The sequence below is a fragment of the Lathyrus oleraceus genome, chromosome 4 (assembly GCF_024323335.1).
Source record: "Lathyrus oleraceus cultivar Zhongwan6 chromosome 4, CAAS_Psat_ZW6_1.0, whole genome shotgun sequence".
In the NCBI taxonomy this organism is placed as follows: domain Eukaryota; kingdom Viridiplantae; phylum Streptophyta; class Magnoliopsida; order Fabales; family Fabaceae; genus Lathyrus; species Lathyrus oleraceus.
In genome coordinates, this window is record NC_066582.1 from 163,356,685 (window position 1) to 163,428,773 (window position 72,089).

The window sequence follows — 72,089 nt, forward strand, 5'->3', positions numbered from 1 at the left end:
ACAAAACAGTAAAAACAAAAACAGAAAAGCTATTTATCTGAGTAACGATTTTTATTGATCGAAAATGTGCCTGAAGAGGCAAATACATTAGGAAGCAATTCCTAGAAAGAGGTAATTGCGTACAAAAGGAAAATTCTAGCCTAATGGCAATGTGAACACAGCATCCACTATTTCCCAATTCTGTTATAACTCACAGATCGTCCGTTTTCCTCCCAACTCCTTGCTTTCTGAGAAGAATGACTGGACAGATCACATCTTTCGAGATGGCAGACGACAAAGCTTGATGAAGTACAGACAACTCAGACTGTAGTCTTCGCTTTAATCCCTAACTTTTGCCTGGATCGCCCTTTCGGGTTTTCAATCCACCGGGATACCCATTTTTGCCTAAGCCGCCCTTGCGGGTTTTTGACTTACCGGGTGTATACATTTTTTCGTTTTTATCCCTAATTTTTGCCCGAACCTTTATTTCTGTTTTTTTTGTTCGTCGGGATGCCCCTTTTTTTTTTTGCCTGGACTATTTTTTTGTCCAGCGGGTCAATTTATGCGAAGTATTTTTTGACTACATCTGAGTTGACAGGAGACGGAAAATCTTCACCATCCATAGTTGTAAGCATCAAGGCTCCACCGGAGAAGACCTTCTTCACAACATACGGACCTTCATAATTAGGAGTCCACTTGCCCCTGTTATCTGTACCGGGAGGGAGGATCCTCTTCAACACTAGATCACCGACCTGATGGTTTCGAGGACGCACTTTCTGATCAAAGGCTCGCTTCATCCTTCTCTGATACAACTGTCCATGGCATACAGCTGCTAACCGTCTCTCTTCGATAAGGCTCAACTCGTTAAACCTTGTTCGAATCCACTCAGCTTCGTCCAGCTTGACATCCAACAAAACTCTCAGAGAAGGAATCTCCACTTCAACAGGTAGAACAGCTTCCATACCATACACAAGGGAGTAAGGGGTTGCCCCGGTCGACGTACGTACTGAGGTACGGTACCCATGCAAAGCGAAAGGCAGCATCTCATGCCAATCCTTGTACGTAACGACCATCTTCTGTACAATCTTCTTGATATTCTTGTTTGCCGCTTCTACAGCACCATTCATCTTCGGTCTGTAAGGAGAAGAATTGTGATGTTCAATCTTGAAATCTTTACAAAGCTCTTTCATCATCTTGTTGTTGAGATTAGAACCATTGTCAGTGATGATTCTCTCAGGAACTCCATAACGACATATGATTTCTTTCTTGATGAACCGGGTAACCACTTGTTTGGTAACGTTAGCATAGGAAGCTGCTTCCACCCATTTGGTGAAATAGTCAATCGCTACCAAAATGAAGCGATGTCCATTCGAAGCAGTAGGCTCGATCTTCCCAATCATATCAATGCCCCACATGGCAAACGGCCAAGGCGAATTCATGACATTCAGAGGGCTTGGTGGTACATGTACCTTATCAGCATAGATTTGACACTTATGGCACTTCCGAGCATACTTGAAACAATCGGATTCCATAGTCATCCAGTAGTAACCCGCTCTCAACAATTTCTTAGCCATTGCATGTCCGCCGGCATGAGTATCGAAGGAACCTTCATGAACTTCCTGCATTAACATGTCTGCTTCGGGTCTATCCACGCATCTGAGCAAGACCATGTCAAAGTTTCTTTTATATAGCACATCATCCTGATTCAAATAGAAGCTTCCAGCTAGCCTCCTCAGGGTTTTCTTGTCATTCTTCGACGCACCTTCGGGATACTCCTGAGTCTTGAGGAAATTCTTGATGTCATAATACCACGGCTTCTCACCAATCACAACAGACTCGGCTGCAAACACATACGCAGGCCTCTCAAGTCGATTCACCGCAACATGTGGCACATGATTCCACCAATGAACTTTGATCATAGATGACAAAGTAGCCAAGGCATCAGCCATCTGATTCTCATCCCGGGGGACATGATACAACTTTACCTTCTTGAAGAACGTCAGTATTCTTCTGGTATAATCTCTATACGGAATCAAATGCGGCTGGTTCGTATTCCAATCTCCATTGACTTGATTGATCACTAGAGCTGAATCTCCAAATATGTCAAGTGTTTTGATTCTCAGATCAATGGCTTCTTCTATCCCCATGATACAAGCCTCATACTCAGCTTCGTTGTTGGTGACGTCAAACGTCAATCTGGCAGAAAAAGGTATATGAGCACCTTTAGGATTGATTAATACTGCCCCAACACCGTTACCATTCATATTCACAGCCCCATCAAACATCAGTGTCCATTTGTCATCCGGGTCCGGTCCTTCCTCGACGAGAGGCTCTTCGCAATCTTTCATCTTGAGATACATGATGTCTTCATCAGGGAATTCAAACATCATAGGCTGATAATCTTCAATCGGTTGTTCGGCGAGATAGTCTGACAGAATACTACCCTTGATGGCTTTCTGCGACGTGTACTGAATGTCATACTCTGTTAGAATCATCTGCCAACGGGCAACACGTCCGGTGAGAGCTGGTTTCTCAAAGATGTACTTCACTGGATCCATCTTAGAAATCAACAAAGTGGTATGGTTCAACATATACTGTCTTAGTCGGCGAGCAGCCCAGGCCAAAGCACAGCAAGTTTTCTCGAGCAGTGAATATCTTGTTTCACAGTCGGTAAACTTTTTGCTAAGGTAGTATATGGCATGCTCTTTTCGACCAGACTCGTCATGCTGTCCCAATACACACCCCATCGAGTTCTCAGTCACTGACAGGTACATTATCAGAGGTCTCCCTGGAACTGGAGGTATAAGGATTGGAGGTTTCTGTAAATACTCTTTTATCTTGTCAAAAGCTTTCTGACAGTCATCATTCCACTTGATCGCTTGATTCTTTCTGAGCAGTTTGAAAATTGTTCACATGTAGCAGTTAGATGAGATATGAACCTTGCAATGTAGTTCAACCTCCCTAAAAACCCACGGACTTGCTTCTCCGTCTTCGGTTCAGGCATCTCTTGAATAGCTTTGACTTTTGCTGGATCAACCTCAATCCCTTTCTCACTGACAATGAAACCCAAGAGCTTCCCTGATCTCACCCCAAACGTACACTTGTTCGGATTCAACCTCAGCTTGAACTTTCTTAACCGGTCAAACAACTTCTGCAAGTTAACCAGGTGCTCCTCTTCTGTCTGCGACTTTGCAATCATATCATCCACGTACACTTCGATTTCTTTATGCATCATGTCATGGAAGAGAGTCGTCATTGCCCTCTGATAGGTAGCACCGGCATTCTTCAGCCCAAACGGCATCACCTTATAACAGAACGTGCCCCAAGGTGTAATGAATGTCGTCTTTTCCCTGTCCTCTGGCGCCATCTTGATCTGATTGTATCCGGAGAAACCATCCATGAAAGAGAATACCGAGGATTGAGCCGTATTATCAACCAATACATCAATGTGAGGTAATGGGAAATCATCTTTCGGACTCGCTCTGTTCAAATCCCGGTAATCGACACACATTCTGACTTTACCATCCTTCTTCGGCACAGGAACGATGTTGGCCACCCATGGGGGATAACTTGTAACAGCCAGAAAACCTGCATCCCACTGCTTCTGAACCTCTTCCTTGATCTTAGTTGCCATGTCAGGACTCGTTCTACGAAGCTTCTGCTTGACCGAAGGACATCCTTCCCTAAGAGGTAATCGATGCATCACAATGTCTGTATCTAAACCAGGCATATCTTGATACGACCAGGCGAACACTTCCACATATTCTCTCAGCATCTCAATCAGCTTCCTCTTGACAGAGTCCTCTAAAGCAGCCCCAATCTTGATTTCCTTTTTATCGTCCTCAGTACCCAAATTAATAGTTTCCAACTCCTCCTGATGAGGTTGGATGACCCTTTCCTCCTGCTTCAGTAATCTGGCCAATTCTGCAGGGAGTTCACAGTCTTCCTCACTCTCCTCTTCAGCTTGGTAGATGGGTTTATCGAAATCATACTGGGCCATAACAGAACTGTTCATAGTGAATGCCATAAGATCGCTTCTGCATGTTTGATGCTTTGTTTTAGAAAAAGAGTTGAATAAAGTCACAAAAAACAAAAACATTGCCATTTTTATTGTTTTGAAAAAGATGAAAACAAAAAATAGAAAGACAGGGATCACAAAGTTTGATTGCAAAAAATGTCCTTCATTAATGATAATCATTAAAACATGATGAGGCCCTACAATGAATCACTACGCCTTGGGCAGATCGTAGGATTTTCATGCAAAATGACAAAACAACAGAAAATTACTCTGTCAGAAGAGTAACTTGAACCACTTCTTCAGCCGTCCAGTTGTTGATAGACCCCCCTGGTGCACACGGGCGAACCCAGTTGTCCAAATCACAATCGCTGTCACAGTCTTCACTACCGGTTGCGGAGACGTCACCATGATTCATCAGCCCAGCGCTGGTAAAGGTACTCGGACCCGCTTGACCATTCTGCTCTGCTCGGAGAGGCTCATAACCAACACCAAATTTGTCTTCTTTAACCGGAAAATCCACCATCTTGCCCCAGCCTTCAGCTTTGCCAGAATCAACAACCTCCTTAGCCTGTTTGTAAGAAGTAATCGAAACACCTGGCTTTCTCTGCTCAGCGTACGCCACTTTCTCAAGAGCCACAGTCTCAAACGCCTGGCATAAAGTTTCGTGGATCTCGCCATCCACCTCAACATACTTGAACGAGGATAGATGACTCACCAGAATCTCTTCTTCACCGCACACAGTCACAATCTGACCGTTCCAGACATACTTGAGCTTTTGATGGAGAGTCGACGAGACTGCCCCTGCTGCATGAATCCATGGACGCCCCAATAAACAGCTATAGGCGGGCTGGATGTCCATGACATAGAAGATGATATCGAATACCTCAGGACCTATCTTCACAGGCAAGGTAACTTCCCCACACACAGAACGTTTGGATCCGTCGAAAGCACGAACGATCAGGTCACTGGGATTAAGCACAAACCCTTCCGCATCAATCTTCCTCAGAATCTGCTTAGGCAACACATTTAGCGACGACCCGGTGTCTACCAACACATGAGACAACACTGCCCCCTTGCACTCCATGGTAATGTGCAAGGCTTTGTTATGGTTTCGCCCTTCAGGTGGTAAGTCCAGGTTGGTGAAACCTACACCATGTCTGGTGCTCACATTGGCCATCACACCTTCCAATTGATTGACAGAAATCTCCTGAGGCACGTAAGCCAGATTCAACATCTTCAGCAAGGCATTACGGTGTGCCTCAGAGCACCTCAATAGTGAAAGTATAGAAATCTTGGACGGAGTTTGATTCAACTGGTCTACAATCTTGTAGTCACTCTTCTTGATTATCTTCATAAACTCCTCCACGTCCTTCTCAAATGACCCCTCGGGCGCTTCTTTCTGAACAGGTTCTTCCTCAACCACAGCTTGCTTACCCTTTGCTCTGGCGAGAGCTTCAGCATTATTGTCCCTCAAAGGCTGCGGTGCAAACAGACGACCGCTTCTGGTAAAACCTCCTGGACCCCCTACATTATCCACAGCCGGACCAACATTTGTAGGAACTCTATTCGGTAAACCAATTGTCACTGGAGTTTGATTTACTGGTCTTGTCTGACTTTCAGCCCTTCTGTAATTGCGGTGAGCATTATCATACTTCCACGGCACGGCTCTACTATTCTCAACAGCCCTTCTTCCAGATGCAGCGGTAGTAGTTGGAACACTGATAGTTACAGGCACGGGAATGGTAACTGGGGTACCATTTGCTGCAGGTGCACTGACAATCCTTTGTCCACGTTCTTCAGACGGTTTAAAGTAAATGGTGGTAGTTGACGCTGTTCCACGATCCTTTACAGCCCTACTGAATTGCAAACAACCCTCATCCATCATACCCTGGATACCGGTCCTTAATGGTCGCAGCCATTCTCAGATTCTGCACAGCCCAAACAATCCTCATCACAGCCCGGGTAGACACCCCCATTCAGCAAACGGCCCTTCACAACTAGCAGAGAAGTCTGAACATCATCAACATTAACAATCAGATCTTCAGCTTCTTTCCCTTCAATATTGTTCACTCTATGCCCACCGTGCTGAGGCATAGGGTTGTTTACGACATTAGGCACAGGAGCGAAGTTGATCGCCTTGGCATCAATCAAATCTTGAACCTTGTGCTGGAGAGCTCGACACTTCTCAGTGTGGTGGCCTGGTGCCCCAGAGTGAAAGTCACAACGGACGTTGGCGTCGTATCCAGGAGGCAATACTGTAGGCGGAGCCATTGTACGCAACTCAACCATCCCCAACCGGAGTAGTTCGGGTAGTAGCTCTGCGTAAGACATAGGCAGAGGATCAAATCTTCTATCAGCCTGCAATTTCTGTCTGGGCTGATAAGGACGCTGCTGTTGTTGTTGCTGCTGCGGTTGTTGAACTCTTGGTTGTTGTTGTTGACGAGGTTGAGGTGCCGGAATAGTCACTGCAGCTACTGGATGATATTGATCTCTGTTAGCATTTGTTCTGTACACACCCCCTCTGTGCTGTACAGCATTGGTCTCTCCTTCTCTACGACGAGGTGCCCCAGAGAAGGGTTTCTTTAATGAAGACGAGGAACCAGCATCATGGATCCTACCAGCTTTGATTAGACTCTCAGTCCTCTCTCCACAAATGACAACATCAGAAAAACTACCGAACGGGCAACTCCCCATTCGGTCCATAAACACACCTTGAAGAGTACCAATAAACATGTCTGTCAACTCCCTCTCCAGCATAGGGGGTTGAACTCTAGCAGCCAGTTCACGCCATCTCTGGGCATACTCCTTGAAACTTTCATTGGATTTCTGACAAAGACTCTGCAGCTGAGTCCGGCTCGGTGCCATGTCCATGTTGTGTTTGTATTGCCTCAAAAAGGCCTCACCCAGATCCCTCCAACAGCGGATAGAATCTCTCTTCAATTCCATGTACCAGTCCAAAGAAGCCCCAGACAGACTATCTTGGAAAAAATACATCCACATCTTTTCATCATCGGTATACGCAGAGATTTTTCGATAATAAGCCTGCACATGGGTGCGAGGGCAAGAGGTACCGTTGTATTTGTCGAAGGACGGTGCTTTGAACTTGTGAGGGATTCTCAAACCTTCTACCAACCCCATATTAGTAACATCAAAACCGAGAGAATTCTGACTTTCCATAGCACGGATCTTCTCAGCAAGAGCTTCAACTTTGCGATCTCTCTCATTAACCCTTCCCAGAACATCTTCGTCTTCACTGAGCAGAGAGAACATGTCTTCTTGTCTGTCAACAATCGTAGCAGGATTACGGGCCGGAGCACGGACTACTCTGGCATTAGCGGTATCTGGAACAATAGGTTGACCGTTGATTCGAATACCCCCCAACTCATCACCTACAGCATAGTTGTTGACGGGTACAGCAGCAGCGACATTGTTATCATTGACCGGGCCTCCCTCTGGCGGAGCATGGTTGATCGGTGGATTTGCAGCCTCTTGTCTCTGAACCATAGCTCGAAGTTCTTCTTGACCTTGCGCAACCCCTTGCATCATATTCATAAACTGGGCCATGCTAGCCTTCATCTCAGCCAACTCCGCTTGAAATTGATCCATACTTCTCTGTTGATTCAGTCTTGTTGAGTAGCGGTGCGGACGTTGATCAGCTATCCTGCCTGAACAGGAACCAAGAGTGAGAAGTCACGACCCAGAACACCTGTTATGCAAAATGATATGAGTATGATGCAAATGATGCGTATGATGCACATGATATGCTCATTTCTCAGGCATTCAAAGAGCCTGACCCATCCTGAAAAGATGGCAACCTGCAGCAACAAGAGAACAAACAGATACAAGGAAATGCTGACATCCTTATACATACATAAGGGTAAAAAGGCATACAACCAATGTCAACAGAATATCTGAATAAACAACGTACAAAGAAAAAGAATCCCATCCAACAAGCCTGGAGGTGATTCTTAACAAAAAGATCCAAGAGATGGCCTACACGCAAATGAATCCCATCCAACAAGCCTGGAGGTGATTCTCAACAAAATACAATCAGAGATACAAACTAAGACAGACGGTCTTCCGGAATGAGGGTCTTCAGGTAATGGCACTGGTCGATCAACAGTGAGCATTCTGAACAATCTGGTAAAGGAGTGATCTTCTCTTTCAACTGTCTTCTCAGCTCCAAGACTTCTCCTTCAAGATAATCCTCTGACTTCTGTCTCAACTCCATCTCTTTCTTCTTCAACTGGATGTCTTTATCTCTGAGTTGCCTCTCCAAGTCTCTGATCTTCTTCTGATAACTGGCCTCAGCCCTCTGCAGCCTCAAGCGCTCCCGGTGTTCTGCATCTAACATACTCTCCATCTCCTCGTAGGATCTCTTCTTGCTTCTCAGTCTACTAGCATCTTCCCCTTGCACTTCCCTGAGTTGATGGGCCAAGTGCAGCTTGTCAGCTTTGGCTTTGTACAGCTCCATATGGGTGTCTTGCTCCTTCTCCCTCAACCGACGACTCTCCATCAGAGCTTGCTTATAGTGCTCAGCAGGCACACTATCAGCAAGAATCAAGGGTGGTTGCTCTTGCAACGGTTCCATCCTATCATAGGGTAACAACAAAGTTTCCACTCTCTTCTTGACCCACTCAATGTAATCGGGCATAGCAACGGCAAACTTCTTCCCTAAGACAGATCCATCCTTCACACCAATAGACTTCCAAGCTCTCCCTATCTGCTCCAATCTAACAGGGTCACTCTGCTTCTCAAAATACACACTTTCAGCTACCTCAGCCTCAAGTGGTCTTCCCTTCATCACAAACCCCAACTGGCGAAGAGAAAGAACCGGGTTGTAATTGATGCAACCTCTGGTCCCTACGAGTGGCACATTACGGAATCCTCCACAGCTCATAATGACGTTACGCACATCCATCCGGTAGGATTGCCACCTGATATCATAGGAAGTAAGAGACATAACCCTCTGAGTCCACTTAAGAGTGCTCTGGGTATCCACAAATGGTCCACTGGCTGGCAGAAGAGACATGAACCATTTGAACAGAAGAGGTAGGCAACACCTGATGGCTTCACCCTTACCATGCCTACTGTGGATGGCATAGTAAGTATCTGCTAAGAGAGTAGGAACTGGATTTCCTCCAATGAAAATACTGACTGCAGCATAGTCAACAAAATTCGGCATACTCGGAAACAAGACGATCCCATAGATCATGACGGCCAACTGAGCATGAAAGGCTTCCCAACTTCCCTTCTCTGCTTCTTCTCTAGCTACCCTCAACAGAAATTTCAAAGGCAATCCTACAACATCCCCACTGGACTTCCAACTATCACTGACTTCCTTGATACCCAAGTGGAGAGCTCTGGCAATCAATCTAAAGTCAACCTCCTTTGGGACGTCTAAGAAGGGAGTCTGGTGCTGAACTGGGATACTCAACATGATAGAATACTCTTCGAGAGTCGGTGCTAACTGATAATCCTGGAAAGTGAAGCATCTGAGCTCTGGATCATAAAACTGTAGCAGCGTCTGCAGAGGCACTGGATCTACTACCGTCTTCAATACTGTCAAGATATCTCCATACCGCCCGACAAAACTCTTCAGTCGATCGTCTGTCACGAGGCTACCCAACTCAACTAGCGGAGTCAACGGCTCACGGTGGAAACTGTAGGAACAGGTTTTCCGCTTCAACTCTGGGACTGTTGCCATCTCTATCAATAGACAAGCTCGGGAATGTACCTGAGAAATGATATGCATGCAGAGATTAATTTTTTTCTCTTCTTTTTTTCCTTTTTTTTTTGTATCTTTTTTTTTTATTGCGTTTCTTTTGAAAAATAAATATGCTAAGATGCACATGATGCAGACCGGACTGGCTGGTTGTGCAATCTCTGATCACTAGGTCGAAGCTTCAGTCAAAATCAGAACATAAATCCAACTTAAGGTTAACTGAACACTGTCTGAACACAAGGTCACCATCAGTACCAAGTCACCAACAGAACTGAGTCACCAACGGTACCTGTAATAACGAATAACCCTTCCCCACTCACGGGTGTAGTCTAGGCCAGGGTAAAGCTTGAGAGAAACGCAGCATAAATAACCTTTCGCAGAATACTGTCATATACACACCCGAAGTATGTAACGACAGCATCCCACCAGGGTCTGAACTGCTCGTGATATCAATGTTCCGCTAAGTGGCGCCATACCACCCGCTTCCCATGAATCACTCTATTCCTAAGTATCCTAGATTGCACTCATGGTCTGGGTATTGGACCTTTTACCTCAACTGACTCTTCCCCCCCACACAGAGAGAAACAAACAACCAGCCAGGTGAACAGATGAATAAATGCAAACATTAATGCAAACATAAATGCAAACAATAGACAATGAATGCAAACAGTAAATAATGAATGCAATAAATAAACACAGCACAAAGCAACCAAAACCCTAACCTAGAGAGCGCTAGGAGAGACTCGCTCAGGGAAGATGGACCAGCACAGGTCAACTTCTCTATATTCCCCAGCAGAGTCGCCAGCTGTCGCATCGCGCGAAAAACCGGCGGGAAAAGAAAGAAACAACAGAGCCGCCACCGTGCGTTATTTATCCCAAAAGAGGGAAAGGAAACGCTCAGAGTAAACCTAGGAAAGAACATGGTCTCGCGACCAAAGAGAATGGGTTCGGGAGTCGGTTATGCGAAGGGAAGGTATTAGCACCCCTACGCATCCGTAGTACTCTACGGGATCCACGCACAAAAGGAAGGATAAATTGGTTGCTAAACACTGCTCACACTCACACACACTGGCTGAAAAGAGACAAAAGAAACTGACTGAGACTGACTCGGCAGGATGTCACATCCTGGGCCTACTTAGTCTATCAGGCATAGACATCAGAGTCGAAGTAGTTCGGACTGGGGAAACAACACATGCTCGCTAGGATGTCGCATCCTATGCATACGTATCTTCTCGGACGAGAGAAGAATCAGAGCATTCGTAGCTCGGCTGACACGCACACAAACAAACAAGACACACACAGGCAAACGTGGAGCCCGACTGCCAATCACTGGACTTACATCAGCATCCGAACCAAACACACGCACACTGGAACCCAAATGCCACTCGATGGACTTACATCGGCTTCCAAGCACACAACAACACAACAGGTTGATAGGGAGTCGGGGACTCAGCCTACAACTGTTAAGCACACACACACAAACAGACAGACAGCACATGCTAAGGAGTCAGGGACTCGAGCCTAACATAGGTCAGACAACACACACAAAAGAAAAGAAAGGGCGCCCGGAGAGATCAGCTCAATCTCCTGCCTACATACTTCATCTGGTATGAAGATCAGGGCGATGTAGTTCCCCTACGCAGGGATAAGGATCTAGCCTAACCAGATAACAGAGGGAGACACAACTAGGGAGACTACGACTCGAGCCTAGATGTTATCATGCAAGATCATCCCTAAGTTAAGGTTTCTAGCTAAATGGCACAAGGGCCAACCTATCCTGAACAGACACAGGAAAGAGCAAGGTCTCGATTGCAACTAGGGCAAGAGAAAGGGGATATCTCAATCACAACAGGGGTGAGAGAAAATTGTTAGTGTTAGTGGTTAGTCAAACTCGACAAGACATCGCGTCTAGTGCCTACGTATCTCACCTGAACATGAGAATCAGAGTTGCCGTAGTTCGGCCAAACAACTCTAAACATGGCTCACACAGGGAGCAAGCCACACAGACTTGACTTTGCATAAGGGCAAGTCAAGCACAACCTATCTTGCACAAGGGCAAGTCTAAGCTAAACCTAAAGAGGCAAAGCAAGCAGGCAATCACATGAAGCACCTACAGCATGAAATAAACACACCAACAAGGGGGCTCAAACATCAAGGGTTAGGCACTAGGGCCAACTGGAATGGGGTAAGGGTGCTCTTAACCTTGCCATTGAGGGGCTAAGGTGAAGCAGATGAAAGGATGAAGTGAGGATGAGACCTCACAGCTCTTATCCCTGGCCAGGGAGAGCTCAAGACAGGAATGTGTGGGTTCAGAAAGTGGGAACCCTTCTACACATTTGAAACTGACTCAACTGTGCAATTGTACAAGATCTTGGGTTTGTATCTGCAATGCATCAACACAGTGGTGTGAGCAAAGCGGATGACACACTGAATAGTGGGGGATAGATTGCATATCCCTACCTTCCACCAATTGCCTCTTCACTTAGGAGGACTTTGACTCTATGCAAGGACAAAATTAAACATCCACAAACATTGCCTCTTAAGGAGGACTTCAGACAGTTGCCTGGCCAAGTAACAGGCCAGGTCTTCCAGACTACATGAAGTAGAAGAGACATACCTCAATGCAAATTGCTTATACAAGCAAAGCAAAGCAAAAAGTTCACAAGGAACTAAGCAACTAAAGCACCTGAAACAGTCAAGCAGATGTTAGTATGCAACTTCAAACAAAACAAACAGAAACAGATACCAACAGTCAATTAGGGGGCACAAGGATGTGCAAGGCACAAGGCTTATGGCATGTGAGCCAAGCCACCTACAAAACAAAGAGGTTAGGCAATGATACTTGAGTAAGCTCAATCAAAAGAATTGGTCTTAATGGCCATTTGATGGTCAACCTGAAAACACAAGCTCAAAGGTGAGTAACAGGACCACTAGGACAAGCCTAGGGTCAAAAGTAAATGAGAAAGTTAAAACAGAAAGGGGCAAGTATCCAAAATCATGTTCAAACAATTAGGAAACAAAACCAATTGGGTTCACATTCATATCAATCATCATCATCATTTCATGAACCATTTAGGTCAAAACATGGCAAACAGAAGCTCATAGAAGTCAACAGCAAGACTTAACTCAAAAGCAATCTAAACATTTTCCAAAAATCACCAAATAAATCATGATCAAAACTAACACATAGCATGATAAGCATGTCAAATTTCATCCCATTTGGACAAGTGGAAGGCAGTCAATGAAAATCAGAAAGTCAAAGCAATTTTGAACATGCTCAAAGAAGTCAACCAAACATGCATCAACTTAGAAAAATCATAAGTCAAGAATGGTGTATGATAAATGAATGGGACTAAAACCATGGCAAAGATAAGTATGTCTAATTATCTCATGTAAAATTTCATGACCATCTAATAAAGTATGAGAATTTCACAAATGAAATGGGAACATGTGTCACACAAAGTCAACATTTGACTAGGCAGGGAAGAAAAATCTCAAACAAATGGAAAATTGTTCAAATAAATCCAAGAAAATTCACAAGTCAACTAGACATACAAGAGTAAGTTCATGCAAAATTTGGGGTCATTTGGATGTAAGGAAGCATGTGAACAAAATTAGGGAAAATGCATGATCATGGTATGGCAACAAATGTAACACATGACTTCAAAAAATCATAACCAGCAAACCACAAATGGGAAATCCACAAACTTTATACCAAAATGAAGGTGAACATGTCTAGTTTAAGCACAAAAAATTTGAGAGCCATTGGATGCATTCTCATCATTTCACAATTGATTTGGCAAAGTGTACAAAATTTGGTCACATGTCAAAAACCCTAAGGCCATTTAAAAACCACTCATCCAAAAATTCTGGAAAAAATATGATAAAAAAGTAGAGATCATGATGAACACAACACAAAAAATCCCATTCAATTTGGATCAAAAATGAGCAAGTTGTGAATTTTGGAAGATTGGTAATTAAAATGAAGAAATAAATAGAAATAATATTGAAAGAATGGCATTTTTGTAATTCCCTGATTCACTTAACTAAACACAGTCGTTTTGGGCAGGGTTTAAAATGTTTTGATTGGCTGGAAGGGAAAGAAGCCATGTACACGAAAATGGACAGAACCTGGGCAAATTAGGATTTAGGGTTTATGCTCAAAGATCAAGTTTTCTCAATTCTTCCCAAAAATCAAAATTGCACATATCATTGTAATCATCAAACACCATACAACAACAATCCAAACCCTATTTTTGTTAATTTGAACTGTACAGCAAGAAATCAAAAGAAACATTTCCAAGCACCAAACTTTATCTCAACCTATCTTCATGGATAGGCAATCATTTTCAAAAAGAAGAGCATCATGGTACTCAGCATTGAAAGACCTATTCAAAACATGTCTCAATTTGGGAAAATGGGAGGGTCGAATCCATACCTTTTTTGAAGGGCAGTTTGTATCCTTGATGCTTTTTGATGGAATTGAGGTGAAATAATTGTCCTAGAGCCTTGCCTTGATGTATGATGAATGTTGCTCTTTGCCAAATGCTTGTGTAGTGTGCTTACATAATTTTTGCCATGGATGTTGCAAGGTGGAGGACAGTGCCTGAACAGTGCTTGCAGGTGGAGAAATGATGGTGAGAACCACTTCCAAATGTGTGAATATTGTGTTAGGCAAGTCAAAGTTTGGTCTCGTGTGTTCTTTTGCAAAATGCCAAGATTGAGAATGGAGAGGAATGAAGTTGGTTGTTTCTTGTGTGTTTTGGACCTTGGAAGTTTATGGCAAGAGAAAGAAAAGTGCAAGGCAAGGTTGGGTTTGGTAGGTTTTGAGCTACAAAACAAGTGTGTATGCTGCTCTTACAGTTTTTTATGACAGGGAAAAAATGCAAAAATGGCCAAGGCAAGGTAAATGGTTCTGCTATGTGATGTTTACAAACATTGTGTTTTGGTCATGGGAGATCCAATGCAAAATGACCAGCAGTGTGTGTTCTTTAGAATGACAGTCCCCAATCAATTTGCCTTGGCCCAAAGTAGTTTTTGTGTCATGCTTGTTGATTAAGTTATGCTGGATTGGTGGTTATGTTTTGAAGTTTTTGACTGGATCCTTGGAATGCAAACAGCAGGTTGTTTTGAGGAATGGCCAAGTTTTTTTTAGTGTAGTGTTGTGATAGGTTTATGGAAAAGAAATGCCAAGGGTTTTTTGGTGAATGGTTTTGAGATGCAAAACAAAAGCTCAGGCAGCTTTTTGTTTTGGACAGGTTTTTCTGGACAGAAAAACGCCAAGCCAGGTCAGGGTATGGTTGGCCAAAGAGTGAAGATGATTGTCTATGGTCTTGTGGTTGCTGTGGGAATTGGACAGAAAAACGCAAGAATGCCAAGAGCAAGGCAAGGTTGAGAATGAGGGAGTGAGTGTGAAAAGGTTTTTGAGGAAAGTGAGGGCAAGGTCTATTATGTGCTGGCTGTTAGCAGGTGATTTGTTGCATTTTTGACAGAAAAGTGAGGGCAAGGTCCATGTCATTGTGGTTTTGGGCTGCTGTACGGTGGTATGGAATGCAGATTAGCAGGGTCAGGTTTTGGCTTAGGTGCTTTTGTTTATGGCAGAAGAAACAAGGTGAGGGCAGGGTTCTCTTGAGAAGCAAATGCCAAAGTTTTTTTTCTCCTTCTGCTGCAGTGCTGTGTCAGACCCTCTTTTAGAGGAATGGCCAAGTTAAGTGGTTGCCAATGCTGTGTTGCTATATGTCCTCTGTTACTTTTGATTTTGGCCCAAGAAATGGTTTTTGTGTGATGCCCCTTGCTGCTACCCGTTTCATGACAGGAAGTACCCATACCATAGGCTGTTGAGTGCTGCTGTTGCTGTCCTTTCGTTGACAGAAAATCCTCTTGCCAAAACCTGCTGTTGGCTGTTGTTTTAATGCTAAGTCAAAATGAATGAAGTCTCTTTGGCTTTTTGCTGTAACATGTTACTCATGACAGGAAAAAAGAGGGAAAGCCATGCTGTTACTGTCTGGTTTTGACAGAAAAACCTGGGCAACAATCTGCAATGTGATGGTACAAGTATGGTTGCAAGAGGTATGGTTCATGAATTGGACATGTCTTTTTGGCCAAAATTTAAGTGAGCAAGCATGGCTATGTGTACTTGTTGGTTGTTTGGCTGCATAATGAGGTTTCAACATGACAGAAAAATGGCTTGCTAACTTCTGTTTGAAGGTACCAAGGCATGGTTGTGGAAAGCAAGGACAAGCATGGTTAAATGGTACTTTTCTTACAATTCAAGCAACCAAGCAATATTCACATGTGCTGCATATTTTGACTTTGCAAACACCTTCTAAATGACATTTATGAGCAGTTCCAATTGGCCAAATGTTGAAAAAATGTTTGAGTCAAAAAGTCAACTCTTGGTCAAACTTACATTTAAATGAAAAAGGTCAAAATTTGCCATTTTGATTGGTGAAGTTTTGGCTCATGAAACTTATATTTTTGGAAAGAGGGGATCAAATGTGACTTGTAGGAAAAAACCCCACCAAAATTGGCCAAACGGTTTGGGAGATATGGCCCTTTGAAGTTCAAGATTTTCTGAAATCGATTCGATCATAACTTGCCAACCACACATGGGAATTGAGAGTTCTAGGACTTTTTGGAAATGGGAGAACAAGATCTTCAACTTTCATGTTGGGCAAAAATTCATTTGAGGCTTGTATCAAAATGTAAGTTTGAGGATCAAGACTTTCCATTTATGGCAGGTTTCAACTACAGGCCCAATTTCTACTTTGGGAAATTTATGATCTGGCTTCAAATTCTTCCATGATGGTGTTTGGCATGATATATGATGACTATTTGGACATGAATGAACTCTCACAACCCAAATCCAATCATCCAATCACTGATTAAATGGACAGTTGACCAACAGTTGACTTTTAGGGTTTCTGCCTGATTATGCATTGACTGATGGCTTCCAAGCCCTAATTCCTTGAGGACTTGACTTCAAGTGATGTCTCAAGTTGTATGAACTCTTGATTATTGACCATGGTGCCCAAATTCCACAAGAATGACCACCATCCACTGCTTTGACTGACAGTTGACTTTTTTAGGGTTTTTGACTGTCTGGGCATGAACTGCTGACCTCTGAGCCTTCAACCCTTGACCAAAATTCTTCAAATAGACCTCCAAGCCATGTGAACTTGTTGGACAAACCCCAAGGCCTTGATTCAATGAGAAATTCCCTTGCTTGCTTGATTGACTGATCAGGAGATTGGTTTGACCTAATTCTTGATTGCTTGCTCTTGAGGCAACTGGGAACAATGCAAATGCTATGCAATGGATCATGATGTGCTATGACCTAATATGAAAATGTACGTATAATGGTAGGTGCAAATTTGAGGTGCTACACCTTAGAATCAATAAGATCTTGAACCTTGTACTTTAATGCTTTATAATTCTCGATCGAATGTCCAGGAGCGCCATAATGAAATTCACAGGGGGAATTTGCATCATAACCGGGAGGAAGGACCACTGGTGGGGGTCCTAACTCCCTTAGTTGTACAAGTGATCCCCTCAATAAATATGGTAGAATGTGCCTATAAGGCATGGGAACTGGGTCAAATGTTCTCTCGGGCCTTCGCATCCTTTGTTGTTGTTGTTGTTGATATTATGGTTGCTGACGTTGCGGTTGTTGTTGATACCGTTGTTGTTGTTGAGTTTGAACAGGAATTGCAAATGGTTGTTGTTGACTCGGTTGGACGGGAGCTATGGCAACTACTTGTGGATAAGTGGGATATCTGGTTCGAATGATGAAGGCAGCATTGGTCTCGCCTTCTCCTTTTTTACCGTAGGGAACAAAAGGTTTCTTTGATGCACTAGAAGCACTGCCAGAGTTCTGAATCTTTCCCATCTTGATCATATTTTCTATCCTTTCACCGGCTAAGACCAGGTCGGAAAAGCCCGAAGAGGTGCTCCCTACCATTCTATCAAGGTATGGACCTTGCAAGTTTCCCATAAACATGTCTACCGGTTCTCTTTCTAGCAATGGGGGTTGTACCCTAGCAGCTAATTCCCTCCACCGTTGGGCATACTCTTTGAAGGACTCCTCAGACCTCTGAGTCAGATTTTGCAACTGTGTGCGATTAGGTGCCATATCAGTGTTGTACTGATAGTGCTTGAGGAATGCCTCGGCCATTTCTCTCCAGTTGTTTATATGGTTGCCCTCGAGTTGCATGTACCAATCCAAAGATGCCCCATTGAGGGAATCCTGGAAAAAATGAATTAAAAGTTGATCATCGCTGGAATAGGCAGCCATCTTTCGGCAGTATGCCCTAAAGTGCATTCTAGGGTCGCTATTTCCCTTATATTTTTCAAAGTCCGGAACTTTGAACTTGGCCGGAATGATGACCCCAGGTACTAAGCACATTTCTACCGCATCAAGGCCCAAAATGTCAGTGCTCCCCATTGCTTTGAGCTTTTCCTCGATAGCCTTTACCTTCCTCTCGACCTTGTTGGTTACCGAACTGAACGCGTCATCCTGAGAAGCATCCCTTGGGTTGAAGAATCCATCGAGTTGATCGTCTGTCTCAAAAATATGAGGACGAGGATTGTCGTTTGGAACACCGTCGGGTGCATTAATGTTAATTGGAGGATCCACTTGAGGAATTAGAGTCAGAATCTCGAATGCTGGAGGGGTAGGAGGATTGGTAGTACTGGCACGTTGGTTCATTTCTTCTTGCATTTTTGCCATAACCTCTTGGCCTCTTGCGACTGCTTGAATAGTCTCCATCAACTGCCGCATTTGGGACCGTATTTGGGATACTTCTTCCTGAAGGACAACTTGATTCTCTTGAAGTTTCTCCATGACGGCTTGTTGACGTCCTCATGTATCGTACCGAAAAGTCAGCTTTGGAGAGTGGTTCTGGAGGAAAAAAAGGGTGGATGGATGAGTTTTTTATGTTTTTGTGTTTCAAAAGATGCATATGATGCATGAATTTTTTTTGTGTGTTAAAGCAAAGCTCTTTTTAGTTATTCATGTTTATTCATTGCAAAAACTACTTGACAATTCACGTTCACAATCATGAATAAAGGAAAACACATTAGAGAAAAATCACAACTTTCATTCATCCTTTGAAGGGAAAATAGACAGCAATACATAGAAGTTGCAAAATACAAGTAATAGAAGTAAATAAACCAACTAGATATCCACCCTAAAAGTGACCCCTTGAGACTTGCGGAGAGCCTCAATGTCAGTGATGAGTTCAACCATTGTTCTTTTGCATAACTTGACGAAGTGGTAGACCTCCTTGGGGGTATTATCTGGGCACATGATCAGATCTGCCTCCTTCAACTTGTCGGGAAAGTCTTGAAGGGCATAGTTGGTTAATATCGTCATGTTGGTGTACTTGTCCCTCCATTCTTCATAAAGGGCTTGGAGATTATGGATGATTTCGTCTCTTTGAACAATGGCAGCTTCGAATCCATGGCAATGCTCCTCCCAATGTTTGCAGTTGTTTTGCAATTCTACATAGGCTTGGTCATAAATTCCCCTCTTCAAGTTCTTGATTTGCTCGCAAGCTCGTCCAAGGTTGAACTGCTCACGCATGAAGCTTCGCTGAATCTTTTCTTTCTCTAGTTGCTACTTGGCTAGAAAATCCTTATACTCTTTTAGAGTGGTCCTTAGTTCGAGAATATGGGCCTCGTAATCTTCCCTCGCTTCTTTCTTCATAGAATTAGACCTCTCGACAGTATTTTCAAGGTCCTTGATGATTCAGGATGCTCGATCCAACTCCTCGTTGCGGAAGTCTAGCTCAGAATTAGCTCCTTATAAAGCTCCACCAACCCAAACTCTTTGTCCCTCGGCTTATCGGAGCCTTTTCTTGCTATCTTCAAATTTTTTACAGACTTGCTTACCCTTATCCTCCAAGACGTGGTTACGTTCCTTGGCACGATCGAGTTCGACTCGTAGTTGAGTGTTTTCCAACTCGAGCTCTTTGATTTGGCTGGTAAGTTTGTAAATGTCCTCTTGTAGGATAGGTTCGGGCTCGGGCATCAACGGGAATGAAGAAGGATCAAACAGAAACGGCATCTTAACCACCCTAGACTTCTCTTTTACCCACAAATAGTAGGGTTCCTTGGTTAGGATATTTTTCTTGCCCCATTCATGGTCAATACGGGCTATGCTTGTCCAAGCTTTTCTCACTCTTTTCACATTTGAATCAAGAGGATCCATGGTATTGATGACAAATGGAATGAAATCTCTTTCCTCGGGGGGACTTGTCATGGCGTACCCTAGTTGTCGCTTGAGTAAAGCAGGGTTGTAGTTGCACTACGCCAAAAATGACTTTTAACAGCGCATCTTAGACAGCGCTTTTAAAAGAAAGCGCTGTCTAAGGTTAAAATTAAAATAAAATACGGAAAATGTTCCAAAAAAATAATAAAAGCGCTGTCTAAGGGGGGGTCTTAGACAGCGCTTTATAAAAGCGCTGTCTAAGACCCCCCCTTAGACAGCGCTTTTAGAAAGCGCTTTTAAATATAGACCTTAGTCAGTGCTTTTGATAAAGCGCTGTCTAAAGTCTTTAAATTAAAAAAAAAATTAAAACCAAAAGGCCCACAGGTGAACACGAAATCTCCCAATTGCCCAAACCCCCAAATAAAAACCAAAGACCTCTTTGCTTCTCCCTTCTCTAAAAACCACCTTCTGGTGATCTCATTCTTCAACACCTCACCACTCTCTCTCTCTCTCTCTACAACTCCCTCTCCTTTCTCTCTCATAATTCCTCTCTCTCCTCCGACAATTACCCGCCACCATGACCGTCATGATGTCCGCTCCCATTGACGTACGTCTTTCCCCAATCTCTCTCCTACTTACTATCTCTGCTCCTACTTATTCATAACTCGCGATTAACTGCTTTACGGTTTTAGGTCAATTTGATTTCTACTTCGTCGCAATTTTCCTTTTTCTGTGCACTTCGGGTTTTGATTTTAGGGCTTTGTTATCGTGGTGGATCCGAACTAGGGTGTGATGTATTTTCTTTTGTGTAGCAGCAAGAGGATGAGGAGGTGCTCGTGCCACATGCTGATTTGCCTGAGAACAACCACCAGCCCATGGAAGGTACTTATTGTTTTATGGTTCTTTTGATCCGTTTGGAAATTCTCTTATTTTTAGGAACTGTGTTTTACTGTTTTCTCAGCTTTTGTTTCATGTAATTGAATTGCTTGTAAAGTGGATTATGCGTTATTGTTTGATTTAAAAAAGTAATATAGAGGGGAGGCTGTGGGAATTTGACTTAAAAGTTGTAATTTGTGGGTTTCATGCTATCACATTTTGAATGAAGAAAAAATTCTGCAGTGAATGTGCTGTTTGGATCAGTTTTTACCCACAATCAAATTGTCAGCTAAAGATTATACAGAATAATCTAAAGCCTAAATTAATGTCCAGTTACTGATTACTTTAGATTTTGGATTTATGGAATTTTAATGTCGTTATTGATTGTGCAATTAGTTATCTTTTTAGTCATACTTCATGGTAAGCTATTGGAGGGTGTAGTTTAAGTAATGCCATACACCCCCTTTATATTTTAGTTTTTATGATAATTGCAGACATGATGGGTTATTGTTCTTTTTGTTTCTTGTGATGATCATTAGTTGTAGCTCAACCTGAAACTGCCAATGATGTTGAGAGCCAGCCTGTCGTCGATCCCCCGCAAACCAGATTCACATGGAGAATTGACAATTTTACTAGGCTGAATACAAAAAAGCTCTATTCAGAAGTATTTGTTGTTGGTACTTATAAATGGTATTTTTTCTTAGAGATTTAGTAAATTGGTTTATGAATTTCTTTTTTCAATATGCTCTGTTATGCTTACTCAATTTCAGTGACTTTCTCCCCCTAACTTTGTTGTATCCTTGATAGGCGTGTGCTTATTTTCCCAAAAGGAAACAATGTGGACTATTTGTCCATGTATTTGGATGTCGCAGATTCAACTAGTTTGCCCTATGGTTGGAGTAGATATGCACAGTTTAGCTTGGCAATTGTTAATCAAATCCATAATAAGTTTTCTGTGAGAAAAGGTATCCCTTTCATTTTGAGCATTGCTGGAATTACACTTGTCACATGATGGCACTGGCTAGTCATAACTGTAAGTAGGATAGAGCATTGCTGGAATAAAAAGTGTTTTTTTTGCAAGATCCTTTACATACACACACACTGATTATTCTGCATTTGGCTCTTATGTTCTCAGCATTTTTGTTAACCTTTGGTTCCAACCTCTTGCACCATGTTTGGTAATTAGGTGGAAGATGAAATATTGAGTTCTATAATTTATTTCTATCAATTTGTTTTTTTGATATGCATTTTGCGCCTAGCAGGATTCGAACTTGAGACCTTGAGAGGAGCACACTCTCAAGACCCAAGCCTTCACCACTAGGCCACACACACACACACACAAGTGTCAATTTGTTTATTAAGACTTGTATCTTGTTACTTCATTTTACTTATGTTATGCAGACACACAACATTAATTTAATGCACGAGAAAGTGATTGGGGTTTCACATCTTTCATGCCTCTTGGTGAATTGTATGACCCTAGTAGAGGTTATCTTGTGAATGATACTCTTATAATCGAAGCCGAGGTTCTTGTTCGTAAGATTGTTGACTACTGGAATTATGATTCAAAGAAGGAGACCGGCTATGTTGGGCTTAAGAACCAAGGAGCTACCTGTTATATGAATTCTCTACTTCAAACTTTGTACCATATCCCTTATTTTAAAAAGGTTAGAACTGCTAGTCTTACTTTGTTTTGCCTGAATTTCACTTGTCTAATTGAAAAGTGTGGAAGTTGACTCCTAAATATCACACTTCAGGCTGTATACCATATGCCAACAACTGAAAATGACATGCCATCTGGAAGCATCCCTTTGGCTCTACAAAGTCTATTCTACAAACTTCAATATAGTGACACCAGCGTTGCAACAAAGGAACTGACAAAATCTTTTGGATGGGATACGTACGATTCTTTCATGCAGCACGATGTTCAAGAGCTAAATCGGGTCCTTTGTGAAAAACTTGAAGATAAAATGAAGGTATCAGAATGGCTTTTGGTATAGTTGGTCATGGTTTTATGATGAATGACAGTATAAAATATTTGTGATTAATTTTTTTCGTTGTTAGGGAACTGTTGTCGAGGGGACTATACAAAAGTTATTCGAAGGACACCATATGAACTACATAGAGTGCATCAATGTGGACTACAAATCAACTAGAAAGGAGTCATTTTATGGTACTTTCTTATGCATTGTTAATTCAAATACTTGTTTAGTTGTGTCTTACTCATAGGATATACTAATTTAATTTTATATATGCATGTTAGACCTTCAGCTTGATGTCAAAGGTTGTCGCGACGTTTATGCTTCCTTTGATAAGTATGTTGAAGTTGAACGTCTTGAAGGGGATAACAAATATCATGCTGAGCAGTATGGTTTGCAGGTTAGTGGTAATTGATAAAAGCTGAAGTGGCTTATAATAAATTTCTGGTGTCATTTGGAGAAATTAATATTCTTGTGACACAAGATTACTGTTTTCTTGTGCACGCATGTTTTTGGTATTTTTATTCTAATATCTTTTATGAACTACGAACTATCACCATTTCAAAAGTAAAAAAAAGAACTGTGTTGCATCTAGTACAGTAACCTTCAATGGTATTTTTGTTCCGGAAACAGCCATGGGATGACTGTCAATGCTATGACTGACTGTTTTTTGCCTTTTTGGAATTGTAATGAGTTGTATGAAATCGAATCAAATAGGAGAAGATATTTTCTAAATCATTATGAATACTGATAATTGGACAAATAATATTATAAAGCTATTTTGATTGATTACTTCAACAAGAACAAAAACATTTTACCATTATGTGAGGTCAACTACATCGATCAAGTGATGCATCGTGTTGTTAAACCATAGTTTCAGTAAGGCCATGTCACTGTAAACAATAGCGGCCATAGGAGTCACTGTAGTGCCCCTAGACAGTATAAGCAAAAACCCCATTAGGTTGCTGTTTTGAGTAGCGGTTGTGGCGGTCATTTGACCCTAAATTTATGAACGACAACGAAATAGAGCTCCTACGAAACAACTTTGTCTCCCCGGTGAACCCTTAACAGCTTCATCTTCTCTCCTCACCTTGTGCAATTTTCTAGCAGCAGCCTTTTCTGCGATTTTGCAGAGGCTCTCCTTTAACAACATCCAGTAGGCAGTAAAATACAACTAAGGAACCAAGCTGTCTCTGCAGCGATTCAATTTAAGAATCACTTGTAGTATTTATTTTAAATGCATAGATGCTTAAATTCACGCATTGGATGCTAATACTTATTTGCTCAGCATATGGTTTGAGTATCAATGACATTGAGCTTTTATTATCAGTAAAGGTTATGTCTTTAAATATGCGTATTTTTAGCTTTTATATGTAGTTGGTATAAAAAAATCCTGTATCGTTTCCCTAAACATCCAAGTGGCGGCCATATACCACTAACATCTATACTGTTATATAAAATGTGATGATTGTCTGTCAAAATCTGGTTGAAAACAGGTAGAAATTCTGGTTTATAAACCTGGAAAAAATGTGGTTTAAAACAAAAGCTTCAAAAATTTTCGTATACCTTAGACAGCGCTTTTGTAAAAAGCGCTGTCTAAGGGGGGGAATAGAAAGCGCTTTAGGCAAAAGCGCTGTCTAAGGGGGGGGGGCTTAGACAGCGCTTTTTGAAAAGCGTTGTCTAAGGTATACCTAAAAAAATTAAAATAGGAGGGTCTTAGAAAGCGCTTTTGGCCAAAGCGCTGTCTAAGGGGGTGGGGCTTAGACAGCGCTTTTCAAAAGCGTTGTCTAAGGTATACCTAAAAAATTTAAAATAAGAGGGTCTTATAAAGCGCTTTTGGCCAAAGCGCTGTCTAAGGGGGGGGGGGGCTTAGACAGCGCTTTTAAGATTTAAAAAAGCGCTGTCTAAACCTTTAGCAGCGGAGGTTTAGACAGCACTTTAAAGCGCTGTCTAAGGCTAAAAAAAGCGCTGTCTAAGGTCTTGTCTGTTGTAGTGTTGATGCAACCTTGTGTTCCTATTAAAGGTGCGTTAGAGAACTCTCCACATCTTGCGATGACATCTTTTATATCCCATTCCCTCTTGTACCATAGAATTGAGTTGGAAGAGAGAGATGCGAACCTTTGCGGCCATGTCAGTTTGTTTTCGGCGAAAGGTCCACTTTGAGACATGCGGGCTGATAACACTAAAATTTACCGTATTTTCGACTCCGATTTCACATGCATTCTAGTTGTTTTATTATCATTTTGTTGTGTTATTGGTATGTTTTCCTTTGTTTTCAGGTTTTCACTTTAATCGGAGCCCCGATCGAGAAAAGGAGCGAAAAAGAGCCAAAAACCCTAAAATTCAGCATTTTGCTCTTATGGCCTACCCAATGGCGGGCGCTACAGACCAAGGCATGACGTGTCCAAGCCCAACTTCCCTCAACTCCCACGTTCTCCACTACATCCACTAAGGCGCCTCACTTTGGCCTTGTGGCGGGCGCCACAAAAGGAAAACATGTTTCCCTCCATTTTCAAGTTGAAGGGCATCCAAGTCATTTCCCTCTTTTTACTTGCTTATAAATAGAAACTCGAATTCACTTTTACAATCATCCAAACTTAGAGCAGAGGCAAACTCAGAGCAACTTTGTTTCACTTAGGCATATATTCAGTTTTATAACGTGGTAATCACTTCGCATTGGAGTGTTACCACAATTGTGTAATCGAGTCTGTGATAGAGTCTGTAATCGAGTTTGGAGCACTTTGGAAGGAAGTTAATCCTGCCGCCATTTTCATTTCCGCATTGCAATTTATTCAACCCTACGATTGGAGCAGATTTTTATTACTTGTCTTTATCTTATTTATTTTCTCGCACTCACTTTACTTTTATTTATTTTCTGTCACTCGCTTTACTTTTATTTATTTCCCGCACTCGCTTTACTTTTATTTATTTCCCGCACTCGCTTTACTTTATTTATTTCTCGCACTCGCTTTATCTTATTTATTTCCTCGCACTCGCTTTTACTTTATTTATTTCTCGCACTCGCACTACTTTTATTTACTTTCCGCACTCGCACTACTTTTATTTACTTTAATGCACTTTTACTTTACCATGTCTAACTAAATTTATAAGGTTAGAATGTAAGGATCATAATTGAACCGATAATCCGTACAATTGTTCGTAGAAACACTTAAGGGCTATTTTAACTTTCAACTTAAGTTTTCCCGCACTTCAATTTCGTTGGGTAAGATCGAAAGTCGTCCAACTTCTTTTTAAACTTAATTGTTTTTAACTATTTCAAAAACAGCGAAAGCGCTTTGCCTAGTTCAGCAGGAGTTTTTAACATAAAGAAGAAAAGAGATTTTAAAACTATTTTCGGACGCGTTTATAAGTTTAGAGTCTGGTTCGTGAGAACCTCTTTTGGTTAAGAAATCCAGGTTATAATACTTTTCAACTTAGTCAAGATACTATATTTCTTAAAAATAGGTTTAGTACTCTAACGCAATGCGCGCCTTTTTATAAGTGGCAATAAGAGGGTTTGATTAGGGAGTACAACTCCGTTCTGAATACGCGAAAGCGACAGTTCCTTTTAAATTAGTTCTTTTCAAAGTAGGAAACACTGCCCATAAGTAGCTCTACTAGCAAGTACTTGGATTATCCATTGATTACGTGAATTACATTCGACCCTGTCTTTATTATTTAAATTTATTTCAATACTTTACTTTTCATCGCACACTCCAAAAACACCTATTTTGATTGCCTTTGATAAACACCATGACAATAGATAACGATAGATTGACACTTGGTCTCTGTGGATTCGACAATCTTTTATATTACTCTGACGCGTTCGTATACTTGCGAAAAGCACCGCATCAAGTTTTTGGCGCCGTTGCCGGGGACCAATTTCGTCAAATTTCATTTTCCTATTGTTATATCGTTTAGACTTAGGTTATTTCCCGCCGGTCAATGCGAAGAACTCGCAGTACCGGAAGTTTAAGCTTAGTATACCCTCTGGCGGAACCTGAATGTTACGCTCGCGCACGTTTATTCTTTCATAGAATTAAGAGAGCTATGGCCGAAGATCAAAACCAAAGACCTCTTAAGGACTTCGCTCAACCTTCTAATGAAGAACCTAGTTCTAGTATAGTAAACCCAACCATCCCAGCTAATAATTTTGAACTTAAACCATCCCTGTTGCAACTAGTGCAGCAGAGACAATTCGTGGGTCTCGCTACTGAGAACCCAAACCAACATTTAAAAATATTTCTTCAATTAGCAGAAACTTTTAAAACCAATGGAGCTTCTTCTGAGGTAATACGTTTAAGATTATTCCCTTTTTCCCTTAGAGATAAAGCCCTATCATGGTTAGATTCCCTTCCACCCAATTCCATTACAACTTGGGATAACCTTAGAAGAGTTTTTCTTGCTAGATATTTTCCCCCGAGTAAAACCGCCGTTCTTCGAAACCATATAACTAGATTTACCCAAAACCAAGGAGAATCGCTGTTTGAAGCTTGGGAAAGATATAAAGAGTTGTTACGAGCATGCCCACATCATGGCTTAGAAAATTGGTTAATCATTCAAACCTTTAATAATGGACTTCATTACAACACAAAGATGACCATCGACGTTGCCGCAGGCGATGCTCTGATGAACAAACCTTATCCTGAAGCTAGTGCCCTCATCGAAGATATGGCTCAAAACCATCAATCATGGGGAGTCGAACGAGCGATAGTTGAGAAGAAGGAAGCCCAAGGAGGAGTGCATGAACTAAGCTCTATAAACATGATGCAAGCTAAGATGGACGCATTAGCCCTCAAAGTAGAGCATATATGCATAAACCCGAATACTGTAGCCGCAGTTTCATCGGATTGTGAGATATGTGGAACCAAAGGACACCAATCTGCAGAATGCAGTCTATTAAACGAAATCCACTCTGAGCAAGTGAACTACACCCAAAGGAACCCATATTCGAATACCTATAACCCTGGATGGAGGAATCACCCGAACTTCTCCTATAAAAACAATAACCCTATTCAAAATAATGCACCCTCGAGACCTAGTTATCAAGCCCCAAGATCAAATCAACCTATGCAACCTATACCACCAAAGCCGAGCCTTGAGAAAATTATGGAAAATTTTATCACCGCTCAAACCCAACAAAACAAGGAGTTCATGAACCAAAACATTCATGTTAACGAATTGATTACTCAGTTAGGAACCAAGGTTGACCAAATAGTTACTCATACCAAGATGCTTGAAACCCAGATCTCTCAGGTAGCTTTAAACCAAGCCCCTCAGACTACACCTGGAGGACAATTCCCTGGACAACCTCAACAAAATCCGAGAGGACAAGCCAATGCCATTACCCTACGAAGTGGGAATGCTTATGATGAGCCACCAAACCCTAGACTGAGTGAATCCGAAACTTCTAAGGAATGTACCAAACCCCCGGACGAAGTAAAGGAACCAGAGGAATCTGAAAACCAGGAAGGTCGAGAAAAAGGAGAAGAACCTAAAGATAAAACTTACGTACCACCCCCCGCCATATAAACCATCTATACCATATCCGCAAAGACTCAAACAAACCTAGATCAATAAACAGTATCAAAAATTTATTAAAGTAATAGAAAAACTTCATGTAGAAATCCCTTTCACAGAAGCCACCACCCAAATACCTTCTTATGCAAAGTTTCTCAAAGACATCCTTACCAACAAACATACACTTGACGATCCGAAGCCTTTGGAATGTAATGCTATTTCCGAGGACAAATTAGCAAAGAAGGATAAAGATCCTGGAAATTTCTCCATTCCTTGCCTTTTGGGTAATCATGTCACCGAAAAAGATTTTCTAGACTTAGGAGCTAGTGTAAGCCTAATGCCTTTAGCGGTGTGTGAAAGGTTAAACTTAGGAGAATTACAACCCACTAAGATGTCACTTCAGTTAGCCGATAGATCTGTTAAATATCCGATAGGCATTTTAGAAGATGTTCCTGTTAGGATAGGTCAGTTATTTATCCCTACTGATTTTGTTGTCATGGACATCAAAGAGGACAATGATATACACATCCTTCTAGGTAGACCATTCTTATCGACTACAGGAGCCATAATAGATGTCAAGAAAGGAAAGTTGACATTTGAGGTAGGTGACGAGAAAATAGAATTTATACTTTCGAAATTTCTTATGGTACCTGTGATGGGAGACTCGTGTTATGCCTTAGATATCATTGATGAATGTGTTAGAGAATTAGAACAAAAAGAAATTATAAAAACAATTAAGTTACCATCAACTCTCATAAGAGAAGATGATGACTTTAAGAAACCCTACATCGATGATAACCTTTACGAATGTTTATCCCTTACCCCAGATCCTATGTCATGCCCTAAGAAACCAACCTTAGAACTTAAGGAACTACCTAAGAACCTGAGATACGAGTTTCTCGATGAAAAGATGAACCGTCCAGTTATAGTTAGTGCTACCTTGAGCCAAAAGGAAACAAACCAACTTTTAGACGTTTTACGAAGATATCCCTCAGCCTTAGGATATAATATCTCTGACCTGAAAGGTATAAGTCCATCTGTATGCATGCATCGGATTTCACTCGAAGAAGATTCAAAACCCTCTAGGGAACAACAGAGAAGAATAAACCCTATAATGAGTGATGTTGTTAAAAAGGAAGTTCTTAAGTTACTTGAGGCATGTATCATCTACCAGATCTCGGATAGTAAGTGGGTGAGCCCTGTGCATGTAGTACCTAAAAAGGGAGGCATCACAGTCGTGTAAAACGATAAAGGCGAACATGTAGCAAAACATTTAGAAGGAGGATGACGGATATGTATAGATTATATAAAATTAAATAAAGCAACTAGGAAGGACCATTTCCCTTTACCATTTATAGACCAGATGTTGGAGCGTCTAGCCAGACACTCTTACTTCTGCTATATAGATGGATACTCTGGATTCTTCCAAATACCTATCCACCCCGAAGATCAAGAAAAAACTACCTTTACATGCCCTTATGGAACTTTTGCCTACAGACGAATGCCATTCAGCCTCTGTAATGCCCCAGCTACTTTCCAACGTTGCATGATGTTAATCTTTGCTGATTACCTAGATGGTATCATGGAAGTGTTTATGGATGATTTCTCGGTTTGCGGATTTGATTTCCACAATTGTCTTGCTAACCTTGAGAAAATCTTGGAGAGATGCGTGGAGGTGAACCTCGTGCTAAACTGGGAAAAGTGTCATTTCATGGTGACCGAAGGAATAGTTTTAGGACATATAGTTTCTGAAAAAGGTATAGAGGTAGATAGAGCTAAAATAGAAGTTATAGAAAACCTAAAACCCCTAAAAACCATCAGAGAAGTCCGAAGCTTTCTTGGACACGCTGGATTCTACCGGCGTTTTATTAAGGACTTCTCCAAAATAACCAAACCTTTAACCGGACTTTTAATGAAAGATGCTGAATTCATTTTCGACGAAAAATGTAATGACGCATTTAATCTTTTAAAGCAAGCATTAGTATCTGCACCCATTATGAAACCATCTGATTGGTCAGAACCTTTTGAAATAATGTGCGATGCTAGTGATTATGCAGTTGGAGCCGTTCTAGGACAAAGGAAAGATAAAAAATTACATGCTATTTATTATGCCAGTAGAACCCTAGATGCTGCCCAACTTAACTACGTAACAACTGAAAAAGAATTACTCGATGTACTCTTCGCTATAGACAAATTTAGATCTTATCTAGTAGGAGAAAAAATTATAGTTTACACCGATCATGCTGCCATTCGTTACCTATTAAGTAAAAAAGATGCCAAGCCCAGGTTACTCCGATGGATTCTATTACTACAAGAGTTTGATTTAGACATAAGAGATAAAAAAGGCACTGAAAATGTAGTAGCTGACCACCTTTCTAGGCTAGAACATCTAAAACCAGAACTAATACCCATAAATGATGATTTCGCCTATGATAGACTGATCGCTAGAGTAGAAACCATTGAAGATGATAACCTAGATCCTTATGAGCATTCCCAAAATTCCTTAGTAATAAGTAACGTACCCTGGTATGCAGATTTCGTTAATTACCTAGTTGCTGATATAGTACCCCCTGATCTTGACTACCACCGCAAGAAGAAATTCTTCCACGATGTAAGAGACTTCTATTGGGACGAACCGCTCCTTTTCAAAAGGGGTAAAGATGGCATTTTTCGTCGTTGCGTTCCAGAAGAAGAGGTAAATAGTATTATCGAGCATTATCATTCTGCACCTTATGGTGGACATGCGAGCACCTCTAAGACATACGCCAAGATTCTTCAAGCTGGCCTATTCTGGCCTACCATGTGGCGTGATGTCTATGCTTGCATTGTCAAATGCGATAGATGCCAACGCACTGGAAACATTTCAAGACGAGATGAAATGCCCTTAAGAAACATTCAGGAAGTAGAACTCTTTGACGTATGGGGTATAGATTTCATGGGACCTTTCCCACCATCCTTAGGAAATAGGTACATCTTAGTAGCCGTAGACTATGTGTCTAAGTGGATTGAAGCTATAGCTGCACCCACAAACGACACTAGGGTAGTAATCAAACTATTTAAAAACTATATATTCCCTAGATTTGGAACACCACGTTTAGTCATAAGCGATGGAGGATCACACTTTATATCGAGAATATTTGACAAACTTTTAAGAAAATATGGAGTTAGGCATAGAGTAGCAACACCATACCACCCACAAACTAGTGGCCAAGTAGAAGTATCTAATAGGGAGATAAAACAAATCCTAGAGAAAACTGTTTCTATTTCTAGGAGAGACTGGTCTCAGAAGCTTCAAGAAGCATTATGGGCCTATAGAACCGCTTTCAAAACCCCTATAGGAACTACTCCTTATCAACTAGTTTATGGAAAATCCTGTCACTTACCTTTCGAATTAGAGCATAAGGCCTATTAGGCCATTAAAACTCTGAATTTAAACTACTTAGCTGCTGGATAAAAGCGTACCCTAGACATTCATAAACTAGAAGAACTTAGGCAATCTGCCTACGAGAATGCAAAAATATATAAAGAGAGGACAAAAGCCTATCACGACAAAAGAATAGTAAATAAAAACTTCAATATAGGCGATTATGTTCTCCTTTTCAACACTAGGTTACGACTCTTCCCTGGAAAGCTACGTTCAAGATGGACTGGTCCTTTCGAAGTATCCAAGATTCTGAGATCCGGAGTCGTAGAAATCAAGAACGATACCTGTAGTCCATTCATTGTAAATGGACAAAGACTGAAGCTCTACGAAGGAGGAGACATTCCAGCATACTACTCGAGCCACACCCTGATTGATCCACCGATTCCTACTACTACAGGTGTATAAATTCTAATCGTCAAGATATTGACGTTAAAGAAACGCTGCGTGGGAGGCAACCCATGGTTTTTCTTTCATTTTACTTTTTCGCATTTATTTATTTTTATTTTATTTGATTTTATCATATTTTGCATTGAGACTAAGATTTGAATGGTTTGTATTTTCAGGATCACTTTCTTAACTTTTACAGGATGCAGGATTTTGATGACATGCACGTGGCCTATAGAGATAATGCTCGGAGGGAGCGCTACATTGCTTTGTATCAACGCCCTATGGCACCCACACGTTATCATGATCAGCACTGTATGGAGGCACTGGGTATCGAGCCGAGTATCCGATTCCTTAGCCACCAGCTTCACTGGGACGAGTTTGCTGATGACTTGAGTAACACATATAGGAACCTGACATTGGAGTTCCTGAGTTCATTCGACTATGACCCATATTCTGGACCAGAGAACCCTTACCTCCTCGCACAATTAACCTAAAATTTCTGAGAGACATGAAATTGTGCCGCTCGAGGAGAGAAGGAGGCTATATGCTTATGGTTCATGGTGTAGTCATCCCGTCTGTTGTTTTACCGTGCACTAGACGTACAGATGTACGAGATGAAAGGAATTGGACCTACGATTTAGACGCTCCACCTGTTTTGGGTCCTCTTCCTCCTAATATTCCTGATGAGGCGGGACATGACACTGATGATGAATATGATCGGAGAGAGAGATCTCCCGTACCACATGTATCCCTCCATCATCCTTCACCACCACACACCGCACCATCTTCTTCTTCTGCAGGTACCACTCCTGGCTTCTATATTACAGAGGAGATGTGGCGTGACCACATGGCTAGAGAGCAAAGGCGTGACGACCTCCTTTCTACCCTCCAGCAACAAATGACGGATAATATGAACTTCATGCAAGAATCACAGCAGAGGACATACAGGTCCTATGACACTGTTCTACAGTCCCTGCAAACGATCACAGATACACAGGCCCGTCAACAACACTACCACCAGCAACATATTGCTCTCGTAGAAAACACTCAGGGTACCATTTTAGGTCACCTTCGAGACGTGAGGACCGCTCAGGATGCCCTGATGGTGAGGATGGATCAGAGAGACCGTCGTCGTACCCGATCCCGTCGTCCACCTCAGGATGGCGAGGGCACTAGTGGTCAGCAGTAGGTTGCCAGGTAACTCTTCCTTATCTTATTTCGAAACATTGGGGATAATGTTCGATTTAAGTGTGGGAGGAGACTCTATCGTCTTTTCTTTATTTGCTTTTCTCGTTTTTTCCTTTATCGCTTTTTCTTTGTTGTTTTTAGATAGTTTATTTATTTGTTATTTCCTTTTAGTTGTCTATTTTGCTTTTTAGTATAATGCATGAGTCTGACGAGTCACCAAATATAGTAGATCTTTAGTACAACCCTACCTCCCCATACATACCTTTAGCCCCACCAAAATTTTTTTACAAAAGAAAATAGTGTTATTCCGAAAGTTTTCAGGTTTTAAAGACATGTTTTGAGTAAGGATGCGGTGACTTGGGAGAACTTTGCGAAACATCAGTATATGTTTTAGCACCATAAGCTTCGTAAATATAGGAATCATTCTCGAAACCCCATATACCATGGCCTTAATCATCATTTCCGTATAAGTCCTTAGTAGTTTACCTCAGCAGTCAGCTCTGGCCTACGCATCCTCTACGTAGGGGACCGATGCAAATAAGTGAATGATCCAGAAAAACAAAAAAATAAAAGAAAGCAAAAAGGCAACTCCGGTATAGGTGACCCTCACAAAGTCATTTAAACCAAAGGATTGTAAAAAATTGCTAGAAAAAGAAAAAGAAAGAAACTCACCCACTGTTGGTTGGTTCAGAGGTATCTGGCATTGAACTCGGTAGGGCGGATTACGATCCAATCCCCCACAGCTACAGTTGGGTCCAATAAAAGGGTTTACACATATTTATGTGCCAGAAACCCCATGCTCAGATCATAATCACTAACAGGCCACTCTACTACGAAGCATGTACGGATAACGGGCTTAATGTGATTGCGCCTGAATGAAAAGGACACAAAAAGAGATGAAGAGGCAGGCCTAGGTATTGTGGGATAATATGGGTTGGTTAATATAAGAATGAAGTTTATGTCCGTATTTGCGGATTAGTGTCATCATGATACCCTTAGTTCACTCAGTTAGTACCTATCACTGCATCCCGACTTGAACTTAGAATTTTTACCTAAAACACTCGTTTACACAAATTTTCCTGTATGAGCTTTTTAATGTTTTGCTTGAGGACAAGCAAAGGTTTAAGTATGGGAGAGTTTGATAACACTAAAATTTACCGTATTTTCGACACCGATTTCACATGCATTCTAGTTGTTTTATCATCATTTTGTTGTGTTATTGGTATGTTTTCCTTTGTTTTCAGGTTTTCACTTTAATCAGAGCCCCGATCGAGAAAAGGAGCGAAAAAGAGCCAAAAACCCTAAAATTCAGCATGTTGCTCTTATGGCCTACCCAATGGCGGGCGCCACAGACCAAGCCATGACGTGTCCAAGCTCAACTTCCCTCAACTCCCACGTTCTCCACTACATCCACTAAGGCGCCTCACTTTGGCCATGTGGCGGGCGCCATGGACTTGTGGCGGGCGCCATGGACTTGTGGCGGGCGCCACAAGAGGAAAACAGTTTCCCTCCATTTTCAAGTTGAAGGGCATCCAAGTCATTTCCCTCTTTTTACTTGCTTATAAATAGAAACTCGAATTCACTTTTACAATCATCCAAACTTAGAGCAGAGGAAAACTCAGAGCAACTTTGTTTCACTTAGGCATACATTCAGTTTTATAAAGTGGTAATCACTTCGCATTGGAGTGTTACCACAATTGTGTAATCGAGTATGTGATAGAGTCTGTAATCGAGTTTGGAGCACTTTGGAAGGAAGTTAATCCTGCCGCCATTTTCATTTCCACATTGCAATTTATTCAACCCTCCGATTGGAGCAGGTTTTTATTACTTGTCTTTATCTTATTTATTTTCTCGCACTCGCTTTACTTTTATTTATTTTCTCGCACTCGCTTTACTTTTATTTATTTCCCGCACTCGCTTTACTTTTATTTATTTCCCGCACTCGCTTTACTTTATTTATTTCTCGCACTCGCTTTATCTTATTTATTTCCTCGCACTCGCTTTTACTTTATTTATTTCTCGCACTCGCACTACTTTTATTTACTTTCCGCACTCGCACTACTTTTATTTACTTTAATGCACTTTTACTTTACCATGTCTAACTAAATTTATAAGGTTAGAATGTAAGGATCATAATTGAACCGATAATCCGTACAATTGTTCGGAGAAACACTTAAGGGATATTTTAACTTTCAACTTAACTTTTCCCGCACTTCAATTCTGTTGGGTAAGATCGAAAGCCGTCCAACGTCTTTTTAAACTTAATTGTTTTTAACTATTTCAAAAACAGCGAAAGCGCTTTGTCTAGTTCATAAGGAGTTTTTAACATAAAGAAGAAAAGAGATTTTAAAACTATTTTCGGACGCGTTTATAAGTTTAGAGTCTGGTTCGTGAGAACCTCTTTTGGTTAAGAAATCCAGGTTATAATACTTTTCAACTTAGTCAAGATACTATATTTCTTAAAAATAGGTTTACTACTTTAACGCAATGCGCGCCTTTTTATAAGTGACAATAAGAGGGTTTGATTAGGGAGTACAACTCGGTTCTAAATACACGAAAGCGACAGTTCCTGTTAAATTAGTTCTTTTCAAAGTAGGAAACACTGCCCATAAGTAGCTCTACTAGCAAGTACTTGGATTATCCATTTATTACGTTAATTACATTCAACCCTGTCTTTATTATTTAAATTTATTTCAATACTTTACTTTTCATCGCACACTCCAAAAACACCTATTTTGATTGCCTTTGATAAACACCATAACAATAGATAACGATAGATTGACACTTGGTCTCTGTGGATTCGACAATCTTTTATATTACTCTGACGCGTTCGTATACTTGCGAAAATCACCGCATCACGGGCCCTCATCCAAAGATGTAGCATAGGAGTGCAACAAAGGAAAGTACCTCCCTTCTTCTCATGCCTTGTATGTAAGGTATGGTAGAAATCGGCAAGTAAAAAAGGCACCAGATTCTTTGTTAAAAAGACTTCAACTGCTAATTGATCCATGAACTTGTCCAAATTTTGGAAGAGGACAATTTCATGAATCAAAAGTGCCAAGGTTGCACTGCAAAAGTCGGGTCTTCCTTCTTTAATCATTTCCCAAGCATGGGCTTCTAGGAACTTTTGAGTTAAACCTTTGAGAGATCCTTTAACACCCCAATTGTCCACTAACTTGTTGGTGTTGATACCTAAGATGAGTGAGAGCTCGGTCAAACAGAATCCTTCTTCCAATTTCGGGAAAGGGTTGTATTCCTTGATTGGTCGATTGAGGAGTCTCTCGAGGTCTTCTAAGGTTGGAGAGATTTGGAAGTCGGGGAAAGTGAAGCATCTTAAAGGGACGTCATAGTATTGGGACATTGTAGTGATAGCACAATAGTAAACCTTCTCGGTTAGAAGATCTACGATGTTCCCAAAATTGGATCTAAACTTGTTGTCTTTGAGAGCTACGACCTTTGAACAGAGGATCTTTAATGACCAGATGTCGGGACTCTTGAAGCGGAAAGAAGAAGTGTTTTTCCTTGTTGAAGTATCGATGATTGTGTCGGAAAATAGTCTCGTAATTCTGCGTCGAACAAACGAAAACTTTAAGAGCTTTTCTTATTATTTTGATGATGAATGAATGATTTGTTTATTATTTCCACAGGATTTTAGGCATGGGTTCATAGTTTTGGACCATCGTGACGAAGCATGGAGTTAATAATGATTGCTTAGTAAACCAAGGTTCTCGCTTTGTGTGATATAAGGCTTTTGGAAAATTGGGTGTAAGACACTGCCCCTAAAGTCATGGACTTCCTTGACTGTCAGCCGCTTATGTCAATTTACTTGCCAGGCGACTGCTCCATCAAAGTCATCTACTCTAAGTGAGATCTTCGTATCGACCCTTACAAGGAACGCACCTCGGTGGCCTATACTACGCGATCATTGGTCTAGGCTAACCATAGTTTTAAAGGTTCTAAAAGGGGTCTTAGGGTCATTGACTCTAATAAAAGAAAAGATGGTTACGCCGAAAGCACGACGATCATCAATCCCCTTAAAAGAATCTACCACTAAGTGAGGTTCTCGTACGACCCTAACGAGGAAGGCACCTCGCGGATCATGACTACTTAACCTCTCCTATCTTAAGAAAACTCACAGACTCGGGTGGGGAGTCCTTCACACAAGGTTTTTTCCTTTGCAATCATTATTGCTTCCAAAAATTCTTCGTCACAGAACCAAAGTTTCGGACCAACATGCAAACAAATAAAATATGTATAGGTTAGCAACAAAAGCAATATATACAGAAAAAAAGATAATAGATAAAATCTCCACGTACGTAAAAGATAAACAACCCAAACTAGGCTAGACTTGCTTAGGGAATTTTGGTGTCCCCAGCAGAGTCGCCAGCTGTCGCTATCGGGATTTCACGATAACGAAACCGAGACTAAAGAGATGCCAAAGAGAGGCAGAGTCAGAAGAGTCGCCGCCGAATTTTATTTAGTTTACCTCTATCAGAGAGGAGAGGGGAAATAGTCGATAAAACCCTCAAAAAAGAGACGCGTACGGGAAGTGCTAAAAGAGAATAAGGAATCGGTCTCGCAACCGAGATTTGGGTTCAGAAGTCTGTTACAAAAAGGGAAGGTATTAGAACCCCTTACGTCCATGGTACTCCATGGGAACCATTTGGGTTGTTTTACACACATGGGATTTATCTATTATTGTTTTATTTTCAAAAGAATATGTGAAAAGAAGGGGGTGTTTTGTTATTATAGTGCTCGCCAAGGATTGTGGCCCTTGTGCCTACGTATCACTCATTCGGGGATGAGGAATCAGAGCTCCGTAGTTCGAAGTAGAAAATGTTTGTGTGTTGGTTGATTTTACCTTTGAAAAAAGGGTTTTCGGGATGATGCCCTAAGGCACAAAAATGAGTTTGATGAGTTGTATTACCTTGAATAAGGATTTTATGAAAGAATGTTTGTGATTATTTTGTACTAAAGTCTATGGGCGGAGGTGCTTACTCTAGACAACAAGCCAAGCGTCTTGCGTCCAGAATAATTAGAGTAAGGGTAGGAATGCTTCATTCTCACTCATTCTCCACCACTTAAGGCTCGTGGCACACGATAACAATCGTAATTATTAGGTGTTTTGAATTTGATTATGAAAATGCCACTTGACGTTGAATCAAGGGTTTGTTTTATTTTGATTATGAAATTTGGCTTATGCAACATGAATGCAAAGTAACCAACAAGAAATTAAAGAGTCTCATTGTAAGGTAGCCCAAGAGAAAGCCTTTTGTGTGCAAAAGTGACCTAAGCTAAACAAAGGATAATGGTCTTACAAACATGTCCCTCTAAGGTGGTGGCATGTAAGTTACGGATGAAAATCCAAGTGTTTACAAAGTATCACAAAGAGTGAAGGAAGGCCTCCAAGCAAAGGTCCTAAGATGAAATCCTCTAAGTCCAAGTTGATTAAGAGTGGAATGAATATTTTTGGTCTTTCCATTTTATCATGTTTTTGTTGTTTTTAATGTATGATGACAATAAAATAAATAACAAATAAATAAACATGCATGATGAGTTTGTACAATGATGATGATAATGAGTACTTGAATGTAAATTACAAGGTAACAACATAAAAGTAAATCACAAGATAAAGAAAGAAAATATCACAATAATAATGGTTAGTGAATGTAAATGACACAAAATAAACCACAAGTTAATGGTAATAAAAAAACACAATAACAAAGGTTAATGATAAAAAAAAGTTAGTGAAGTATAATTAGTGGTTAGTAATATGTACACAATGAACATCTTGAGGACTATTTTTCATAGGTCAAAAAGACTCAAAATATGACACATTAAGGGATAGCTTATCATTGATGCAAAGTATTGAAGACGATTGAAAAATCAATTAACAATAGATTTGTAACAAAGAAAGTTATACAACCCTAAGTCCATCTATCAATATTATGATTTGTTCTCTTTATTTTTGTTTTTTTTACTCCTCTTTTATTTAGCAAGATAGTAAGAGAGTAAATAAATTAGTATAATGTAAATGATATGGTTAGATAACAATGAACATAAACATAAACATAAAGTACTTGAAATAAAGTGAACAATAAAATAAATTGCAAGGAAGTAAAGTGCAATAATGTAAATGTTAGGAGTTAGTAGTTAGTGGTTAGTAAAATAACAATAAGCAAATAGAATAACAAGTTAATGTAAAGAAAATGGTTTCATCTATGTATCAAATGACCCAAATATGGTTGAAATAGAGGCAACCTATCAATGCCTCAAAGTATCATGAAGGATCTATTGATTAATCATTAATAGGTTTGAAACATTGAAGGTTTTATCAACTCTAAACAACCATGGTCATGATCTAATAAATCTCATCAACCAAATAAATATGAAAATAAGTCAACAATAAATAGCAAATGAAACAAAATACAAAGTTTGATTAAAGGTGGTAAACAACCATTTTCAACACACAAAAAAACAGAATAAAAAATTAACAAAGTTTAAGCTAAAATCATTACCCAAAAAATGTTGAAAAAGGGTAGGTTGAAATGCTTTTGAGCTTGGATATAAAGCAAGGGGTTTGGGATAAAAGTGTTTATGGTGGAAGTTTAGTGAAGGAGATGAGTTATGAGTGTTAGAGAGTGAGAAGCTTTGAAAAAAATATGAAAAATGACAAAGAAAAGTTGGTGGGGTGACTTTTCTAAGTGAGAAAGATTTTTTGTTTTGACTTAGGTTTGGAGAGGAGAGAAAATGGTACTTGGACAGAACTTTTGGGGGCTAGGAAGTATGAAAAATGAGGGAAAATAGTACCTCTATTTATAGGGAAGCAAAGAGGTTGAAGTGGGTGGACCAAAGGGTCCTTTGTGTAAAAAACAGAGTTATTTCTGCTGTCTGCGCAGGTGTAATCGGTTACCCTGATTAGGATAATCGGTTACACAGTCCCAAATTGGCCAAAAAGATCAGTTTTTATTCTGGGTAATCGGTTACCCTGATTAGGGTAACCGGTTACCCAATCAATTTTTTTTATTTTTAGAACTTCAACCGGATAACCCTAGTTTTTCTCGGGTGTAAACACCATGCCTTGAGTCCGTGTAATATGTATTTGGTTATGAAAGTTTAATAAAATTATGATGATGAAATAATGAAAGCATGCATGTGCAGTCGGGCCATGGATCAGATGAAAGTTGTATCAGAGTAGGGTGAATTTTGGGGTATGACAAGTGTTTAGAGCCATTGATTTATTTTAGAATGTTTTAAACTGGAGCGCTCATTGTGAATACCAGGCGTGTGGATGAGTTGACTAGTGTGTACCATGGAAGGCGTGTTCTCCACCACTTGATCTGCCACCTTAATTAATGAGGGAGATCAAGTGGCCCACGTTTTTTTTTTGTTATTTTCTGATTTTCTTTTATTCCTTTTATTTTCATTAATTCATATTAATTTTAATATTGATCCAAAAAATATGAGAGTTTCACCAAAAAAATTCAGATAATTTCCTCTTTCACATTTTGAATTAAATTATTTTTTGGATCATTATTAATATTCTTCATGATTTAATTGATTTTGTGATTATTTTTAATTGTTTAAAAATACTTTTAAGTCTTTAAAAATTCTGAAATTTTTTCTCCAAGGTCCTTTTACCTTGTTTGACCTATGATAAATCTCATGGCCATTTCTTTGGTGTTTTGATGAGGTTTTAGGAATTTGACAAACCATATTTAATTTAAATGTATTATTTTAGTCCTTTTAATTTGAATAAATGTCAATTAATTGTGTTGACCAATTGTGATGATTTGTTTGAGTTTGACTCTTGTTGTCGGGTCTTTGTCAAGGTTGATTTGACTTTGTCAAGTTAATATCATTGGACTTAGGGGATTGATGGAATGTACATTCCATCTCCCAAAATGAACGGATGATATTAATTTGGTAAAAGTCCTCCTTTGACAAATTTGAGTTTTGATCCATTCCCCTCCCTCTTCATCTCATTCCCCTTCTCCTTTGGCCTATGATATCTCAAAGTCCTAAGGCTAGTTGCTTGAGAAATCAACATAAGTATGGATGAGATTAGGCCACCTCTTTTGCATATTCTTTTTGTGTGTGGTATGTTTCATGAGCATAGTCCATTATACTATGTCTCTAACATGCATTAACACCAAAATTCTATGGCCCGCTCTCAAATAGTTGTGTCTTCTATATAAGTCAAATTACGATTGCTTAACATAGCGTTAAATTTGTGACACAAAAGGCATAGCATTATAGTTAGTGAAATTTTAAGTCTCCCCTCTTTCATGGTATTGTATGGAAACTTGGCCTTTTTTTCTTCCTTTGGAAGATGTCTTGGCTCAAGGATCCATGCTTGTGATAAGTGGGTTGAGTGTTCTCCAAAGAATGACTTAAAAATGAAAAGCAAAAGCAAAACAATACTAACTTCTAACTCATTAACAATTAACTTTTGATTTCAAGCAATTTACTTTAATGACATTTAATTTAGTCTTTATTCATTTGCCATTATTCATATCATTCTAATTGTTTATGTTGATGCAATTTTCACTTTGTCCATTTGGACCATATTGTGTGATATATCTTGTTTGTGTATACTTTGTTTGTTTGTGTGGTCTTTGACCATTAATGTACATAATATTCTGTGGACTGTTGACTTGATCTTGGATAAATGGACTTAGAATTTAGGCAACATTCCTATGCTAAAGGACTTGGCCAATGCCAACTTTATGTGAAACCAAGGACTCGCAATTTGAAACTTCATCTGATACATCATTTAAGATCCTTTTGAGTTCATCTGCAACATGATCATTATGAAGTTGTTACTTTGAATTTGTGACTTGTGGAAATCATCTGTTACATGGACTAATTTGAAGAAGATCATGTAATGGCTAAGCTTGGATGTGTCTATCTTTATTTGATGCCTTGCTCTTCAAGATAATATAATTGTAAATTTGTGTGTTGCTTGATTCTAAATGTCCAAGGGAATTTGGGTTTCTATTGACATTCTTGTCTATTGGATTGCTACCCATTGGTCAGATCTTTTCAACTCTTAACTTTTAATTTTATGCATAGGATTAGTCTCTTCATCTTCTCCCCATTTCTTAAATTTCAAAATCTCTCCCTCCCTTTTTAAAATCTTCTTTGATTGAACTTATTTTGTTCTAAACTTTGACCACTTTGCAAAAAGCTAGAAACTTTGGCCTCATGCCATTGCATTTTCAAACTTCTTTTCTTAAATCAAATTTGTAAATAAACTTACCTATACTTGACCTAAACTTTCAAAAAAGCCAAAAAGAACAAACTCATTCAAACCATTTTTAGGCCTTTGTGCCTTTCAGACTTAATTTTTGTTAAAAGCAATGCATCCACTTTGAAATTTGTATCACGAACTACGAGGTTTTGATCCCTCATTTTTATGTTGGTACGTAGGCATAAGTCTGAAGGTCTTGTCATACACAAAAATATAATTAATGAATTCTTTTCTCATCCCCCCATTCTATTTATTTGTAAACATCATTTTTATACCAAATACATATGCACACAAAAAGGGCTCCCTAGGAGTACCTAGGACACTTTGGGTGCTAACACATTCCCTTTGTGTAACCAACCCGCTTACCTATAATCTCTGACATTTTATTAGTTTTGATTTGAAAACTTCTTATTTTTGGATTTTGTTCGTACTTTTTCCCTTTTCCCTTGGAAACAATAAAAGTGCGGTGGCGACTCTGGTTTTATTGATCTCTATCTTACCCATAGCTTGATGATCATGAATTTACCGCTACACTAATAACCTTCTCAATATACAACTCGCCTAACTTATGCAAAATATAATTGATCTTAATCAAAATAAAATGAGTTGATTTAGGTAATCTATCCACTATAACCCAAACTGGATCATTCCTTTTAGATGTCTTAGGCAAACTAATCACAAAATCCATGGAAATACTATCCCACTTCCACTCGGGAATACTCAACAGTTGCATTAAACCCAGCATCTTCTGATGTTCAATCTCCGGCTTCTGGTAAGTTAAACATGTATATGACTTACTCGGCTATATACTTTTTCATTCTTGGTGACCAAAACATTTTCTTCAAGTCTTGATACATTCTAGTAGCACCGAGGTGAATCCTCAGATAACTTTTGTGACCTTATTCAAGAATACTCTTCTTAAGTTCTGGCACATCAGGTACACAAACTCTATCACAGAAACACATAACACCATTCTCATCTATTTTAAAATCCACCTCTTTACCTTGAATGATTAACACTAACCGATCAATCAATCTAAAATCTGATTTCTGTCTTTCTCTGAATTCTTCGAGAATACCACTAGTCAACTTCAACATGTCCAACTTCACACTGTAAGGAGTCCTTTCACACAACAGACTCAGATCTCTGAATTGCTCGATTAACTCCAATTCTCGAACCATAAGCATTGACATATACAACGACTTTCTACTCAAAGCTCAAACTACAACATTGGCCTTACTCAGATGGTAACTCAAGCCAAAATCACAATCTTTTCAAAATTCAAGCCACCTTCTCTACCTCCTATTCAACTCTTTTTGATAGATCAAGTACTTCAAACTCTTGTGGTCCCTTTAGAAATTCGATCCACCAAAAAAATGATGTTTTTTGGTCTGTATGAATGTCTTTTAACTGCGGGATGTAAGGTTGTCGGGTTGTGATTGGACAAAGAGGATATGTCTTTGTTTTATCATGTCTGAGATACGTTGCAAAATGGGATTTACTGAGAAATTGTATGCACTGGTACCCCACAAACCAACGTTTTCATTTGTTTGTCTGTTACATGTATTGTTGCACCTGAATCAATTGTTTTCTTCTTGTCCTCCATTTTCTTTTCTCATACACACTTTTTGTATTTGTGTGTTGTAATAGCAATACAAGCAGTAATGCATGATAAATGAGATGAATATGATTCATGTGTGTTAGTGTTACTATGGTTTGGTTGTACTTTTCATCTTTTATTAATGGATTATTTTATTTTTGCTTTTATATTTCGGGCTCTTCCCTTAAAGTATTTCATATTTTTTCCGCCTCATAAGTTCGAGATCAACCCGATGTTAAAATCTCCCAAGTTTTTAGTTAGCCCAGTTAAACTAAGGTGTTGAGCTCAAAAGTTATGGAACTTGGTGAATAACCGCTCCAAGGTCTGTGTTTGTGGAAATAAGACCAACCACTTCAATCCACCATTTGGGAAGGAAGACTGGTCCCTTCACTCTCAAGCTCACTATGAAGAAAATACGCAAATGCACACATCCATCGTCTTGTATGTTGTGATTGAAGACCAGTCACCATTTCCTTATATAAGGGGGTTTGTGAGTCTTTCCTGCTAAAAGATCTCAAAGTATTATTGAAAACTCTCAATATTAATTCTTGGAGAGAGGAGTAGGTCCTTATGTTTTTGGCTGAACCTCTATAGTTCTTAGTGTTTCTGTTTTCCCTTAACTCCTTTTATTTTCTCAATTTATTTTTCGCTACTTAGTTTCTAAAATAGTTTTTAACTCCGATTTTATTTCCCAAAGTTTTTGAAAATAACGTTTTTCCAAACCACATAATTCACCTCCTATTGTGTATGAAGTCTCTAGTCTAACATTTATTACAGTCAACAATGAAGGTTACATTACCAAATTCAAGGGTGGTTTAATAAAGGAGTATGAGATGGCCAACCTTGGTCTTATGATGTATTTCCTTGGCATCGACTTTCACAAGTACAAAAGGAATTACTCATGCATCAAAGGAGGTATGCACTTGAGATATTGAAGAGGTTTGAAATGGAATATTGTAATGTGGATATTACCCATACAAAACCAAGGTTGCAGCTGTCAAAGAATGAAGGTGAGCATAATATTTATCCAACACAGTACAAGAGGTTTATTGGATCATTGTGGTATTTGTGCAATACGAGAATGAACTGTGAGAGCTTCTTCCGTTAAGTTCCATTATGAGTGTTTTATATGATGTCAAAACTAGGATTCTTTATCGTTTATGTACATTGGACGGTATTCTCCTATTCTCTATGTGCATTTCATCACTAGGAAGCATACACGTCTTTGGAATCATCTTTTAAAAGGTTTCATGCATTAAACATGCATGAAAAATAAAGTTTTATAAAAATAATGCAACACATATGGACCTATAGTGAAAGTTTTCATACTATAGGTCGACACATCTGTGCCATCGGTCGGTATGTATACTGCAATATTAAAGCCTGTAACTTATGTTTCAGATGCTGAATCCACAAATTGACACATATGAGGCACATAACATTGATAGATCCACACATGACCTTTAACAAGTCGGTCGTACAGGTCGACACATGACTTCAACAGGTTGACCTATACAATGATTTTGTGTGTGTGCGTATTTTCATATTTTCTCAAAGTTCATTGTATTCCTTTTTGCTCTCATTCACCCATGCATATATATACTTCATACATGCATCATTCTCTAGTAAGGTTTCTAGAGTGATTAAAACCTACATGAATCCAGGATTTCAAAGCATCTCATTATCTTCAATTCAATCTATGGATACACATAATCAAACTACACATAATCAATTTTTGATTGGGTTCCATCTAGATTAGGATTAATAACGTCCAATTAGGTTTGTTGTACTGAGAATATTGGGTTGAGATCTTTGAGGGATTCAAATCAGAAAACCGAGGTGGGATTTTCCTTCAAGATCTTTAGGGTTTTAAGGTTTTTGGACAAGATTGTGCAATTCAGATCTGATCGAGTGAAAGCCTTGGGACTAGGTGTGTCGTGAAAGGGAGTAGTGTGAAACGGTGGATCGTGTTGACAAATATTGGGTTCAATAAGTATGCGCTTTGGATTAATTTACAAGGGTGAAAGCCTTGAGACAAAGAGGTCATGCAAGGAGGTAGTAACAACAGGTGAATTGAAGTGACATTGTTGGTGTCTTGATCAAGGTTTTTGGAGGTGTTAGAGTCAAGAACAAACTTAGGTTTTTTGGGATTTGATCTCTCATCTCTTGTATAAATACATTGGCAAAGTAAGATTTATTATAATAATATCTCAATTCGAATTCGAATTGAGGGCAGAAGTACCCATAACGAGGTCGATTGGGGAACTTCCTAAGCAAATTCTTGCGTACTCTCTCTCTCTCTCTCTTACTCTTTTATTTTTTGATTTGCAAATTTTCAATTGCTTTGATCACTGGATCAACATAGTTTGGATCATAATTTTTATTATATTTTGAACCTTGTGCTTGTTGTATTAATCACTAACCATTTGGTTATGATTGGATTTATTAGAAAAACAAACACCATACAAAATTTAAAACTTTTTTTTTGCACATCAAATGTTCGACAAATTGTTTGACTTAGATTTGTGTGTGTGGCTATCATTGGAGATAGACTTTTACTATTGTAGAGTATTCAATTAGTTGTGCTTAGTTGTTGTTGATTGATTTGTATATTATTATCATATCATTGACACCTTTACACATATCTGGGTTATTCAATAGTAGGTTCGATTACACGATTTTTGATCCTGGAAATATATGAAACTTGCTTATGTGCCATAAATTTGTCTAAGTCAAATTTTCGAATAAATTTTTAACTTGGGATCTATTCACCCCCTCTATATCTAGGCCTGTTATCTAACAAGTGGTACCACGAGCTCCAATTGTTTCCAGTCTTAAGATTTTCTTATTAGATAATGGCTACCAAACCTAAAGAGGCGTATAATAGAGCATCTATTTTCACCAGTGAAAATTATGGATATTGCAAAGCTTGCGTATCCATGTCAACTTCGTTGACAAGGGTGTGTGGGATGCAGTCATCAATGGTCCAAATGAAATTACTATGACCAATGATGAAGGTGTCACCATACCAAAACCGGAAATTCAATGGAATAATAATGATAAGAAGATGTGGTCTCATGATTGGAAAGCACAAAATATTCTTATATCCGCATTAGGTGTTGATGAGTATTATCATGTTTCTCATGTGAAACCTCCAAAGCTATGTCATATGAATTAGAAGTTTCCCATGAGGGAACTAATGAGGTCAAACAAGCTATAATCAACATATTAAACCAATAGTTTGAACTCTTTCATATGAAGCATGGTGCAACCATTGCCGGAATGCAAAAGAGATTCACACATCTTATTAATAGATTGGATGCTCTATGTAATCCTATCTTAAATTTTATTTCTACTAACAAGGTTTTAAGATGTCTTAATAGGGAATGACAACCCAAGGTCATCACGATTAAAGAGGTGAATGATCTTAAAGCGCTTAATCTCACTACCTTGTTCGGAAAATTGGAAGACCGTGAGAAAGAACTCACTTGCTTGGATAAAAATGAAAAAAAAGTATGAAAAAAAGATGAAGAAAGAGAAAGGTAAAGACAAGGAAGAGGTGAAGAAGTTCATTTCTCTAAAGACTTCTAGTTTCAAGTCCTCAAAGAATGAGCATAGTGAGTGTGAAGAAAGGGATGACAAGAACTCTGATGATGGTGATGTTGGGCTATTTGTCAAGAGATGCCAAAGGTATATTTGGAAGAATAAATTCATGCACTCCGAAGGAAACTTAGCCAAATTTAGAAGGAAGTCAAAGTCCTCAAAAGATAGTGAAAATAGAAATGATAAATTTATAAGCTCTTGTTATAATTATGGTGAAATTTATCACTATATACCGGAATGTCCCATGATTAATAAAGACAAATAAAGAGGGCATCACAAGAAGCCTAGTAAATCTAGAAGAGCTTATGTAGCTCGTGAGAGTGCAAGTGATTCCTCAAGCGATGAAAGCTCCACTTCAAGTGTAGAATCGGCCCAGATTTGTCTTATGGCTAATGGAAGGAAGAAGAAATAAGTAAGTTCTTCTAAACTTGAGCTTACTAGTGATTTATCTTATTCTCAATTACAATACGCTTTTGATAATCTTCATAGATAAGCATTAAATGCTTTTAAGAAATTAGTTTCACATGAAAATATAATTTTGCAATTAGAAGTTAAAGTATTAGAATCCAAAATGAAGTTGGAATCTATTAAGAGATCTATGATGGATGATCAAAAGGACAAGATTGAGGATGAAAAGTATTCAAGAATAAGTTGTGAATATTGTCATTATTGGCAAGAAGAAATAAATGCTCTTCGAGTCAAATTAGACAATACCTTACAACCAAAGAGTGCATTTGCTATTGACCCTTCTAAATATGAAAGATCTTTGAATTATTCATAAAAAAATCATAAAAATATTAAAAAGTATTTGAATGGTAAAAGCATATCTCATCGTAATCTATCTTGTCATTATTATTGCAAAAAGGGTCATACCATTGAAAAGTGTAAATTTAGGAAGATGATAGTTCCTAAAGGAGCCTCTCAATGGTTGCCTAAATGAAACCTTGATTTCACTCACTTCCAAGGAACCAATTAAAATTGGGTACCTATTTCCATTGTTTAAATCTGCAGGTTGAATGTCATGAATCTACTGAAAAGATGTGGTATCTTGATAATGGGTGTTCAAGGCATATGACGAGTGACATATCACTTGTCATTGACTTTGGCCAAATAAAAAGGGGTTAATCACTTATGAAGATAAAAAAGGAGTTATTCTTGGAAAAGGTGTGTCTTCGTATGAAATTCTCAAGGAAGCTGATAAAGGTATTGATCAAACTCAAACATATGAAAATGAAAAAGTAGAAGATGACGATCACAAAGAGGAAAAGGAGGAGAGTCCGGATGCAATGGATAACCTTCCTTTGACTTGGAGAACATCCAAAGATGACTCTATTGATAATATTCTTGAAGATATCAAAAGAGGCGTGACAACACGCTCTAATATAAGTAACTTTTGTTATCACTTTGCTTTTGTGTCATGGGTTAAGCCTAAAAATGCTAAAGATGCATTACTTGATGATCATTGGTTCATGGAAATGCAAGATGAGCTAAATCAATTTAAAAGGAATGATGTTTGGGACCATGTCCTGCATCTAAAACATCATCAAGTAATAAGCACAATATAGGTTTTTAGGAACAAGTTTGACGAAGATGGAGTGATAACCTGGAATAAGGCCTGATTAGTCACTCAAGGGTACAATCAAGATGAGGGTATTGGATATGAAGAGACTTATGCTTCAGTCACCCGACTTGAGGCCATACGCCTTCTTATTGCCTTTGCTTCCTCTAGGAATTTCAAATTATTTCAAATGGACGTGAAAAGTGTGTTTCTAAATGGTTACATTAATGAAGAGGTATATGTTGCTCAACCTCCCGACTTTTAAAATCAAGAGTATCCCATTGATGTTTTAAAATTAAAATGTGCTTTGTGTGGTCTCAAACAACCACTTCGGGCTTGGTATGAGAGACTAAGCAAGTTTTTGATTAATCAAAGGTACTTAAGGAGAAAGGTTGACACTACTCTTTTTATTAAGTGCCATGGAAATGATACTCTTCTTGTTCGAGTATATGTTGATGACATTATTTTTGGATCTACTAATATGCAACTTGTCAAAGAGTTTTCTAAGCTTATGCAAGGAGAGTTTGAAATGAGCCTCATGGGATAGTTAAATTACTTCCTAGGTCTTTAAATCAAACAACTTAATGAAGGCACATTTGTTTGTAAAACTAAGTATTGCAAGGACTTGCTAAAGAGATTTGGCATGGTTTATGCAAAGTTAATTGACACTCAGATGGCTACAAACGGTAACTTGGAAAGAAACAAAATTGGTAAGGATTAGGAAGTAAAGAAATATAGAGGTATGATTGGTTCTCTTCTATATCTTATTGCATTTAGGCCATATATCATGTTTAGTGTCTGTATGTGTTCCCGATATCAATTGGCTCATAAGGAATCCCATCTCAAAGGCGTCAAATGTATTTTTAGGTATCTTCGTGGTACTTCGAATTATGGGCTCTGATATTCCAAAGGAAGTGATTGTAGCTTAGTTGGTTACACCGATTTCGATTTTGTTGGTTGCAAATTGGATAGGAAAATTACTAGTGGAACTTGTCACATATTTTCAAATTCCTTAGTTAGTTGGCATAGCAAGAAACTGTTAGAATAAGATTTGGTTATGCATCTACACTTTGAGTTTTGATGATAACAATGTTGTATTTGTGTGAGAATAATTTTGGTACCCTAATGGTTTGCTTCCTAATAAGTCCTCTTAGTCTGCTGTAAATTTTTATATTGATGATAGGTTACTGCATTATTTTATGAATTTTATCATTGAGCCAAGGTTTTCGAATCATTAAACTACCATTGATACTTAGATGCAAATTTTGTTTGCAATTAGGAATGATATTCCAATTAACTGCGCTTACATGATTTTAGAGCACATGACCTCTCATGATGAAAATTCTCAGGAACTTCCTTATGCTTTTTTTATTACTAAGATTCTTCAAGATTTTGGTGTCAACTTACTAAGGAAGATCCAATCCCTATGGAAGATTGGGAAATTACAACTCATTTTTGCAACAACAAGATGAGTGTGGTTTATAACTTCAAAGAAAAGATTATCTGATATCTCGATGATGAAGTTGAGAATCCTCCTCCTCCTTCTCCGGTTCAACAACCTCCTCAACAAGAGACTCAAAGCGTGGGACATGTTCTTGACTGCATGGCATATATGAACCACTCTTTGTCTACCCAAATCTCTAACCTCTACATTCATATGCAACTTCCTTAATATCAAATCCCTCCTTATCAATATCCATTCTTTCAACCACAAAATGCTCCACCAAACAACAACTTTGACCGAGCCAACCCTCAAGATGACCTTGACCATGAATTTATGCACCAAGATTAATTTGTCTACTATTTCTTGTTTCATTTTGTTTAATTGTAGTATGATTTTATGGTCTTGTTAGGTTAAGTTTATGTTATGGTTATGTTTTAAAGACTATGTCATTATAATGTTTTCAAGTCTTTGTATGCTAAGACAATATGCTTTTATGTTAAGTTTCTATATTTCTTAATCATTCTCTACTTTCTCTATTTTTACTTTCAATTACACTTTTCCCTTCTTTTTGATAATGACAAAGGGGGAGAAAATATTATATATATATATATATATATATATATATATATATGTGTGTGTGTGTGTGTGTGTGTGTGTGTGTGTGTGTGTGTGTGTGTGTGTGTGTGTTCGTGCGCACGCGAATGCTTGTGATATAACATTTTTATAAATAATCAAATTAAGTATGATTTGTCAAAGTTAGGGGGAGATATCCAAGCATATGATTCTAAGAGAAAGATAGAGCAATGTCATCAAGAATAATCTTCTTTGCTCATATGGTTGTCATCATCAAAAATTGGGTAAGGGTGATTGTGAAGACAAACTTTCAAACATGTTTTGATGAAGACAATGTTTTAAAGCTCAAGTCTCAATATCAAAGAAGAAGTTAAAGTTTCTTAGCACTATGATCAACACTCAAGATATATGAAATTCTTATCATATGCAATCATGAAGTATTCAATATATATTTGTTGATCATTCATTTGAAAATTTAGTTTATACTTTATTAAAATATTTTTCAAATGATTTTACAAGCATTGGTTGAAAATTAGATTTGATGGATCATGAAGTTTTTATACTTATAAAATTTTTCAAAATGTTGTATGCAATCGATTGAACCATTTGTACAATCGATTGAATGGTCTTTAGAAAACAATTACTCTTGCAATCGATTGTAAGGTATGTGCAATCGATTGAAGTAGTGCAAAATTTTAATTTTTTATTCCATGCAATCAATTGATGGACTTGTGCAATCGATTGACACTGTATAATTTTTAAAAAATATTGAAACATATGCACTCCTTCATTCACTCATTCTTATGGCATCTCCTAATTTCAAACTCATTCTTCTTCAGTTAAATTATCCAACCTTTTTCATGCTTTATCAAGAGTTGTTCTTACTCTATAAATATAATTCAAATTTTCATTTTACTATTACCTCTTTCAAACAAATAATACAAAACATTGCATAATTTTCAATTCATTTGTTCTAGACTTAGATGATTTTTTGAAAACTTTCATATCATTCTAAAAGTATCATTGAGCACTTAGAGAGTTTATGATATTGAACTTTAATATTTAAAAGAGAAGATGTCCCACAAGATATGATTTAGTTTATCAAACTTATTACTACTCAAATTCATTACTGTATCAACATCTTATCTTTCTAGAATTGTTGGATATAAGATTGTGTTAGCCTTGTACTTGTTATTCAGGATTGTTGGAAACAAGAGTATGAGAAAAAAAAAATTGTTTTCTTTTCTTGAGTTGTCAATTAAAAGAGGATTGTTCTTGGTGATTAGGTTAGAACCTTGAGTATAGAAGTCTAGATTATGCTTATACACAAATTCTAATATTATTGAAATCTTTTATTGCATAAAGGGATCGAAGTACTTTTAGATTGTGAGAAAAATCAAAATATATCGTCGGTATTCTTTATTTTTCGTATGTACTGTTTTCATCATTTATCACATCAAAAAAGAAAAATACACCATTCTGAAAATCAGATAAATTTTTAAATATCTAACTTTTTTTTATTCATTTGACTCCCTAAAAAGCGACCGCATTTGACTCCCTAAAAACGACCGCATAATATGGTTATCGATTTCTTATCTACCTCTACTATTTTATATATTTAACTTTGGTGTTTAGATATGTTTATCTTTTTTAGAAGGAGCAAAGTTCTAAGGTGTATATATGTTCTTTCAAGTAAAATTGTTTTGATTTCCTTATGCTGCTTTCGATTCTGTTTGCATCATCATGTATCAAATTGTGTAGATGAACACAAATTTACATGAATTTCAAAATCATTCATAAGTATAAGAAATTCTAAGACCTTGGCGTAACGATGACTAAACTCGCAATGACAGGTATACAACGCTGTCTCAATTCTACAAATTTTATTTTTAATTTGAAATATATTAGCAGCTGAATCATCTAAGAATTTTTAATATGATACGGATTAAATCCACGATTTTATATATGAATTTAACTACGGATTTATTCAGTGACATGCTACAAGTTAAAAGGATAGACAAAATTCGGATCTTGCAAATGCTTGTTTCTCCATATCCAAATGAAATTGCAGCTAGAAGCCCAAAGAGCAGTCCAATCTGGAGAACTAACCAGTCAAAATAAGAGTCAGCAAAGAAGAGTGCTTGTGTTTATTGCTGAATAAATGCGTCCAAATTCTTTTTAAAATGGTACAGTTCCGGAGAGCATGTAAAATGGTAATACATTTACTCGCCAAGATGTCACAGACATTATTACGCAGCTTAAGATGGTTTAGGTAAGCATTGGTAATATTTTATTTGCACTAAAAATCAAACATTATATATTTCAATTTTCTGAAAATCTCAGACTCTGTTGTATTATATATATAATTTTCTAACACGTTTTAAATCTAATTCATTTGTCGTAATCTATGGCTTACAACAATGACCGAGGCAAGAATATAAGACCTGAATTTTTGACAAAGTATAAGAAGTTAAAAATTGTATAAAATAAAATAATAGGTGCGTCATGTGCAGAGAAAAAAAGTTATATAAAAATTCTAGCTATCCTTGGGATCTACAATGTAAATATAAAAATAATTATATTCGTTGATACCAAATCTCATTGTGTATAGTTTCAAATAGTTTAAACATTAATTATTATATATTCTGGCAGTTTTTTTTATAAATATATATTTTATTAGTTGATTTTACAAATATTTTAAATAGTCTATTAATCATTAAAATAAAAAGATGCATCAAAATATTAAATAATATTTTTAATTCTAAGATCTTATAGACTTAATTTATTTGATTATATCTTTCAATCAAATAATTAGATTGATTTAGCTAATTATTTATAAAGAATTATTGAGAGATCAGTAAGCATTATGAGTTTGACGTTTGATATCAACAGATATTGAAATTCTCTACTTTTCTGCAAATTTAGTAAATTGACAAATATAGTAATAAAAGTTTGAAATTAAATATTCTGATTTTTTATATATATTTTCCAATTTATTGTTGGACATATATTAATAATCTTTATAAAAAGATGTTTGCAATAAATATAAATATAGTGTGGGGATAAGAAAAAGAATTCATTAATTATATTTTTGTGTTTGACAAGACCTTCGGACTTATGCCTATGTACCAACATAAAAATGAGGGATCAAAACCTCGTAGTTTGTGGTATCAATTTCAAAGTGAGTTGATTGTTTTTTTAAAAAAAATTAAATTTAAAGGAGGCACAAAGAGGCCTAGAAAGAGTTTGAATGAGTGTTAGTTCTTTTTGTCTTTTGAATTTTTAAGTCAATATGGTTAAATTCATTTACAAGTTTGATTAAGAAAAAAGTTTAAAAATGCAATGACATAAGAATAAAGTTTCTAATTTGCAATAAAGTCTAAGTTTAGAAATCACAAGCAAAAAAGATTTTGAAAAGGGGAAGAGATTTGAAATTTAAGAAATGGGAGGAGATGAAGAGACTAACCATAAGCATAAAATTTAAAAGTTAAGAGTTGAAAAGATCTGATCAATGGGATGCAATCCAATAGACAAGAATGTCAATATAGAAACCCATTTTTCCTTTGGAATTTAAATCAAACAATATCAATAAGCAAGTATCAAAATGAAGAGCAAGACATCAAATAAAGATAGTCACATCCAAGCTAGCAACTTCATAGTCTTCTTCTTAATCTTCCATGTACCAGATGACATACTCCTTGAATGACTCAAAATAAGGCATTAGACACAGGTTCAAAGTAACATTTGCATCAAGATCATGTAGTAGATGAACTCAAGTGGATCCCAATATTTGCATTGAATGAAAGCTCAATTCTCAATGACTTGGTTTTAGAGATGTTGGCATTGACCAAGTCCTTTTCCATATGGAATGTTGCCTAATTCTAAGTCCAAGACTCAGATCAAATCCAACAGTCCACACAAACATTTTTTAGGGTTCTTTATGTTGTTTATTAAGTATTTTAAGGTCCTAAAACCACAAACACAAACAAGGTACACAAACAAATATATACAATCATAATATATGGTTCAAGTGAGCAAGGTAAAAATGGCATAAACACAAACAAGTTAAATTATATGTAAAATGGCAAATGAAATGGTAAATGACTTGAATTTAAATTGTATAAAGTAAATGACTTGAAATTAAAAGCAATAATAATAAAAGTTAGTCAAATGTTATTTGATTATATGTTAGTGGGGTTTTGCTTTTCAATTGATTAAGTCATCATTTGGAGAACACTCAACCCTCTATTCACAAGCATGGATCCTTGAACCAAGACATCTTCCAAATGAAGGAAAAAAGGTCAAGTTTCCACACAATACCATGAAAGGGGGGAGACTTACAATCTCACTTACTAGAATGCTATGCCTTTTGGATTAAAATTTAACGCTATGTTAAGCAATCGTAATTGGACTTATGTAGAAGTCACAATTATCTGAGGTCGGGCAATAAATTTTTTGGTGTTAATGCATATTAGAGATATAGTATAATGAACCATACTCCTAAATCATACCACACACAAAAAATAAAATGATCAAAGGATAGACCTAATCTCGTTCATACTTATATTGGTTCGTCTAACATGAAGTTATTGATGAACCAATTAGCCTTAGGATATTGAGACTTCATTGGTCAATAAGAGGAATGAGATAGAATGGGATTTAAGATGAAGAGGGAGGGGAGATGAGACAAACACAAATTGGTCATGGGAGGAATTTTATCAAATTAAAATCATTCATTCATTTTGGGAGATGAAATGTACATTTCATCAATCCCCTAAATTCAATGAGTTTAATCCAACAAAAGTCAAATCAACCTTGACCAAGGCCCAAACACATAGTCAAACTTCACAAGTCAATAAAAATGGCTCAACATAATTTCTACACAATTAATCAATTAAAAATCAAATTAAAATGAATTTAAATTAAATTATGTTTGATCAAAAACCTAAAACCTCTTCAAAACACCAAATAAATGGCCAAGAGATTTATCATAGGTCAAATAAGGTCAAAGGACCTTGGACAAAAAATTTCATAATTTTTGAAAAGTCAGAAGTACTTTTAAACAAGTAAAAATATGCACAAAAATAATTAATTCATGGCAAATATCAAAATTAATCCAAAAAATAATTTTAATTCAGAAAATGAAAGAAGAAAATATCTGAATTTTTTTAGTGAAAGTCCCATATTTTTTGGATTAAAAATGAAATTAATATGAATTAATTAAAAATAAGCAATTAAATGAAATATTCAGAAATTCAAAAAAAAAAAGAGCCATCTGATCTCCTTCATTAATTGAGGTGGCATAAAAGATGGATGGAAACACGCGTTCCACATGCGCTTCAGTCAACTATCCCACCCATGTGATAATCAAAAGCAAAACACGAGATTAGAACAACTCAGTTGGATCCTATGGCTGAGATGCATGACAACACATCACCGGAGCTAGGGCTCCGATCTTCTTCTCCGGTGGACCTCACCGGACTGGTCCACCATCAACCATCGCCAAAATGAAAAAGCAAGACATGAATTTAAAGAAAAAATGCTCAGGAGCTTGAATATGTCCTCAATTTTGTCCAATTCCAAATATATAAAAAGATACAGGGATTTGAATTTTGAGGATCATGAACTGAGTTGCTTCGATTTGACCTCAAAGCAACTCAATCTTCTTGCCTATATTGATAGGACTTCAGACAACCAAAAATCAATAAGAATGGTGGAGAATTGAGGGAGAATCGTAGAGATGAAAATTCTGAAAAATCACCTTCAATGGAGCTTCAGATTGGCACGATCTTGCTTTCAATTATGCTTGGACTTGCTTCAGATGCTTGATGGAAGTGAACTGGATCAAGGGGAGGGATGGTATCTTGGAGTTTCAATCTCAAAACAGATGGAGAATTGAAACTCGATTTTCAAAGAAAATCCTCAAGTTTATCCTTCAATGGTAAGGGTTTATGGTTGCAGGTTCAAAGCTTGGGCATGAGGTCCTCAATTCTGAGCAATGAGAGTCTTATTTATAGGCCATGAGATTGATTTTCACACACTTCCAATTTTGGCAAAATTTGTAATTCTCCCTTTCATGGATGCATGGGCGTGCACAAGGCCCATGAGATGATGTGATTTGATCCAAAATTCAATGTGCATCATGCTGAAATCATGTTAGAAGCCATGCAAATGTGTATGACAAATGGAAGTTGAAATTATCCAAATGGTCATTTAACTTAAATCCATGCGCAAGTCCCTCATACTTTGGCCAAATGAGATTATTTTGGAGTTTTTGTAAATGTGAGATCAAGGGGAACAACTTTCATGTTGAACACTTTTTCATTTGAAGCATGGATCATGATGAATTTTGAGGTGGAAGTTTGGGAAGTCCCAAGTCAAATGTTCACTTCTTCCACCTTGAATAACTTTTTCTATGGACTTAAACTGAGAAATGTTTCTTCATCAAAGTTGTAGATCTTTCAAACCTCTTAAATTTGGTCACAAATTTTGCCTCATTTGGATTTGGCATGAAGGAGTTATGAATTTTAGAAGTTGAGTAAAATCACTTGTTCAATGGTATTGGCCCAAAATGACCTATAATGTTTCCTCTTGGCACATGAATTGGCAAGTTGAATTTGCACTTCCTCCAAACATCAAAGTTTAGACATATTGAATTAGATCATGCAATTTGAATGGATTTTATCGCATACAAATTGAGAAAGTTGTGGTCTTGGGAAGTTGACCTCCTAACTAGGGTTCAGACAAAATGACCTATAATCTTTCACCATAAAAAATGAATTTCCAAGAAAAACAACCTCTTGACTTCAAAATGAAAGTTGTTTGTAATGTCATTTTGATTACCTTTGATCTTGGAATCATTTTCATATGACAAAAAATGTAGGAGCTAAGGTATAGGGAACCCCAGTTTTGACCAGTTGACTTCCTCTGGTCAACCACCATGAACCAACTTGCTAGCTTGACAATCTCTTGAATTTTGGGACTCATGGAGGATCATATATGCATAAGATTATGTAATGTGAAGTATCCTTTAAAAAATTTGATCAATTATTGAAGAAACTTGTTGAAAAAGTCACACAAGTTACCCAGATGAGTTAGAGATTCCAAGGCAAACAAACTTCTTGATGATTTCTTGATCAAAATAACATGTGAAGAACATGGGGATCCATTTATGATACTTAAATCCAATGTGAATCATTTCTTGATTGAGCTTCTTGCATTGAGGGTCTCAAACCCTAAATATAAGCTTGATAGAGCATAGGTCAGCACACACACTACCTACAAAAGCAACAAACTATACATTGACATATTTTTGGTATTTGGTTTAGTAAATAGTAGAAAATGAAATATGATACAATCAAATGTGCTTGGTGATCTCTCCCAATGTAAACCCAATGAATGAGGGGTAAGGGAGATGTCAAGTTGTGATCCAGATACTAATGCATATGATGAGATAACATGAGGGGTCTTAGGGTCAAAATTGGGGTCTTACACACTACCTACAAAAGCAACAAACTATACATTGACATATTTTTGGTATTTGGTTTAGTAAATAGTAGAAAATGAAATATGATACAATCAAATGTGCTTGGTGATCTCTCCCAATGTAAACCCAATGAATGAGGGGTAAGGGAGATGTCAAGTTGTGATCCAGATACTAATGCATATGATGAGATAGCATGAGGGGTCTTAGGGTCAAAATTGGGGTCTTACAGCTGCCCCTATTTAAGGAAGTTATAGTTGAGGAGATGAAGGTTAAAATCTTTGTATCGAATCAGTAGAATGGACTTAAATAACAACATATAGAAACAAAATTTGGTCCCTAAGAGACCTCATGATGCATATGATATGAATGCTAAAAATAATCTATGTGGGAAAATGTTGCCACAAAGGAAAAGAATCTAGAGAGACTGAAAGTCCACAGGAGTATAATGCATTCCGTAAGGAAAACTCACTGGGGAGACAAAGACTCTGGGGGATAAAAGGTTGTGCGTAGGCTAGACCACGACTTAAAATTGTTGGGGGACACGAGGGATTTCACGAAAATAAATCAATGGAAAGACTCAGTCGGGGATAAAAGGGAAAATCTACAGGGGAAACAGGTAAATCAGAACAAAAGATGAAATGCCTGAACCAAACAGGAAATGGCGATTTCACTGAGGAAATACGCACTTGAACTCAACTGGGGAAGAAAAGATCTCCGAAACAGGAATAACAGAAGTATATTATCCACTACTGGTTACTGGGTAAGGAGATAACATAATCTGACAGAGAGGACATCTGTTACCGGTTAGGGTAAACATATCAAGGATGACTCGCTGAGGGCAATAGGAGGTGTATTCATTACCAGTTAGTGGGTACAAATAACCAGCTGGGGAAAAGCCAAACTACCGATTACTGGGCAGAAGACCTCAAGAAAGAGTATATACGTCACTTGTTAAAGTGAACATATCAAGGATAGACTCAAAAGGAAGAATATCCGTCATCGGTTAAGATGAACATATCAAGGATAGACTCTGAGGGGAGAAATAGGAATTATATCTCTCAGTTACTGGATATAAAACCAAAAAGAGAATATCCGTCACCGGTTAAGATGAACATATCGAGGATAAACTCCAAAAAAGGGGAAACATGATTTACAATTATCGGTTACTAGGCAGAAGACCCAAAGAAGAGGAAACCCGTCATCGGTTAGGATGAACATATCAAGGATTAGCCCTCTGGGGAATGAAATAGGGATTACAACTACCTTTTTACTGGGAAGAAAACCAGAACGAGAGTATCCGTCATCGGTTAAGATGAACATATCAAGGATAGACTCAAAAAGGGAAAGAATATCCTTCATCGGTTAGGATGAACAAATCAAGGATAAACTTCTTGGGAAAACGTGAAAACGAATTCGCTGGGGAGAATAAGGGAAGTAGATTACTTTTACCAGGTATTGGGTAAGAGTAAAGCACTCGCAAATCGAGAAGAATATTACCATTTATTGGGTAACAGACTCCCAGGGGATGAAGGTATCTATATAGGTAAGATGTAGAAAGAAAAAGTCAATCAAAGACTCAATCCAATGAGGATATAACTCAGGGGAGTGGTTCCATCCAGATAATCAACTAGGGAGGAAGATGAAATAATAATCATCCACGAGGAAATAACTCGGTGGGGAATGAGAAATGTTAAATTCTTTCTGCTTAAGGGGATGCCACTCTACATTCTAAAGAGGACAAACACACCGAATCTGCGTGGGGAAAAAGGATACCACCATAGCAGAGGATCAGAAAAAGGATGAATCATAAAAATGCAAATGATGAAATTTATGAATGTATATGTATATGTATATATGATTATTATCCTGATAAAATAATCACGAAGGATACGAATGTCACTGATATGAATCATCGATACCACACTTTGCCAATCTCAACAGGAGGGAAGCAACAACTAGAGAAAGAGATGAATCGAATGAACGTGAATCATTTTTCTTAAAGGCTCGACCCTGGCTAGGGGAAAGAGGACAAATTTGCTGGGGATCTGCATCATCAACTCTGCGGGGAATCTTAGGTCAACATCATATCAAATGGGAGACAACCTTGCAGAGGACCCAAAATATTGCTCAAGAATCCATGCTAACAGGGATCAGGCATAAATTTTGCTGGAGATTTGAGGGGAATAAAATCCTATGCTAAACTCATGCAAACCGTTGAGAATACACACCTACAACTTGAGGGAGGCAATCACAAACTTGGCTGGGGAAACCAATAAAACTCGGCTGGAGATGTTGAGTTTTCGTTCGGAAATATATGACCAAACCACTTGCTTGGGGAAAACCAACCATGTTTCGCATTTTTAGGACTTACCTGTTCTCAGACTGCTGTTGATATTCCTTAAATGAAATCGATTGCTCTTAAAAAGTAATTGCTTTTATTATTTAAGAAAAACATTATTTTATTTTTTTAAAATTCAATTTCAAAATGATCATCATAAAATTTAATTCTATTTAGCTTAAATAAACAAGAGTAGAAACAATTGGATAAAAAGCTCAACTTTATTTAATAGGATGGTAGTCTGTAAATGACAAGACTCCATAGATCTTTACAAAAGTTGAAAAATGGTAATTTACATGGAAAAGGGCTACATTGAATACAATGATCAATAATCCTTCTACCAACTTTGATGTCCATTGTTCTCTTGGCTTCGGTTGAAGGTGACAAATCAGAACCCAATGACGTGTTCAAGAATGTCTTCAAAACTAAAGATCAACAAGATGCAGTTACTTTCCATAATCCCTATTTTTGCATAAATTTCCCCAAGGTGGGGTACTCAATTTATCGGGATATATTTTCTGTTTTATGTCTCTAACATTTGCCTGGATCTCCCTTTCGGGTTTTCAATCCACCGAGACGCTCTTTTCTTTTTAGGCGAAGTATTTCTTGACTGCATCGACATTCATAGGACATGTGAACTCTTCACCATCCAGAGTTCTAAGAATCAAAGCACCGCCTGAAAAGGCTCTCTTCACAACATACGGGCCTCATAATTAGGAGTCCATTTTCCCCTAGCATCTGGTTTGAAAGATAAAATCTTCTTGAGCACAAGGTCACCTTATTTGAACACACGAGGTCTGACCTTCTTATCAAAATCTTTCTTCATTCTCTACTAGTATAACTGACCATGACACATGGCAGTCAACCACTTCTCTTCAATTAAATTCAGCTGGTCATACCTGGTCTGACACCATTCATCTTCTATTAAATTGGCTTCCATCTAGACATGCAATGATGGGATCTCAACCTCCACTGGGAGCACAACTTCCATTCCATAAACAAGCGAGAAAGGGGTTGCCCCTGTCGAAGTACGGATGGATGTACGATACTCGTACAAGGCAAATGGGATTATCTCATGCCAATCCTTGTAAGTCACAACCATTTTTTGAATGATCTTCTTGATATTCTTGTTTGCAGTTTCAGCAACCCCATTTATCTTAGGTCTGTAAGGAGAATAATTATGATGTGCAATCTTTAAGTCTTTGCAAAGAGCTTCCACCATATTATTATTCAAGTTTAACCCATTATCAGTAATGATCTTACTTGGCACACCATAACGGCATATATTCTGATTCTTGATAAACCTCACAACAACTTGCTTGGTTACAGTTGCATACGATGCCGCTTTAACCCACTTTGTGAAGTAGTCAATAGCCACCAGAATGAAATGATGTCCGTTCGAATATTTAGGATCAATCATGCCAATCATATCAATTCCCCACATGGAGAAGGGCCACGGAGAGGAAATGACATTCAACAGCGTCGAAGGAACATGAATCTTATTTGCATATATTTGACACTTATGGCATTTCTTCACAAACTTGCAATAATCAGATTCCATTGTCAGCCAATAGTAACCTGCTCTCAAGATCTTCTTAGCCATAACATGTCCATTGGAATGAGTACCAAAGGAACCTTCATGCACTTCAGTCATCAACAGGTATGCTTTGTGTCTATCCATGCATTTGAGCAGAATCATATCGAAGTTTCTCTTCTATAACACATCACCATTCAGATAGAAGTTGCTAGCTAATCTCCTCAAGGTCTTCTTATCTTTCAAAGATGCCTTAGGCGGGTAAATTTGTCTTTCGAGAAAACACTTGATATCAAAATATCGTGGCTTTTCATCTTTGATCTCTTCAACAACAAACATATGAGCTGGCCTATCAAGACGCATCACAGTCTACAACCTTCATCTGCATCAGCTTCAATCATCTTCGAACCACTCACACCACACATATTTGGAATAAGAAATAGAGGGATCAAGGAAGAATAAGAGGCAAAATCAGAAGGAGTAATCAAATAAGAAGCAAGATCAAAACAAATGGGACACACGTACGCAACAATTCATCACGATTTAAGCAACAACAATGCAACACACCAAGAACCACAGAAGAAGAAGCAGTGCAAAAGATAAGAAGAGGACCGATTCGAAAGCATACGAAGGGGGAAGAACTCAGTACCTTTCAAGTCGAGACTTTGATCCAGTTAGTTTTTTTGCTCCAATCTAATTCCATTTTTTGCTATTCTTAGCGCGGGTTTGAAGATCGATGTTGTCTTCACGACTAGATGTTGATTCGCCGCTTTTGTCGTTGTTTCGTCGTGGTTTATCGGTGTTCTTCATAGATGATGTGCGCGTAGGGTCGATTCGAGTTTGGAAGTACCAACATCGCATGTAAGCTTCGTATCATGTTTCTAGCATTTGTAACTTTTCCAACTAAGTTTGTTGTTTTCCTCTTTCAATGCGTGAGGATATGATGGATGTTGGTGTTGGCGGTTGAAGTGAATTCAGAGTCATGTTGTCTTCACTTTTTTCGTTCGTGCTTGACGGAGAAGAAGTTGCAAATAAGGCTTGGTGTTGCATTGTTGTTTTCCTGAGCATTTGGACTCAGTTTCTTAAGCCTCAACCGTTTGCAGCATTGGACCAGTTTGGGCCTAAGGCCCAATTTTTTTCCCTATACACACATGCGTTGAGCCCGATACATCTCCCTCCGGCCATTTGGTTTCAACACTTGGGCCTTGGCCCCAGGCCCAAGCCATGCCCTCTCAATCACCACTGGTCCATAGTCCTGCACCCCATGGAACCTCTTTTTTATTTATTTAATATAATTCATGTCAATTTTCTTTTGGATAATTGCAAATTAGGTTTTAGAATTTAGGAATAATTATTATGTCAATTAATTTAATTAAGGTGACTTATGATGATTAGTGGAATTAATTCAATTTTTTGATTAATGACCTTTTAGATCGATTATGATTAATCTTGATTTATTATATTAATTAGAATTAGAATTTTCTTTTTAGAATAATTTAGTTTTTGGAATTATGTTATGATTAGAATAATTGTACTGGTTATTTTTGGCATGTTGGGATTATTTTTGTTTAATTAAATGTTGATAGTTAGAATTTTATTTTTCTAATTATTCCATTTTGGAATATGACCATTTTGCCCTTAAGACTTAGAATCTTGATTTTATACATGATCCTTTAAATTAGGGCCTTAATTAGAATTTTCTGATTTTATTTATTTGATTAATTCAATAGGTTTATTTTGTACCTAATTCAATTTATATTTTCAATCCCACTGATTAGTGTTGACCAAAGGTCGCTTTGGTCAACCAAATCCTTTGTATTGTGCTGTAATTCCCCAAGCCTATTCAAGTGATCAAAAGACCCTTGATCACTTAATAGGGAAAGTTCATTGTGCTCAAGCTATTGTGAATATGCTAAATCTCAGGAGCTCAAGACCTCAAGGTTCAAATACAAGATCAAGACTTCAAAGTCAACATCAGTCAAGCATAGCTAGCAAAATGGACTACTTCTTAATCACAACAAAGGTATCAACACTTGACAAGTGTGATTCAAATTGTAAGCCATAAGCCTTAAGTAATGAGGAATGATGACACAAAGTTTCTCCTACCCTTGTCAAGAATGACTTTGCGTACGGGGCGTAGGCCTTAGCTATTCAAAGAATTCACCCTTATTCATAGACTTTAGAATAATTCGTATAAAACAATTATCAAGTCTTCTTCTACAACAAACAACATGGCATCATCAGGATCATAAATCAGAAGCCTCTGACGACACTTGTTAATCATGATGAGGGTTACACGCTATGAGCCTTAAGTAATGAGGAATAATGAGACAGAGTTTCTCCTGCCCTTGAATAGAGTGACTTTGCATACGGGGTATAAGCCCTAGCTATTCAAAGCACTCGTCATTGTTCATATACTTTAGTGCAATTTGAATCATGCAATTGACAAGTCTTATTCAAGAAAGCATCAATCATTCAACACTTCAATAGTGAAGCATCATTGCACATCAATCCTCCTTCAACAATGAAGCACCATTACTCTCTTCTTGGATTCAGTATCAGAATTTTCTCCTTGATGTTCATACATTTCTTGGGATCATTATCTTGGGGTCACATACCCATTCCTCAATCATTTGATTTATGCATTGCCTATCAGTTCATACAATGGCATACTTTGTTTCTTTCCTACATAGTTCAGACTTCGACAACTTCCTTCAGCCCATGAAGTTCAGAATCTGGCTTTATTCTTTGCCTATGAGGTACAGACCTTGGCATCTCACCCACACAGTTCAGACTGTGGCATCCTTTATTCTTTACCCATAAGGTGCAGACCTTGGCATTCTTGCCACATTCAGTTCAGACTCTGGCAACCCGTGATGTGCCCATACAATTCAGACTATGGCATCTTTATTCTTTTCCTATGAGGTACAGGCCTTAGCATCTCGCCCATACAGCTCAGACTATGGCATCCTTTATTCCTTGCCTATAAGGTACAGACCTTGGCATCCAGCCTATGGAGTACAAAGTCTGGCTTTGTTCCTTGCCCATAAGGTGTAGACCTTGGCATTCAGTCCATAAAGTACATATTGTGGCTTTGTTTCCTGCCTACGAGGTGCAAACTTTGGCAACCACTTTTAGCCTATGGAGTACAGACTCTGGCTTTGTTCCTTTCCTACAATGTACAAATCTTGACATTCTTTCCCCATTGAGTTCAGACTCTGACCATCCTGATTTTTTCTATACGGTACAAACGTTGACATATTATGCTGACTTACAGTTCAGACTTTGGCATTCATTCATCCAACTAATGAGTGATGATCCCAAATAGAAGAAAAATTCCGTAGTAGATCTTTGTATTAGGCTGAAAGACCCCTAACCAGCATCTGTGAAACCTGTAAGAGTTAAGCTAGACTGGGACTTGAAGAATAGGCTGGTAGTGAGGGAGTTCTTCAAGTAATAGACAATTCATAATGTTGCAGCTAGGTGTCTTATGATGAGGCTTGCAAGGAATTGGCTTAATCTGCATACAGAAAAATAGATATCAGGGCGAGAATGTGTTAAATATATCAGATTACCTATGAGGCGTCTGAATTATGTTGGATAATATAGTAATTATGTGGATTCAGAATTCAAGTTGATTGTGGGATCCATTGGCATTGATGTCGGTTTTACGCCCAAGAAACCTGTATCCTATAATTAAGCTAAATAGTATTTTCTTTGACATAACGAGATGACCAAAGATGATCGAGCAATTTCTAGACCAAGAAAATATTTTAAAAGACCTAAGTCTTTAATGCTGAATTTCTTGTGTAGAACACTTTTAATGGTGTTAAACTCAACTAAAGAGTTTCTTGCAAGTAAAAGGTCATCCAGATACACAAGAATAACAGTAAAATTTGAATTATGATTTTTAATAAATAGAGAATAGTCAGCTTTGGATTCAGTAAAGTGTAAGTCAACAAGAGTTTGGGTGAGCGTGTTGTTCCATTGTCTACTGGTCTGCTTAAGGCCCACTACGCCAAATATGACTTTTAACAGCGCATCTTAGACAACGCTTTTAAAAGAAAGCGCTGTCTAAGGTTAAAATTAAAATAAAACACGGAAAATGTTCCAAAAAAATAATGAAAGCGCTGTCTAAGGGGGGGGGGGGGGGGTCTTAGACAGCGCTTTTAGAAAGCGCTGTCTAAGACCCCCCCTTAGACAGCGCTTTTAGAAAGCGCTTTTAAATATAGACCTTAGTCAGCGCTTTTGATAAAGCGCTGTCTAAAGTCTTGAAATTAAAAACAAAATTAAAACCAAAAGCGCTGTCTAAGGGGGGGTTTAGAAAGCGCTTTTGGAAAGCGCTGTCTAAGGCATACCTTAGAAAGCGCTTTCCACAAAAGCGCTGTCTAAGGTCTAATTAAAATAAAATTTCAGACTCCATTTCAATTTTCGTTCTCTGTTCTTTTGTTTTCCCTCCTGCGAACGTTGAAACCCTATCAGTTCCTCTTCTCTAGCTAAACCACAAAACGCCATAAATTCCTCTTGAAACCTAACCCTAAGCTCCAATCAAGCCAAACTGGGGAAGAACCCTAGGTTTTTCAACTTAAATTAAATGAAGCTCGTGCACGGATTCACAACTAAATCTTAGGTACCTTCGAAGTGGGGGTTTGCTCTTGCGAACGTTGAATCGAAGGTTGCAGCGCAAGGAGATCACTTGAATACGGTACGTTCTGCTCTAATGTTTCAAAGCGTGTTTCTTTGACAAAGTGGGTTTTGTTTTCTTTCTTCAAAACACTCTACCCAGTTTGTTTCATTAACTGCTTCAAGTGAACAACTTGCTTGCTATTAGGGAGAAAAAAAAGGTAATTGATGATGGAATCATGACAATTTCAACAAACTTCACTTACCCCAGTTTATGTTTCTTTGTTTATTTATGTATGTTGTTTTAAATTTTGTAACTTTTGATGTTTTTAAGAATTGGGTCGGGTTTGCTTTTGATGGAAAATGAGTAAATTGTGAGTGTTGGTGAAGATTCAGGAAAAAACAATGATGGAATTTTGCTGTTTAGTTTAGCTTTTTGTCTGTTATAATTCAGAATTGTTATGTTGTTAAGTTTAAATATGCATTTGATTTTTTTCTTAAAGGACTAGTTATGTTTTTGTTACAGCTATTCTTTTTGTAAGATAATCAGCTATTCTTAAAGGAAAATGTGTTATGAAAAATGTTAGTTAATAAGCTGTTAGTAATTAGAGGTGACATGAGTTAGAAGTCCATTGATCATGTTAGTTGAGGTTAGTATGGAAGTTAGAAATCATTATTGTGTTGATGGACGTTGCAATGATATGCTAAAGTTAATGATGCTTTGAAATCAATTTGAATGTTCATTGAAACTACTATGGAATATGGTTGATTTATTGATTTTGAATGTTGATGTTAATTGAATTAATTCTAATTTTATTATGGTTAACTGTTTGTTGAAAATGCTATGCTAATCGGTTAGTTGCTGGTGTTACAAATGCAATGTTTAATGATAGTTGGTGATTTGGGAGTTGTTAGTTTGTGTATGTATATGTGTATGCAATTTGATTTTCTTTATACTTTCTTGGTATGCATGATGAATTTTGAAATGCATTGCATGTTGGGGCTGTCATGACTAGGCTTGGATTTAGATGTTCAATATTGTTCAAACTTCATGTTTCCTTAGTGATTATACTTGAAGATTGAATAGGTAGTTTTTTTTCTTTTTAACTGTGAAAGTGTTGTTCATCTCACTTTCATTCTAAAGGAACAAGATTTCTCCCATAAAATGATTGAACGAACTCTAATATAGTTATAGGTATAGTTATAGGTATATTGTAATAGAAAAAGTTTGATTCTTGTAATATAAAAAATGAAAGTGATGAGGTAATTAAAGTTGGTATATTGGCGTATCGGATACGTTATTGAAGTTTATATTAACATTGGTTATGTATAGGTTTTTGAAGTTTAAAATGAATTGAACTTTATAATTGTTAGGATATTCAAAGATACTACCTTAGTTATGTATTTTCGTCTGGATTAATTGTTTACTTTAATAAGTAGGAAAACCATGGATAAAACATGGATCTGTGCCGATCGAATGACCAAAGAGTACGAGAGTGGGGTTTTGGAATTCGTTAAGTATGTTGTTCAACACGCTGAAAACCCCAGACGAATGCATTGTCCTTGCTTGCGTTGTTGTTATATTGGTAAGGTTGACGCACATGGATTGAAATCGCATTTGCTGAGGCATGGAATTGATCAAAGTTATCAGTGTTGGATATTTCATGGTGAGAAAATTAACGATAATGTTGAATCGAGTGGAAAAAGTAATACGACCTATGCTTCATACGACAAAGACACGGAAACATACGATTGTGATCAAGTTGAAGAGATTGTAGAAGCACTGGAAGAAGATCTTCATGATTGTCCTGAAATGTTTGAGAGGATGGTAAGCGATGCAGAGAAACCGTTGTACAAAGGTTGCACTAAATTCTCAAGACTTTCTGCGGTATTAAAGTTGTACAACTTAAAGGCGGGCAATGGATGGTCGGATAAAAGTTTCACAGAGTTGTTGGCCCTTATGAGAGAAATGCTACCGGATGATAATGTTCTTCCTAATCGAACCTATGAGGCAAAAAAAATGTTGTGCTCTATTGGCATGAGCTATGATAAGATACATGCTTGTCCTAACGATTGCATTTTGTTTCGTAACGAATATGCAATGTTAACTGAGTGCCCTAAATGCGGTTTGTCTCGATATAAGAAAAGATTATCTCCCGCAAAAGTCTTATGGTATTTTCCGATAATTCCGAGATTTAGGCGCATGTTTCGTAGTGAAATCGATGCAAGACATCTTACTTGGCATGCAGATGAAAGAATTATTGATGGAAAGTATCGGCATCCGGCTGATTCACCACAGTGGTCGAAGATTGATAATGATTATCCTGAGTTTGGATCAGAAGCAAGAAACCTTCGATTGGCATTATCTACTGATGGAATGAACCCACATGGTCTTCAAAGTATCTCATATACCACATGGCCTGTGATTCTTATGATTTATAACCTACCTCCGTGGCTATGTATGAAGCGTAAGTACATGATGTTATCTATGTTAATCTCTGGGCCTAAACAACCAGGGAATGACATAGACGTATACTTGACACCTCTGATCGAAGATTTAAAGATTTTGTGGGAGAACGGTGTGGAGGTTTATGATGGATATAGGAAAGAAAGTTTCAATTTGAGGGCGAAGTTGTTTGGCACAATTAATGATTTTCCAGCATACGGGAATCTATCTGGGTATAGCATTAAAGGTCAACGTGCGTGTCCTGTTTGTGAAGACGGAACCGATACGATTCGATTGGAACTTTGCCAGAAGAATGTGTTTCTCGGTCATCGTAGATTCTTACATTCTAAACATCACTACCGTGGGTGGAGAAAAGCATTCAATGGAGACACCGAACATCGTAGAGCTCCACCCGCATTGTCAGGTGAACAAGTTTTTGAAAAGGTGAAAGATGTGCGTACTGAGTTTGGCAAGCCTTTTGCACATAAGATTGTGAAAGGTGGGTGGAAGAAAAGGTCGATATTTTTTGAATTGCCATATTGGAAATCTTTGTACGTGAGACATTTTCTCGATGTTATGCATATTGAAAAAAACGTATTTGAAAGTGTTATCGGTACATTACTCAATATAAAAGGCAAGTCTAAGGATGGCCTTAAAGAAAGGGAGGACATGTTAAAAATGGGAATGAGAACTGAATTAGCACCCGTGAAGAAAGGAAGACGAACATATCTACCACCTGCTGCTTTTACTTTATCTAGAAAGGAGAAAAAAAAATTGTGTAAGTCTCTGAGTGAAGTTAAGGTTCCAGAAGGATACTCATCTGATATCAGAAGACTTGTTTCTATGAAAGACCTCAAGTTGAAGAATTTGAAGACACATGATTGCCATGTTATAATGGAACATTTTCTACCGATAGGTATACGTTCTATTTTGCCAGAAAAAGTAAGAAGTGCCATAACTAAATTGTGTTTTTTCTTTAGGTCAATTTGTAGTAAGGTGATCGATCCCGAGATCTTACCAACACTACAAAAAGAGATTGTAATTACCTTGTGTGAGCTTGAAATGTATTTTCCTCCGTCTTTTTTTGACATAATGGTTCATTTAGTTGTTCATCTTGTGAAAGAGACACAGTTGTGTGGACCAACTTATATGAGATGGATGTACCCTGCTGAACGGTATATGAAAATATTAAAAGGGTACGTGAAATCCCGAAGTCGACCAGAGGGTTGTATTGTTGAACGATACATTGTTGAAGAAGCTGTTGAGTTTTGTACTGAATATTTGTCTAACGTTCAATCGATTGGACTCCCCAGAGCTCAGATTTTCGACAAAATGGAAGGTAAAAAATTAATTGGGAATAAAATTGTGACAATATCAAGGGATGAACGGGATCAAGTTCATTTGTATGTTCTGCACAATAATAACGAGGTTGAGCCATATGTTGAAATGCACAAGGATGTACTCCGAAGGTTAAATCCGAACAGAAATGAAAATTGGATAGTTATAGAGCACAATCAAAGTTTCATACAATGGTTGAAAGATCATATTTATTTGAAGCGCTCTTCAGATCCTTCTTCGGTAACAGAAATGTTGAGATGTTTGGCATATGGTCCAAGTTTGCATGTGTTTTCTCATAGCGCATATTCAATTAATGGATACACATTTTATACCAAAGAACAAGATGATAAGAGTACTATGCAAAATAGTGGTGTCACCGTGCTAGCTGAAGCAATGCATATATCAAGTATGAAGGACTTAAACCCCAAATATGAAAATTTGTCATATTTTGGAGTTATTGAGCACATTTGGGTGTTTGATTACGAGAAGTTTCAGATTCCCATCTTTGGTTGCAAGTGGGTGAATAGTAGTGGCATACGAATGGATAAGTATGGATTTTTGCAAGTTGATCTTACTAGGGTGGGGTACAAAGATGAACCTTTTATTCTAGCATCTCAAGCTAAACAAGTGTTCTATGTGAATGACCCGAAGAGTACAAAATGGTCTATAGTGCTTTTGTCTAACAAAGTGACTGATGATAGCGGTGTCGATCAATGTGATATTGATGTTGAGAATGAGTCATGCATTAGACGGAATGAGTTGAATAGAAATGATGAAGTTGAGGATCTTATACCGGATGAGTCATATATAAGAAACGATCATAATGAGGGAATTTGGATCAATTCATCCGTACACATTGCTAAGAAACAAGTGATTAATATTCCAACAAAGAAAAGAAAGAGATGTTAGTGACTTAGGTAAATTATCCATGGTTTCTTTATTTTTTTTTTCAATTGTTTTGATTATAAGTTATATGTGATAATGCAT

At 38.1% G+C, this 72,089-nt stretch overlaps 1 protein-coding gene, 1 non-coding gene and 1 pseudogene across 2 annotated transcripts; 1 reads left to right on the forward strand and 2 right to left on the reverse strand.

Moving 5' to 3' along the window:
* Positions 1–17,367: 17,367 nt before the first annotated feature.
* Positions 17,368–18,564, reverse strand: LOC127136518 (uncharacterized). Its single transcript, XM_051063066.1, has one exon. It carries the CDS (start codon positions 18,562–18,564, stop codon positions 17,368–17,370), a length of 1,197 nt encoding a protein of 398 aa, XP_050919023.1.
* Positions 18,565–20,480: 1,916 nt separating this feature from the next.
* Positions 20,481–49,327, forward strand: LOC127136519 (ubiquitin C-terminal hydrolase 12-like; annotated as a pseudogene).
* On the reverse strand, positions 27,222–27,328 carry LOC127077992 (small nucleolar RNA R71). The gene has a single exon (XR_007787747.1). It is a non-coding gene; the product is annotated as a small nucleolar RNA R71 (small nucleolar RNA).
* Positions 49,328–72,089: the final 22,762 nt, after the last annotated feature.

Coding starts and splice junctions, on each gene's coding strand:
- LOC127136518 (XM_051063066.1), bottom strand. CDS start 18,564: ATGGAGAAACTTCAAGAGAATCAAGTTGTCCTTCAGGAAGAAGTATCC.